The sequence below is a fragment of the Pan troglodytes genome, chromosome 18 (genome assembly GCF_028858775.2).
Source record: "Pan troglodytes isolate AG18354 chromosome 18, NHGRI_mPanTro3-v2.0_pri, whole genome shotgun sequence".
Taxonomy (NCBI): Eukaryota; Metazoa; Chordata; class Mammalia; order Primates; family Hominidae; genus Pan; species Pan troglodytes.
Window position 1 is genome coordinate 74,201,012 of NC_072416.2, and position 72,089 is coordinate 74,273,100.

Sequence of the window (72,089 nt, forward strand, 5' to 3'; positions counted from 1 at the left end):
TGAAAGCTCTGCCTTGGTTCTCTAGGATTCTACCCAAGAAACATGATTTTAAAACGCCAACACCAAAGTTGAGAAAGACTCCCTTCTTAGATTTAGTAACCATAAGTATTTATATACAATAATATTCACCACCAATGTATTGAACAAAATAGATTTGGTTAAAGTGGAAAATCATAAAAATTATCACTCCTATGAATTTTATGTTTAATGTTCACTCAACACGTGAATGCGCATTATTTCTTGGTACGTCTTTTGATATGAAACCAATTTTTTAAAAGGGCAATGTTTAATTGCAGTTCTTAGGAAAAATATGCTTATAACTCTATCATCTATGATAACTAGCTTGGCATTTTTTTAAGTGTACAGTTCAATAGTGTTAGGTATATTCACATTATTGTGAAAGAGATCTCCAGAAATTTTTCATCTTGGAAATCTCAAGCTATATTCCCATTAAACAACAGTCCCCCTTTCCACCACTTCCCTCCATGGCTTTGTGTGTGTGTGTGAGTGTGTGTGTAAAGTAAGATTAAAAAACCTGTGTAGCCATCTAGGAGCAAGATTTTGTTTGTTTGTTTCTTTTTTGAGATGGGGTCTTGCTCTGTCATTCAGGCTGGAGTTCAGCGGCATAATCATAGCTCACTGCAGCTTTGAACTCCTGTGCTCGAGTGATCTTCCTGCCTCGGGCTCCAAAGTAGCTGGGACTACAGGTGTGCACTGTTGTGCCCTGCTACTATTTATTTTTCAGGTTTTGTGGAGATGGAGTTTCACTATGTTACCCAGGCTGGTCTCAAAGTCCTGACCTCAAGTGATCCTCCTGCCTCAGCCTCCCAAAGTGCTGAGATTACAGGTGTGAGCACCTGCACCTGGCAAAATCTTTTTAATTATGTTCCTAAGCTTTTCCTGGACTCTCATTCATGTCTAATTCAAAAGCATGTTTAAATTATGTTCCTTTCCAAAGCATTCAAATTAATTTTCTTAGAAGAAACAATTATTGTCTTTCCCTCATATTTATTATTTTTATTATAATTGAATTAAACTTCATAGACATATTAAGCACAATTAGCTTAAAACATAAGAAACAGCCTCAAAAAAAAAAAAAAAGAAAAAAGAAACAGCCTCACGCATTCTTAGTAAGCATGCACCTGATTGGAGAAGCAGAGACAAGCGCTCTAACGAATGGTCTACAAGACATGAACATTCATGTTACAAACGTTGACAAGTATGATTAGCAAAAAGAATAAAGTGCACTGATGAACAGAACATATTTGGCCAGGAGCAGTGGCTCATGCTCACTTACAAAGTGAGTAATCCCCTCACTTTGGGAGGCTGAGGTGGGTGGATAGCTTGAGGCCAGGAGTTTGAGACCAGCCTAGCCATTATAGCAAAACCCATCTACTAAAAATACAAAAAATTAGCTGGACATGGTGGCTCATGCCTGTAATCCCAACTACTCAGGGGGCTGAGGCAGGAGAATCACTCGAACGCTGATGGTGGAGGTTGCAGTGAGGCGAGATCACAACTAGAGAAGCCAAGTAAATATATTCATAGATAGCATGTGGCTGTAAGCAACATATCTTCCTTTCCTTAACTGAGATGCAAGAAGTTTCTATATATTTTTTTAAAAAATTTAGAATAAATTCCACTTACTCTCAGCCTAAAGTATTGGGAGAATGAGTATGTCAAATGGAAATGGAAGAAATTTTAAAAACCATGAAGCATTTTTCAGTTTAAGAGAGAAAAATAACATCTAATCAAGAATTACAAATCATGGAAGTATTTAGACTTTTAGACAGAGATTTGAGGGTTTCTATAGTCTGAAGCTCAAATTGGCAGCTATGAAATGTTGCAGAGCTCTGTGATAGTGAAATTGACATAGAATTTATCAATTTACTGCGGGTAAGATAGAACAGCCCACCTCTTCACCTTGGAATGGTAATGAAAAATTCTCATCTCATTCTTTCATACCTATATTCTTCACTCACAGTGGTTTGTAATGAGGTATAACTTGGCTGAAAATCTTTATCATCTTCTGATTTTGAGGGCCTGGGATCTGATCCAAGTCTTTGCCATATTGCCATTTTCTTTTCCATTTGCTTTCTAGCCTCTCTGTTTAATTCTTAGAATACTTTTTATCATAATCTGTCAAACTGCATCTTTAAAATGTGGAAGTCCAGGATAGACATTACAAATCTGGGCTTGTTTTTCTTCTATCAGTTTTTAGTCATGTCTGTCTGTTTTTTATTTTTATATATTTTTTATTTTTTAAATTATACTTTAAGTTTTAGGGTACATGTGCACAATGTGCAGGTTTGTTACGTATGTATACATGTGCCATGTTGGTGTGCTGCACCCATTAACTTGTCATTTAACATTAGGTATATCTCCTAATGCTATCCCTCCCCCCTCCCCCCACCCCACAACAGGCCCCGGTGTGTGATGTTCCCCTTCCTGTGTCCATGTTTTCTCATTGTTCAATTCCCACCTGTGAGTGAGAACATGCGGTGTTTGGTTTTTGTCCTTGCGATAGTTTGCTGAGAATGATGGTTTCCAGCTTCATCCATGTCCCTACAAAGGACATGAACTCATCCTTTTTTACAGCTGCATAGTATTCCATGGTGTATATGTGCCACATTTTCTTAATCCAGTCTATCATTGTTGGACATTTGGCTTGGTTCCAAGTCTTTGCTATTGCGAATAGTGCTGCAATAAACATACATGTGCATGTGTCTTTATAGCAGCATGATTTATAATCCTTTGGGTATATACCCAGTAATGGGATGGCTGGGTCAAATGGTATTTCTAGTTCTAGATCCCTGAGGAATTGCCACACTGACTTCCACAATGGTTGAACTAGTTTACAGTCCCACCAACAGTGTAAAAGTGTTCCTATTTCTCCACATCCTCTCCAGCACCTGTTGTTTCCTGACTTTTGAATGATTCTAACTGGTGTGAGATGGTATCTCATTGTGGTTTTGATTTGCATTTCTCTGATGGCCAGTGATGATGAGCATTTTTTCATGTGTCTGTTGGCTGCATAATGTCTTCTTTTGAGAAGTGTCTGTTCATATCCTTCACCCACTTGTTGATGGGGTTGTTTTTTTCTTGTAAATGTGTTTGACTTCATTGTAGATTCTGGATATTAGCCCTTTGTCAGATGAGTAAATTGCAAAAATTTTCTCCCATTCTGTAGGTTGCCTATTCACTCTGATTGTAGTTTCTTTTGCTATGCAGAAGCACTTTAGTTTAATTAGATCGCCTTTGTCAATTTTGGCTTTTGTTGCCATTGCTTTTGGTGTTTGAGACATGAAGTCCTTGCCCATGCCTATGTCCTGAATGATATTGCCCAGGTTTTCTTCCAGGGTTTTTATGGTTTTGGGTCTAACATTTAGGTCTTTAATCCATCTTGAATTAATTTTTGTATAAGGTGTAAGGAAGGGATCCAGTTTCAGCTTTCTACATATGGCTAGCCAGTTTTCCCAGCACCATTTGTTAAATAGGGAATCCTTTATCCATTTCTTGTTTTTGTCAGGTTTGTCAAAGATCAGATGGTTGTAGATATGCGGCATTATTTCTGAGGCCTCTGTTCTGTTCCATTGGTCTATATCTTTGTTTTGATATACTATAGCCTTGTAGTATAGTTTGAAGTCAGGTAGCGTGATGCCTCCAGCTTTGTTCTTTTGGCTTAAGATTGACTTGGCAATGCGGGCTCTTTTTTGGTTCCATATGAACTTTAAAGTAGTTTTTTCCAATTCTGTGAAGAAAGACATTGGTAGCTTGATGGGGATGGCATTGAATCTATAAATTACCTTCGGCAGTATGGCCATGTTCACGATATTGATTCTTCCTACCCATGAGCATGGAATGTTCTTCCATTTGTTTGTATCCTCTTTTATTTCATTGAGCAGTGGTTTGTAGTTCTTCTTGAAGAGGTCCTTCACATCCCTTGTAAGTTGGATTCCTAGGTATTTTATTCTCTTTGAAGCAATTGTGAATGGTGGTTCACTCATGTTTTGGCTCTCTGTCTATTATTGGTGTATAAGAATGCTTGTGATTTTTGCACATTGATTTTGTATCCTGAGACTTTGCTGAAGTTGTCTATCAACTTAAGGAGATTTTGGGCTGAGACAATGGGGTTTTCTAGATATACAATCATGTCATCTGCAAACAGGGACAATTTGACTTCCTCTTTTCCTAATTGAATACCCTTTATTTCCTTCTCCTGCCTGATTGCCCTGGCCAGAACTTCCAACACTGTGTTGAATAGGAGTGGTGAGAGAGGGCATCCCTGTCTTGTGCCAGTTTTCAAAGGGAATGCTTCCAGTTTTTGCCCACGCAGTATGATATTGGCTGTGGGTTTTTCATAGATAGCTCTTATTATTTTGAGATATGTCCTATCAGTACCTAATTTATTGAGAGTTTTTAGCATGAAGGGCTGTTGAATTTTGTCAAAGGCCTTTTCTGCATCTATTGAGGTAATCATATGGTTTTTGTCACTGGTTCTGTTTATATGCTGGATTACGTTTATTGATTTGCGTATGTTGAACCAGCCTTGCATCCCAGGGATGAAGCCCACTTGATCATGGTGGATAAGCTTTTTGATGTGCTGCTGGATTCAGTTTGCTAGTATTTTATTGAGGATTTTTGCACCGATGTTCATCAGGGATATTGGTCTAACATTCTCTTTTTTTGTTGTGTCTCTGCCAGGCTTTGGTATCAGGATGATGCTGGCCTCATAAAATGAGTTAGGGAGGATTCCCTCTTTTTCTATTGATTGGAATAGTTTCAGAAGGAATGGTACCAGCTCCTCCTTGTACCTCTGGTAGAATTCGGCTGTGAATCCATCTGGTCCCGGATTTTTTTTGGTTGGTAAGCTATTAATTATTGCCTCAATTTCAGAGCCTGTTATTGATCTATTCAGAGATTCAACTTCTTCCTGGTTTAGTCTTGGGAGGGTGTATGTGTCAAGGAATTTATCCATTTCTTCTAGATTTTCTAGTTTATTTGCATAGAGGTGTTTGTAGTATTCTCTGATGATAGTTTGTATTTCTGTGGGATCGGTGGTGATATCCCCTTTATCATTTTTTATTGCATCTGTTTGATTCTTCTCTCTTTTCTTCTTTATTAGTCTTGCTAGCAGTCTATCAATTTTGTTGATCTTTTCAAAAAACCAGCTCCTGGATTCATTGATTTTTTGAAGGGTTTTTTTGTGTCTCTATTTCCTTCAGTTCTGCTCTGATCTTAGTTATTTCTTGCCTTCTGCTAGCTTTTGAATGTGTTTGCCCTTGCTTCTCTAGTTCTTTTAATTGTGACGTTAGGGTGTCAATTTTAGATCTTTCCTGCTTTCTCCTGTGGGCATTTAGTGCTATAAATTTCCCTCTACACACTGCTTTGAATGTGTCCCAGGGATTCTGGTATGTTGTGTCTTTGTTCTCCTTGGTTTCAAAGAACATCTTTATTTCTGCCTTCATTTCGTTATGTACCCAGTAGTCATTCAGGACCAGGTTGTTCAGTTTCCATGTAGTTGAGCAGTTTTTAGTGAGTTTCTTAATCCTGAGTTCTAGTTTGATTGCACTGTGGTCTGAGAGACAGTTTGTTATAATTTCTGTTCTTTTACATTTGCTGAGGAGTGCTTTACTTCCCAGTATGTGGTCAATTTTGGAATAGGTGTGGTGCTGAGAATGTATGTTCTGTTGATTTGGGGTGGAGAGTTCTGTAGATGTCTATTAGATCCACTTGGTGCAGAGCTGAGATCAATTCCTGTATATCCTTGTTAACTTTCTGTCTCATTGATCTGTCTAATGTTGACAGTGGGTTGTTAAGTCTCCCATTATTATTGTGTGGGGGTCTAAGTCTCTTTGTAGGTCCCTAAGGACTTGCTTTATGAATCTGGGTGCTCCTGTATTGGGTGCATATATATTTAGGATAGTTAGCTCTTCTTGTTGAATTGATCCCTTTACCATTATGTAATGGCCTTCTTTGTCTTTCGATCTTTGTTGGTTTAAAGTCTGTTTTATCAGAGACTAGGATTGCAACCCCTGCCTTTTTTTGTTTTCCATTTGTTTGGTAGATCTTCCTCCATCCCTTTATTTTGAGCCTATGTGTGTTTCTGCAGGTGAGATGTGTTTCCTGAATACAGCACACTGATGGGTCTTGACTCTTTATCCAATTTGCCAGTGTGTGTCTTTTAATTGGAGCATTTAGCCCATTTACATTTAAGGTTATTGTTATGTGCGAATTTGATCCTCTCATTATGATGTTAGCTGTTTATTTTGCTCATTAGTTGATGCAGTTTCTTCCTAGCCTTGACGGTCTTTACAATTTGGCATGTTTTTGGAGTGGCTGGTACCGGTTGTTCCTTTCCATGTTTAGTGCTTCCTTCAGGAGCTCTCTTAGGTCAGGTCTGGTGGTGACAGAATCTCTCAGCATTTGCTTGTCTGTAAAGGATTTTATTTCTCCTTCAGTTATGAAGCTTAGTTTGGCTGGATATGAAATTCTGGGTTGAAAATTCTTTTCTTTAAGAATGTTGAATATTGGTCCCCACTCTCTTCTGGCTTGTAGAGTTTCTGTGGAGAGGTCAGCTGTTAGTCTGATGGGCTTCCCTTTGTGGGTAACCTGACCTTTCTCTCTGGCTGCCCTTAACATTCTTTCTTTGTAGCTTACAGTCTATGAAAGTATCTGACTTACGTTATTCAGTTCTAGTTTCTTTTTCTCCAAGTTCTTTTTTTTTTTCCCTTGGAAGAGTTGAATTGCACATTCACTTGCATATGTGAGAAAATGGAGAATTCTAACTTTTATGTCATTCTTTCAGGTTATTCTTGAGGTGAGTTATATGGCCTTCAACCTGCTCATACAAAGTTATAGCACAGAAATAATGTCTATGAATTCTGGGAAGAAAGCAAGCAATCAGGCGCCTCCAATTACCCTGTCATCCTTAAACACACGTTTGGTATTTCAGCTAAAAAGCAAACTGTGTAAGACATAATTTTAACATCTCAGCCATTGATGGGAGAATGTTTTGTAAGCCCACCTACTAAAACAGGATCTTCTTTCTAGATTCTGGTTCAATAAATTGCTGAACAAGTGAAATGCATACTCTTCCACTTTTCCAGACTTGCTTCCTCAAACAGTCATATTGTGCCATTAGCAAATTGTTTCTGGTTTCTGCATCTATCATTTAGTTAGCTCATGAGCCTGCTGTTTGGTCAGACTTGATAAAGAAATCTTGTCTGTGCTGTATGTGGCATTGGTCAGGATGGCTTCTGTGGGGGCAGATTCTACTTTTAGGATGGTTCACTCAAACTGGGGCCTTTGCTGCCCTCTAAGTGGGCTTCTTTACATGAGTTTGGTAATGGCTGCCCCACTTGCTTTACAGCATGGTGTTTGGAATCCAAGAGTGAGTGTCCAAAGAAGACAGAAAGTAGAACCTATCAGTTCCCTAAGACAGGGGCTGGATACTGGCATTGGTAAAGCACAGAGTCCAAATTCAAGGGCAAGGTATATGGAACTCACTTCTTAATGACAGAGGTGACAAAGGGATTTGAGGCTATGTTTTAAAAATATCATATAGATTATTTTAAAATACGTTTGAATTTAAATTATAATTCCCTCTGAATCTATAGTTTAAGCAGGAAGTTCTTACGTTAAGAGGGAAATTCTAGTTTTATTTATTTTTGACAATGTTCTAGCCTAATTACTCATGGTACAGGGTTATATACTATGTATCATCAGTTCTCAGAGTGTTTAGACATTGTTTTATATCTCAGGATATGATTTTTTAAATGAATCTTTTGGGAAATGGGAAAAGATAGATACGTTTCAATGTTTAGAGGTATCGTATTCAGTATCTAAAAGTTACATCAATTTATCTTATTTTTTCTTCTTACTGTTGTTGAATTCTTTGATGTCATTACCAATTTTTGTTTGCTTTTTAAAACAGACACTAGGATCAATTAAAATATCACATGTTAATGATAGATTTTTATTTTTCCTTTTAGTTATATAATTTTGCAAGTTACATTTTTCTTTACATGTTATTTACATACAAATTTAGAATTATTCCATCTTTCTTGTGAACCAAACTTTTTACCAATATGAAGTGTTCTCTTTACCTCAAGTGATATTAAAGCATTTTCCAGCTTCCTATTATTTAATGTATTTATAATGTAAATTTTTCTGTCGTTTTACTTTCTGTGTTCTTTTATTTAAGGTGTGTCTCTTTCAAATAGATGTAGTTGGAATTTGTTCTGTCATTCAGTCTGGTAATCCACATACATAATGCTATTATTATTATTTGAATTTTTAAGTTTAAATTACCGTTTAATTTTCTATCCCTTCCCTGTTCTTCTTCTTCCCATACTGTAAGTTAAAATGTATATTTTATTATGCCTTTCCTTTCTGTAATTTTATGTTACATATTCCTTGAAAATTATTTTAGTGATTTCCCTAAAGATGCAGGACATGCCACATACGTAACTGACTTATCAAAGTTAACACAGATAAAACTTTTTCTTACTTTCCAGAGAAAACAATATTCTTAGAATATACTAACTTGATATGTTATTGTTTTCAGGTATTTTAATTCTTCACATTATGTATTTTAAACTTCATAATGCTTTATTGTTAATATTTTATACCATCTACATTCATTTAGATTCACCCAATATTTTGTGTTTTCACTCAGAATTCCTTCTTGGCATTTATTTTCTTACATCATTTTGTAGATTTAATTCTATGTCTTCTTACTGTCATAATTTCTGTTGAGAAGTCTATTGCCAGACTTATTCTTGGTTCCTTGAAGTTACTGTGTTTTATTCCCTCTGGATACTTTAAAGTTTTTCCTTTTTAGGGACATGGATGAAGCTGGAAAGTATCATTCTCAGCAAACTAACACAAAAACAGAAAACCAAACACCGCATGTTCTCACTCATAAGTGGGAGTTGAACAATGAGAACACGTGGTCACAGGGAGGGGAACATCACACACTGGGGCCTTTAGGGGAGGTGGGGCTAGGGGAGGGATAGCATTAGGAGAAATACCTAATGTAGATGACAGGTTGATGGGTACCACAAACCATCATGGCACATGTAAACCTATGTAACAAAACTGCATGTTCTGCACATGTACCCCAGAACTTAAAGTATAATAAAAAAAAAGAAAAAAAGTTTCTGTTTTTACTTGGTTTTCAAAAGTTAAAATATGGCCTGCCTATAATTCCTTTTGAATCCATCTTTTCTTTCCTTTAGCTTCTTGAATTTGTGGTTTGATATCCTTTGTCACTTTTGGAAAATTCTCAGCCAGTATCTTTTTTTCTGTTCCTTCTTTCTATTCTCACCTTCAGTTCTCCAATAACCTATCAACTTCTTTCATCCCATAAGCCTTAGTTTTTTCTCTTTTTTCCTCTATTAATTAGTTTGGCCATTTTCTTCTTTCCTGTATTACAGGTAATTAATTTTCTCTTTGGCCATATATAATCTGCTGTTAAACACATTCGTTGTTTTTATTTTCAATTATTGATTTTTTTCCGTTGAATACATTCCATTTGCATCTTTTTATGGCTTACTGTTCTATGATAACGTTCTCAATCTGACTTCTGTATCCTTATGAAGAATTATTTTAAAGTTTGTGATAATTGTATTACCTGATTTTTGGATCTGTTATGTTCTCTGTTGTTTCCTCGATTTTGTCATTTAATAACATCTGCTTGTAGTGACTTTTATTTTTGTTCAGTGCTGGATATTGTGAATAAGAAATTGTCAAAATTATTTGAACCCTAGAGAAATGTACCCTTTTTCCCAGAGCACTTTTAAGTTTGCTTTCGATAGAAAGTAGGGCCGTTAGCAATCACTTCTTGCAAAGACTGGTGTACCCCCAGCTTTCCTGTCTTCTGCGGTATGGTCCTTTTGGTTTCCAAGTCATAGACTTTGTGATTTTCCAAAGCCCTTTCTACTTGACAGTAAGTTAACTTTATTTTTTGAACTCTTAAACTTGTACATCTGTCAAAAAGACTTGTCAATCTTTTCAGCCTCTCAGCCATTTCTGAAATCAGCATCAGTTTCTATGATAAACATGGCCTTAAATGCTGAGTTCATCTCACTGGGTTTCTTATGCTGGACTTTCACTCTTTGATTTTTGTTGTCCCATAAACTCTTTGACACTTCCACACATACATTTTAAACTTGTTTTTGTTTTTTTCTTTTTCTTATTGTTCTTAGTTAGAAAGTTGTTCTCAGAGTAAGGTTGGGCATTACCAAAACCAGAATTCCTATTTTTTCTTAATTTATAGAAGAAATTCTAGAAAATTATTTCTTAAGCAAATGTATACAAGTATAACTCCATTTTAAGTTCTTATTCTTTTTTTTTTTCTTTGAGATGGAGTTTCACTCTTTTTGCCCAGGCTGAATGCAATGGCGCGATCTCAGCTCACTGCAACATCCGCCTCCCAGGTTCAAGCGATTCTCCTGCCTCAGCCTCCTAGGTAGCTGGGATTATAGGCATGTGCCACGATGCCTGGCTAATTTTGTATTTTTAGTAGAGATGGGGTTTCACCATGTTGGTCAGGCTGGTCTCGAACTCCCGACCTCAGGTGATCCACCTGCCTCAGCCTCCCAAAGTGCTGGGATTACAGGTGTGAGCCACCGCTGCTGGCCTTAAGTTCTTATTCATAAATCTATGAGGTAAAGATGTTTAGGTACTCATGAAAATTTTCATCAACTCGTCTACCTGTAAGTGTTCATCAGAATTCTGACTTATGTCTACTTAATTTTATGTGCTTAAAGATTAATGATCTTTTCAAAAATATCATTAAACGTTGAACCTGAAGAAAACTTTGAATTTCAGTAAGGTTTTCCATTTTATAGATGTGGTAATTGAAATTCAGAGCAATGGCAGCAGCAAGAATATCAGCTATGATAAATGTGCGACTCAGGATTATACCTGTCTATATACTGCATGGTATTATTTGATTGTTTAGTTCAAGAACCATACTTATTCTGTATACTTGTATTATCTGGTATAAGTGCCTGTCTCAAGGACACTTTAGTTCTAAGATCAATAGGACTATATGAGGGTTTTATCACCAGTGTCTGACAAATGTCCCCAATAGATTGTTTGATGATTTATCTGCACGCAAATTATAGATCCTTGCCATGTAGAAGGAAACGGTTCCCCTTGTTAAAGCAAAACCTATCTAGTTAAACATTGCATGGACTCAGACCAATACTGAAAGATAACATCAAAGAAATTTTATTATTTGCCTGTCACAAGAATCAGAATAAATGGTGAGTGAGAAGATATTACTAAATAGTCTAATTTTTTACATTTAATAGTTTAACACATCTCACTCAGATTTGCCTAAAGGACTATAAAATAAGAATTTTTGAAAAATCATGTCACCTTAATCGTGGAATATAAAAATAAAGATAAGTGAAATCTCCATTATAGATAATGCAACATGTAGGCATCATATCAAGAGAAATTATTTTTGAAATGAAGTCCTAGTTCTAGTCTCCAGACATTCTATTGTCATCTTCCAACATGATAAAAATCTAATATATTTTCCTCTTTTCTACAGCTTACTATCACATACTATCTGTTAAATTTTATAAAATTCTGTGCCATATTTTAAACATACATCAAGTTTGTCAACTTTATTCGTATAAATATGCATTACTAAGAATGTTTACTATTTTTATTTCAAAATAACCTTATTCTGAGATAGGAAACACAGTTTTGTTTATCTTTAACCAAACTAACTTACACTTTAATTCTACTCTATTGAACATTGTATAGTAATTCTAATTCAATTTAATGTTTCAGTATCAAGTATTCTACATAATTTTTTGGTTTGTTGTATCTTGATTATTAAACATGAGTAGGTACAAAGGAAAATATTAAAATGAAGAGACTGAGAAACATATGCCCTGTAAGAATTTCTATTTTTAAAGGACAGGTTTTCAAATAAACATAGGCAGTTGGCTTATATGCATTTAACTAATTTCAGTACCCTTTGAATAAACAAAAAATGATACTAGTTTCTGAAAATAGAAGAAACATATCTCATGTAGCTTGATTTTAATATTGTGTCTAGCTTTTTTCTCTGTTACTAATATGTGTTGCTTGCAATTCACAAGCTGTTATATAATGCCATATAAATTTAATATGCCCTGAAGGGAATTTGCTCTAGGGACGTATTAAGAAGGCTAAATATGATCTTGAAAGTTATAAACTATGCTTTCCAATTTAGTGTTATTCAATCAGACCTAATTTATATTTCAGCATAAGCTGGAAATAAAATAGAGTTTGCCTGGTTAATGTCCAAAGCAGAGAAGAATTTCTAGCAAATTCTCTAATATATGCCTAATTGATACTTCTATTGATAAAAACCTGACAGTGTTTATTAGCATCCCTGAGCAAAAAAATCCTTCTAATAGCTGTTAGTGTTTTGCAAAAATTATATGTCGTATCTTGGATCAGTAATCTTATCTCAACCAACTTTTTCTTTCCTTGGCATTATTTCCCAATATAGACTTATGACTATGTTAATAATAAAAGTTTTACTGTAAGTCTGATTTAATTTCTTTCTTTCTTTTTTTTTTTTTTTTCTGAGTCGGAGTCTTGCTCTGTCACCCAGGCGGGAGTGCGATGGCGTGATCTCAGCTCACTGCAACCTCTGCCTCCCAGGTTCAAGCGATTCTCCTGCCTCAGTCTAATTTCTAATTATTATTCCACATCTAGCCATTAGCTAGGAATTAGTCTTTAAGCACTTCTACTACATCCCTAAATAGTCCAAGGATAAAAGTATCTGTCATGAACATTAGTATATTTAGAGAAACCATGTAGTGTAGCTTAGACTGGGAAGACAAAAATGCCTAGATTTACAAGTTACTACCTGTATGAATTTTTAAATAGAACTGTTCATTTAATTTACAAAGCATACATTTTGCCCATTTTAAGTACACAATAATTTTTAATAAATTTACAGTTCTGCAAATAGCATCACGATTTCATTATTTCTGTCTCCAAAAAGATTCCTTATGCCTATCTGAAGTCAGTCTCAAGTTTCACTCCCAGCCCCAGGCAAGCAACCTGCTTTTTTTTTTTTCTCTACAGATTTTCTTTTCTGGACATTTTATATGAGTGGAAGTATATAATGTGTCATCTTCTGATCTTCTGTGTCTAGCTTTTTTCACTTAGCATAATATTTTTGAAGTTTATGTTTTGCATGCAGTAGTAGTTAATTAATTGTTATTGCTAAATAGTATTCTACTGCATGAATGTACCACATTTTATTTATCCATTCATTAGTAAATGGGCATGTGGGGTTTTTTTTTTTTCCAGTTTTTGACTATGATAAACAATGCTGCCAGAAACATTCAATTACAAATCTTTGTATAGACATATGCTTTCATTTGTCTTGAATAGATACCTAGAAGTGAAATTGATAGATTATATGATAAATTTGTACTTAAATTTTTAAGAAATCACCAAACTGTTTTCCAAAGCAGTAATATCATTTTAATTGCCCCACCAGAAATGTGTATTTCCATTTTCTCCACAATCTTTTAAAAAACTTGTTATTGTCTGCTTTCTTTGTTACAGCCATTCTTGTCAGTGTGATGTGGTATTATATTGTGGTACCAACTTACATTTCCCTAATAACTAATGATGTTGACTGTCTTTTATGTGCTTATTAAAAATTCATGTATCTTTTTTGGTAAATGTCTAATCTATACTTTTGCCCATTTTAATTAGATTATTTTCTTCTTAGTTTTAAGAATTCTTTATAGTTTATTGGTATGAGTCCCTTATGAGATGATTTGCAAATAATTTCTCCTAGTCTGAAGCTGGTCTTTTTTTTTCTCTTAATGGTGTCTTTTAAAACACAAACATTTTTAATTTTGGCAAAGTCCAACTTATTCACTTAAAAAAATTACAGATGGTGCTTTTGTCTTTGTGTCTAAGGAAGTTTTATACAACCAAAATGATAGATATTTTCTCCTATCTTTTCTTCTATGTTTTATTTAAAAACTTTGTAGTCTTAGCTCTTTCCTTTTAGGCTGCGATCCATTTTGGTTAATTTGTGTGTATGATGTTGGAGTGAACAGCCCTGACTCCTTCATATTAGGGGGAAAATTCAATCTTAGCACTTTGGGAGGCCGAGGCGGGTGGATCACCTGAGGTCAGGAGTTCAAGACCAGCCTGGCCAACATGGTGAAACATTGTCTCTACTAAAAAAACAAAGATTAGTTGGGTGTGGTGGCAGGCGCCTGTAATCCCAGCTACTTGAAAGGCTGAGACAGGAGAATCACTTGAACCTGGGAAGTGGAGGTTGCAGTGAGCCGAGATCATGCCACTGCACTCCAGCCTGGGCAACAGAGTGAGAGACTCTGTCTCAAAAAAAAAAAAAAAAAAAAAAAAAAGTATGATGTCAGCTGCAGGTTTTTCATAGATTCCCTTTACCAGGTTGAGGAAATTATCTTCTATTCAGAATTTGTCAAGAGTTTTCATTATAAATAGCTGTTGGATTTTGTCAATTTTTTTCTGCATCTATTGAAGTGATCAGGTATTTTTTTGTTCTTTACTCAATTAATATGGTGCATTACAGTAATTGATTTTCAGATATAAAACCAACCCTTCATTTCTAGAATAAATCCAACTTGATCATCATGTGCAATTCTTTTTTATATGTTGTGGATTCCGTTTGCTATTATTTTGTTGAAGTATTTTACATGTATATTTATTAGGAATATCTGTATGTAGTTTCCATTTTTGTGATGTCTTTGTGTGCTTTGGTATCAGGGTAATACTGCCTTCATAAAATGAGTTGGGAAGTGTTCTTTTCTTCATTTTTAGAATATTTTATAAAGAATTGCTATTATTTCTTTTTTTAAATGCTTGATTGAATTAAGCAGTGAAGCCATCTGTTCCTATATTTTTCTTTGTTGGAAGATTTTTTAATTATTAATTTGATTTCTGTAGTTATTATAGATATATTCACATTTTCTATTTCTTCCTGAGTCAATTTTAATAATTTATTCATTTTACTTCAAGTTTCTTGAAGTTTGTTCATTTCATCTAAGATACCTAATTTGTTTCCATAAAGCTGTTCATAATATTTCTTATAAATCCTTTCAATTTCTGTAGGATAATTGGTGAAGCTCCCACTTTCATTTCTAACTTTGGCAACTTCCATGCTTTTTCTGTTTTTCTTACTTTTAGTCTTTCTTGATAAAGATTTGTCAATACTGCTAATCTTTTCAAAAGCTCAAATTTTCAAATTTATTTTTAAATTAACAAGTAAAAATTGCAATATTTATGGTGTACAATGTAATGCCTTAATATATGTACACATTGTGAAATGGCTAAATCAAGTCATTTAATATATGTATTACCTCACTCACATACTTATTGTTTTTTTGTCTATGGTGAGAACACTTAAAACCTATTGTCTTAGAAATTTTCAAGTATACAATATTTTGTTAGTAACTATAGTCATGATGATGTACAATAGATTTCTTCAACTTGTTTCTCCTGTCTAACTGAAATTTTGTATTGTTTAGCCAAAATATCCCATGTACCCCCAACTGCCAGCCTGTAGCAACCAACATTTTACTCTCCATTTGTATGAGTTTGACTTGTTCAGATTCCACCTATGAGAGAAGTCATGTGGCATTTGTCTTTCTGTGCCTGGCTTATTTCACTTAGCATAATGTCCTCCAGGTTCATCTATGTTATTGCAACAGACAAAATTCCCTTCCTTTTATGGATGAACACTATTCCTTTATACATGCATGCATACACACACACACTCACAACCCACCACCTCCACACACACATCTCATTTTAAAATTCCATTCATTTGTTGATGGACACTTAAGTTGATTCCGTATCTTGTTTATTGTGAATAATCCTGTAAAGAACATGGGAGTGAAGACATCTCTTTGAAATAGTAATTTCAATTACACTGAATGTATACCCGGAAGTAAGATAGCTGGATCATACGGTTCTGTTTTCAACTTTTTTTGAGAAATCTCTGTACTGTTTTTCTTTTAATTGCTGTACTAATATATATATTCCCACCAACAGTGTGCAAGGGTTGCCTTTTGTCCACATCTTTGCCAACACTTGCTATTTTTCATCTCTTTAATAACAGCCATTCTAATAGATTTGATCCCTCACTGGAATTTTGGTTTGCATTTCCCTGATGATTAGTGGTGTTCAGAATTTTTCATATACCTGTCAGCCATTTTTATGTAGTCTTTTGAGAAATGTGTAGTCAGATCCCTTGCCATTAAAAAATCAGGTTGTCTTATTTTCTATTGAGTTATTTGAGTTCCTTATTTATTTTGAAAGTTAATTCTTTTTGCTAACTTTGGGCTTAGTTTGTTCCTCTTTTTCTAGTTCCTTATGGTGTAAAGTTAGGTTGTTTACTTGGGTTTTTTTTTTTCCTTAATGTAGGCATTTATCACAATAAACTTCCATCTTAGAACTGCTGTTGCTATATCCCATAATTTCTGGTATGTTGTGTTCCCATTTTTGTCTGTCTCGGAATATTTTAAAATTTCCCTTTAAATTTCTTCCTCTGACCCATCAGTTGTTTAAGAGCATGTTGTTTGATTTCCATATATTTGTAAATTTTTCAAGATTACTCCTGTCATTGTTTTCTAGTTCCGTACTATTGTGCAGGAAATATATTTGATATGATTTCAATCTTGTTAAATTTGTTGAAACTTGTTTTGCAGCCTAAAATATTACTTATCCTGGAGAAAGTTCCATGTGCCCTTGAGGAAAATGTGTATTCTGTTGTTGGATGGAATGTTCTAGATATGTCTGTTAGGACCATTTGGCCTAAAGTGTAGCTTAAGTTGAGGTTTTCTTATTGATTTTCTGTCTGGATGATCTATCCATTGCTGAAAATGGGGTATTGAGGTCTTCTACCATTACCGTATTACAGTCTATCTCTCCTTTCAGATCTATTACTATTTGCCTTACATATTTAGTCATTCTGATATTGGGTGCATATATATTTATAATTGTTATATCCTCTTGATGTATTGATACCTTTAATAGTTTATAATCAATATAATGTCTTTGTCTCTTTTACAGTTTTTGACTTAAAGCCCATTTTATCTGACATAAGTATAATTACATTTGTTCTCTTTAGGTTTTAGTTTGCATAAAACATCTTTCTCTATCCTTTCACTTCCAGTCTGTTTGTCCCTCAGTTAAGGTGAGTCTCTTTTAGGCAGAAAATATTTGGATCTTGTTTTTTTTAATCCATTCAGCCACTCTGCCTTTTGATTATAGAATTTAATTCATTTACATTCAAGGTAATTATTGATCAGTAAGGACTCACTATTGTCAATTTGGTAATTGTTTCCTGTTTGTTTTATAGATTTTTTGTTCCTTTCCTTTTGCTATCTTTCCTTACAATTAGGTGATTTTCTTTAATGGTATTCTTTGATTCCTTACTTTCATCATTTGTGTGTCTGCTATAGGTTTTTGCCTTGTGGTTACCATGAGGATTACATAAAACACTGTGTAGTTATAACTGGTTATTTTAGGGTGATAACTTAATGATCAGATAAAAAATCTCAATACATTTACTCTACCACTCTCCATACAATTTACGTATTTGATATCACGATTTATATCTTTTTATATTGCATACCCCTGAACAAATTATTGCAGTTATTATGTCAATAGTTTTTATTTTAACCTTCAAACCAAAGAGGTAAGTGATTTACATACCACCATTACAGTATTAGAATATTCTGAATTTGACTTTGTAATTATTTTTACCAGTGAGTTTTATACTTTTATGTTTTAATGTTACTAATTAGCATCCTTTTCTTTCAGCTTGAAAAACCTTTTTTGGAATTTCTTGCAAGACAAGTATTTTGGGAATGAATTCTCTCAGCCTTTATTTGGCTGGGAAAATCTTTATCTCTCCTTCATTTCTGAAGGAAAGCTTTGCTGGGTACAGTATTCTTAGTTGGCAGTTTTTTTTTTCTTCAGCACTTTAAATATATCATCCCACTCTTCCCTGGTCTGTTCTCAGTAGATTTCTGCTGAGATATCCACTGCTAGTCATATTGACACTCCTTTATATGTAACTTGCTTCTTTTCTTGTGTTTCAGGATCCTCTTTTTGTCTTTGATTTTATATAGTTGGATTATAACATGTCTTGGTGTAGTCTTTTTTGGATTGGATCTAATTGGAGATCTTTGACCTTCCTGCCCATGGATATTTATATCTTTTCTCCAGGTTTGGAAAGTTTTCTAATATAATTTCTTTAAGCAAGTTTTCTACTCTTTTTTTTCTCTTTGCTTTCTTGAAATATTGTGACCCCAAATTTGTTCTTTTGATGCTGTTGCATAAGATCTCATAAGCTTCTTAATTCCTTTTCTTTTTTCTCCTCTGTTTGTGTACCTTCAAATAACCCGTTTTTTAAGTTCACAGATTCTTTCTGCTTCATTAATTTTGCTATTGATGTGCTCTATTTCGTTTTTATTTTGTTCCTTCTATTTTTCATCTCCAAATTTTCTGCTTAGCTTTTTAAAATTATTTCAATCTCTCTGTTAAATTTCTTGTTTTGGCCATTTCTTATTTTCTACATTTTGCTGAATTGTTTCTCTATTTTCTTGACGTTCCCTGAACTTCCTTAAAGCAGCCATTTAAATTCTTTGTCAGGCAGTTCATACATCTCCATTTCTTTAAGGTTGATCACTGGAACTTTATTTTGTCAGTTTGGTAATGTCATATTTCCCTCATCATACTTGATCCTTGTGGCTATGTGCCAATGTCAGCACATACGAAGAGGTAGATACTTATTCTGGTTTTTGAAGACTTACTTTTTCTGGGAAAGCACTTCAATAATCAGCCTATCTCAAGATTCTGGCAGGGCATCTGCCATGGTCCATGGGAAGACTTGCTGCTGGAGCCCTTGGGCTGGCTGTCTTGGTGCCCGAATTCACTCGGATGGTTGATTGGGTCTGCTAGCGTAAACCTATAGCTTATATTCCTGGGTACAGGCCTAAATCCCATGTTCTCAGGGCCAGTCTTGTGCTGGGGTGAATCTGAAGCCTGGTGCCACTGGAGATGGCGTGAAGCCTGGGGCTACTGAGACTAGCCTGAAGCTCAGAACCACTGTGGCCAGCCTGCTACTGAGGGCTGTTCATAGTCTAGGGCAACTGAAGTCAGCCTCATAGTGGTGTAGACTGAGATTGAGTCCACTGCACAGGCCTGAAGTCTGGCACTGGGGCTGATCTGGAGCCTCAGTTCATGGGTACCAGCCTGTATTCTGGGGCTATGGGGGTCTATCTGGTGCTGGCTTTTACTGTGGTGGGCCCAGTCTTGGAGTCTAAGGCAAAGTCCTGGCTGACTTCCCTCTCTTTCTCTCATGCAGAGGTTATCTCTCTCTACACTGTACTGCCTTGGGTTGGGAAAAAGGCAACATAGGTAATGGAAACTGTCATTTCCAGCCTCTTCAATGTATCTTTTCTTATTTCTGTGCTATTCCCAGGTTCTGTGATCTCTTACCTGGTTATTTGGTTCCCTTAGCTTTTGTGATGGTGTTTTTGTGTGTAAATCGTTGTCAAAATTGATGTTTCTGTCGGGGGATTGTGGGTGGCAAGCCACCCAAGCGCCGAGGCAAGAGACCAAGGACACGAGCTGTTCCAGTATAATAAAATATAAAACAAGAATAGTTATACCAGATATAGATCTTAGATATGATTATATATGAATATCATTAATCATTAGTTGGTAGCAATTACTCTTTATTCCAATATTATAATAATCCTTGCTCTATAATCATAACCTAGGAGAAACCAGGCCATACAGAGATAGGAGCTGAGGGGACACAGTGAGGAGTGACCAGAAGACAAGAGTGCGAGCCTTCTGTTATGCCCAGACAGGGCCACCAGAAGGGCTCCTTGGTCTGGCGGTGATGCCAGCGTCTGGGAAGATGCCCGTTGTCAGGCGGACCGTGGTCTAGCAGTAGCAAAAAGTGTCAAGGAACAACACCTGCTACTTAGCAGACCAGGAAAGGGAGGCTCCCTTTCCCCGGGGGAGTTTAGAGAAGACTCTGTTCCTCCACCTCTTGTGGAGGGCCTGACATCAGTCAGACTTGCCCGCAGTTATCCGGAGGCCTAACCGTCTCCCTGTGATGCTGTGCTTCAGTGGTCACGCTCCTAGTCCAGCTTCATGTTCCATCCTGTACACCTGGCTCTGCCTTCTAGATAGCAGTAGTAAATTAGTAAAAGTACTAAAAGTCTCTGATATGCAGAAATAATGGCGTAAGCTGTCTTTCTCTCTGTCTCCTCTCTCTCTCTCTGCCTTGGCTGCCAGGCAGGGAAGGGCCCCATGTCCAGTAGACACGTGACCCATGTGACCTTACCTATCATTGGAGATGACTCACACTCTTTACCCTGCCCCCTTTTGCTTTGTATCCAATAAATAACAGCGCAGCCAGACATTCGGGGCCACTACCGGTCTCTGCGCATTGGTGGTAGTGGTCCCCCGGGCCCAGCTGTCTTTTCTTTTATCTCTTTGTCTTGTGTTTTTATTTCTACACTCTCTCGTCGCCACACATGGGGAGAGACTCACTGACCCTGTGGGGCTGGTCCCTACAGGGGATGATTGCTGGAGAGTCCTATTCTGCCATCGTGCTCTGCCCCTTTCTTAAGTCTATATTTTAATATATGATTGTTCAAAGCAAAATAATTACAATCACTATTTAATATTAGTCAATGTGCATTGCAAATCTTAGGATATACTAAAGATATTTTTGTTTATAATATTTGCCATCTCATTTTCCATTAACTCATAAAAATGAGCACAATGAGGTGATAGAAAAAATATTTTCATGATAAATAAGAATCACTGTGGTTTCCTTCAGAGTTAATGGGCAGTTTGGATCAGTCTTTTTCAAATTCGAGTGCATGATGAATTACATTAATTGCATTTTCATGAAGATACCTATGTTCAGAAAGATGGCCTCACAGGAGCTATAAAGCTCTGTACTTCAATGGCTTTGAAAAAAATAAAATACAATTATCTGGAAACTGATGTGTTGAGAAGCTTAGAATATATTTGGTTCTAAAGGCCTTAACCCACTCTAATTCTTCATCAAGGAAAATCAATCACAGGATGAGAACATGAATTAGATATCCCTAAATGTCATAACATTTATATATTGGATTTTATTTTTACTTCATTAAGAAACCAAATAAGACTATAATTAAAGAAAACGATAGCATATGGCAGAGAGACTGTTTATGGTTTTCGCAACTTTATACACCATTAGAAATTCTATGCTGTGAAGGACAAGACAAGCGAAATACAAGCATAATTGATTAGAAACTTACTCCACTTTTAAATCATAGGGAAATCTACCTTTATTTAATTTGAAATCTGTTACACAATTCTGTTTGAAATTGAATGCTCTAAAATTTCCCATGAAATTTGAAAGGGGATGAAAATGAATGAGGGAGCAAGGGCTTGAAAAGTCCCCTAACAGTATTATTTAATTTTAGAGACTTCCTTAGAGTAGATGTATCTTGAAATTTTGCTTTTGTAACTTCAGTAATAGTAAGTTAATCCCTCTGTTCAAGGGAGTGATTCAATAAAAACTGTTTGAATGCCTGCTGTGTGCCAGGTGCTGTGTAATATTCTGAGAAAATAAAAAGCAAGGATGTTGATTTGTGTCCTCACAGAGTAGGCTGGGAAATAAACAAGTTAATATTTACATTGTGTGACAAATTCTATCTGGTCAGAGAAAAGTGATTGAAGGACAGACCAACATATTATCTTAAGAGTCACTCTGGATCATTCACAAATTATTGGGACTCAACTTTCCTTTTCCTTCTCACATCCTAGTTTTCTGCTTTCCCTATATAGCTACAGTTTTCCTTATAAGTATTCATGTGTTTTATAAGTCTGGACATACATATTTCTCCGTGGAGTCCATGTTAATTTTTATATAGGTCAGTATTCTATGATGTTTCATTCTAATAGAGGACTGAGTCATCTTTAAATTTTTAACATTCCCTGTTTTCACTCAGGATTGAACCAGAACCACATATTTATATTTGTGTATGTTTGGTGTGGTGTATTGTGATGGTAATTGTGGGACGGTGCGCTATGTGGTATGATGCGATGTGGTACATGATATATTGGAAGTGGCATTATATAGCATGTTCTGTTGTGTGGGTGGTGTAATACGTTCTGTTGGGGATAGTAGGTATAGGGTATGGGGTGTGTGGTGGGTTATGGTATAGTGTGCATTATGCACTGTGGGGCAGTATGTTGTGATGGACATGGTGGACATGGGTGTTGTGTGTCCTGCTGGGATGTGGTATTTGGCATGGCATGTAAAACAGTTGGAGTGGTAAATGTGGTGTATACATGGTGTATTTGGAGATGCACGATGCAGTGTATTTGAAATGGTAGGTCTAGGAGTGAGTAGTTTGATATAATACGGTGCTATATTTTATTATACAATATTCAAGTTCCATGTTTCTGAAGTCCAGCAAACAGAAGAAAGCATAAATTCCTGCAAATTAACAAGAAACACAGGTTGCGCTTGAATAGTATTTTCTATGTAAACTTGCTAAGTTTCAATATATCTTTCCAATGCTCAATGCAATCTGCATATTGAAGGCTTGTTAGACTCATGGCAGGGGACTGGGTATTCCCAAAATGAATAAGACAATTTAAGTAAGTATCCTCTAGGACCTCTGATTTAGCAAGATTATAAATGTGCCGCTAATGTGCAACTTTTATTACCTTGACAACAAACATGAGGTTTCCATTTTGGGAAGGGAACATTTTAGGGAAAATACCGTGATTGGCAGCTTGAGCTGGGAGGTACAGTCACCAGGACATGAGTACCCACAACACCCGAATCACATGGGGAGCTACTCAGTATGAGGAAATCAGATGACTTTTTATTGTTTTCTTTCCTATTCCAAATAAGAGAAAAACTATAAGTGAGAGAGACATGGAAAAAAAAAAAAGACCCAGTGAGATCATATTGTGTGAGGGCTGGTGGTAGTGGTAGTGGGAAGCTAACTAAAATCTTAAGAGGTTCTTCATGTTTAGAAACAAATGGTTTACATTTTTGTCATGTGAAAACACCTTCCATCTGTATATTTAAAACTTTACCTCTGTCTTTTAAAGTAGCCCTTAGATTTGGTAACCTCAGAATGATGTGTGGAAAGGCACTGGCAGAAGGTGATGTGATAGAAAGTAGAATCCAGAAAAGCTCAAAGTAGAATCCAGAAAAGCTCAAAGGAGCCTTCAGCCAGAAGGGACCCAAGAAGGAAGCCCTTAGTGACTGTGCAGACATTGGAGAAGGTTCTCTACTACCCCAGGTTACAGTTTTAGGGACACACACTAATCTTAAGGGAAAGGAGAGAGTCAGCTGAACTCTGAGTTACAATTATGAGGTCTATTCTTCTAAGTATAAGGGAGGAAGAAACAAACTGATGTGGGAGAGTGGAATTTGTCATTTTAGTTGAGGCACAAAGGATGAGGGACACCATGAGGGAGCTGTCATTGAGAAGAAAAACTGGGTGTCTCACTGACATAGAGAAAAAATGAAATTGAAAAAAACTTGTGTAATTTTCTTACATAGTAAGCTGGATATGGGACAAGAGAGAGCTAAAACTTCTCTTCTTATATAAAGCCATTGCTCCAGTGTAACTCTTCTGCTCACTGTGGCGTGAATATGTCTCTCTTTCTCCAGTCACCTCTTCTTCCCTCTTGTTATGCCTTTTCTGTTGTTCCCCTGTATCCTCTGGCTGACCAGCATCTCCTCTGCCCCTAAAATTCCACAGGACAGATTGTCAGCAGTTACTGGAAAAGAACATGGATTTTAGAGTTAAGGACAAACACATGATTCTCACTGTGGTTGGTGGACCCCAGGGCAGTCCCCATGATTCCTGCCTCCTTGTGTTCACACCTGTATAATCATCCCCTTAAGCATGGGTGGAACCTGTGAGTTACTTCTGACCAATAGAATATGGAAAAGATGAAAGGATATTTTTGCAGATGTCATTAAGGCCTCACATCAGTTTCTTTTGAGTTAATAAAAAGGGAAATATTCTTGGGTGGGCCTGACTTAATCAGATGAAGGCCTTCAAAGGGGAAACTGAGTTCTTTGTAGGAACAGAAACGTCAGCACTGGTTTTGAAGAATTAAACTGCCATTTTGTGATAGAGTCTATGGAGAGGGCTATGTAACAAGAAACCATGGTGACTTCAAGAAGCTGAGAAGTACCCTTAGTTGACAGAGAAAAAACAGATTGCATTGAATCTATAGATTGCTTTGAGTAGGATATGGAGAAAAGGGAACACTTGTGCACCACTGGTGAGAACATAAATTAATACAGCCATTATATTAAACAGTATGGAGATTCTTTTAAAAGTTAAAAATATAATTACCATATGATCCAACAAACCCACTTCTGGGTATAGACCCAGAAGAAACAAAATCAGCATTTGAAGAGAGAGTTGCACGCCCACATTCATGGCAGCATTATTCACAATAGCCAAGACACTGAAACAATGTGTCTGTCAGTGGATGACTGGATAAAGAAAATATCACACACATACACTGGAATATTATTCAGCCACAAAAAGAAGGAAATCCTGTCATTTGTGACAACATGGATGAATCTAAAGGCATTTTGCTCAGTAAAATAAGTCAAACAGAGAAAGATAAATACCATAAGATTTCTCTTATATGTGGGGTTCAAAAAAGTCAAACTCACAGAAACAGAGAGTAGAACGGTGGTTGTCAGGGACTGAGGGGTTGGGGGAAGTGGGAAGGTGTTGGTCAGATACTACAGGTTTTCAGTTAGAAGGTAAATTCTAGGATCTAATGTACAGTTTAGTGACTATGGTTAATAATACTATATTGTATACTTGAAATGTGCTAAGAGAATGGATCTTAAGTTTTCTCATCACACACATGTAAGTATGTAAAGTGATGGGTGTGTTAACTAACTCGACGGTGGTACTCATTTCACAATATATACATATATATCAAGGCATCATGTACGCCTTAAATATATACAATTTTATTTGTCAATTATACTTCAATAAAATTGGAAAAAATAAAAAATTTAACAACAACAACAAAAAAGAAAGAAAACAGAAACCCCAGTCCTATCACTGCAAGGAGATGAATTACATCAATATCCTGAGAGGGCTTGGAAACAGATCTTTCCACATTTGAGCCTCTGATGAGACCATAGCCCTGGATGATACCTGGATTTTAGCTGGTGTGATCCTGAAGTAAAGAACCCAGGTAAACTGTGATTGGACTTTTAACCTACAAAAACTATCAGCCAATAAAGGAGTTTAGTTTTAAGCTGCTAAGTGTGTGGTAGTGTGTTATGCAACACAGAAAGCTAACATATTAATTTTAGGGAAAAAGGAAAAGTGGACTGAATTATGAACCACAAAGATCTCAGTGGTCTGAAATAATAGATTGATGCTTGAGGTGATAGAAATGCCTACTGGTAGTCAGAAACTCAGGGGTGGGATCTTGTATCCAACACATACTGCTGGGTGACCTCGAGGAAGTATTTGTTTAATTTTTTAGGCTTTGTGTTTTATTTGTTGTGAAGTAGGGACATTAATGATAACTGTCAGTCTGCTTGTGCTGCCATAACAAAATATCATAGGCTAGTTGACTTAAACAACAGAAATTTATTTTCAAACAGTTCTGGAGGCTAAAAGTCCACAATCAAGATTCTGGCTGATTTGGTCTCCTGTGAGGGCTTCTTCCTGGCTTGCAGATGTTCATCATTTCACTATATTCTCACATGGCCTTTCCTCTGTGCATGCAGGTGGAGGGAGAGAAATGGCTCTCTGGTCTCTTCTTATAAGGACACACATTCCATCAGATCAGAGCCTCACCCATATGATCTCATTTAACCTTAGTGGCTTCCTTACTCCAAGTACATCCACACTCAGGGTTGGGGCTTCAGCCCTATGGTTTTGGGAGCACACATACGTTTCGTTTCCAACAGTACCCTTCCTTATAGAGTTTCATGTACCCCATAAATGATCTGTAATACATATATCTATAGCATATAAAGAATACCTTGCAAAATAAGGAAAATGATGACCAAATCAACAGAAGATTTGTCAGAGGGATCCCTAAAATTAGCTGAAAAGATCGTTGATGTCCTTAATAATAAATGTTGATGAAAACAATGACCTTTTTGCCTATCAAACTTGCAAAGATTAAAGTAATTCAAGGTTCTCAGTGATGACAAAATGTGGGAAACAAATATTCTCAAACATGTTGCTGATTTAACAATTTCTCAAAATTTAAAATGCACATACAATGTAAGCATTTAAGAAGATATCTATTAGAATACAGTTAGTGGTAGCAATATGTTAGACTCATCTAAATGTTCCATTAAGAGGACAGTAGTTAAATAAATTACTATTGATATCACTAGCAGTTTGGAAAAAAGCAGATAGATCTATTTGTATTGATTTTTAAATAAGGCCATTATATAGTATTAAGTGAAAAGAGTTGGAAGTAATTTCTTGTAGTGCATTACTATGATATCTTATTTACAAATGTACTTACATTGTGTATAAATGTATCACTGACAACAGTAATGATATCTGGATATTGAGATTTTGGGATGATTATTTTTTGAATTTTTTTCCTTTTTTAAATTATATTTTAAGTCCTGGGGTACATGTGCAGAATGTGCAGTTTTGTTACATAGGTATACACGTGCCATGGTGGTTTGCTGCCCTCATCAACCCGTCATCTACATTAGGTATTTCTCCTAATGCTCTCCCTCCCCTAGCCCCCAACCCCTTGACAGGCCCTGGTTCATGATGTTCCCCTCCCTGTGTTGATGTGTTCTTACTGTTCAACTCCCTCTTATGAGTGAGAACATGCAGTATTTGGTTTTCTGTTCCTGTGTTAGTTTGCTGAGAATGATGGTTTCCAGCTTCATCCATGTCTCTGCAAAGGACATGAACTCATCTTTTTTATGGCTGCGTAGTATTCCATAGTGTTTATGTGCCACATTTTCTTTATGCAGTCTATCATTGATGGTCAAATAAAGTTTTTTTTTTTTAAGTAGACTGACTCATTTTTCATAAGAACTTCTAAATAATTAACAAGCAAATATACCTTTTTAAGATACAATCCTAGAGATTTTTATTTTGTTTTTAGCCAAATAAAAATTATTTACCCTTATGACTGTGCTGAAGCTTACCAATACTACTGTATTAGACTATTCTACTTCTCTGTTCTTCACTTGGATGAAATACCTCCCTCTCTCCCTCTCCTCTCCCCCCTCCCTCCATTTCTCCCTTCTTTCCTTTCTTCCTTCCTCTTTCCTTCCTTCCGAGATGGGGTATTAATATTACTAAGTTGTCTAAGCTACATTCAAACTCCTAGGCTCAAGTGATTCTCCTGTTGGCCTCCCAAGTAGCTGTGACTACAGGCACAAGCCACTGCACCCAGCCTATTTCTTCACTTTTAACAATTTCTGTTAAATAATTCATTTGAATTGGTTTGATGAGTTATGTTTTATGATTCTGCCTCTCTACAAAAGAGAAATACAAACTTTATGAATGGTTGCTTTGCTGAAATTAAAGGAACCAGTCACTTTTTGAAAGTGGCAAAAAAAAAAGAAGAAAATATTCTTTCGGTAATTTTGTACATGATTCTGTTACAGAGCTGCCATTCCCTCATGCACAGATGAGATCTGTCTGTTTGATTATGCATATATGACCTGAATAACATCCCCACTCTCATCTCGCCCATTTTTCTTTTATCAGTGCTTCTATTACTTCATTAAGAAACAAATTATACCATGATTATATTTAATGAACATGTCTAAGTCACTGTGTATGCAGTCACTGTGAATTTTATACCCAGTCCATCTTTTCTTTTTTATTCATTTTTCTCTAAAGTCTGTATGTTTTTATAGGATATAATCATGACTTAAATTTTATTGCTACAAAATAATGTGTTTATCTAACTCAGAAGGGAAATCCTATAAAGGCCATATGTTACTGGCCCTAAGCCAGCATGATTTATGATAAGACAGTGCTGTTTAAATGTTTAGGAAAATAGTTTGGGAAAACAACTCAATCCAGTACTTTTAAACCTCAGTACCAAGGATGAACCAAACTCTTCTCTGAGTCATGCTGCTTATAGCACTCTATCATACCCTCCTTCTTCTTGGTAATGAAATGTTCTTGCTTCTGTCTGGCTCTTGGTGCCTGTTCAGGTTCTACAGTAGACTCAGGGCAAACAACCTGCAACTTCAGTTTGAGATGCACTAGCTCTGTCCAAACGTCTTGGCAAATGGACATATACAGAATATTCGAGACAATTGCCTACATAATTAAGGAACCAACACATGTTTTCCTTAAAAATATCAACAGTCAGGCTGAGCGCGGTGGTTCGTGCCTGTAATCCCAGCGCTTTGGGAGGTCGAGGCGGGCGGATCATGAGGTCGGGAGATCAAGACCATCCTGGCCAACATGGTGAAACTCTGTCTCTACTAAAAATACAAAAATTAGCCAGGCATGGTGGCGCATGCCTGTAGTCCCAGCTACTCAGAAGCTGAGGCAGGAGAGTCGCTTGAACCCAGGAGGCAGAGGTTGCAGTGAGCCGAGATTGCACCACTGCACTCTAACCTGGCTACAGAGCAAGACTCTGTCTGGAAATAAATAAATAAATAAATAAATAAATAAATAAATAAATAAATGAAAGAAACACTCTGATGCCTGCATTAACCAAATTGACCTTTTTTTTTTTTTTTTTTGCTGTCTGAGAAAGCAACTTATGTAAGACATAGGTAAGGAAAAAAGACATTTGGAGGTGGAATTTAATCTTACGGCTACAATCAGTATTTATTTCTCCCACTTTCTTTCACATTATTAGTTACATTTTCAATTGGTAAATCATATGAGGCTCCTTAAAAATAAGCCTTGGTGGGATTTTTAGTAAGTTACCAATGTTCTGTTCTAGTCATGAGCCTCAATAATGAGGAAGATCGTCTGGTATCTCTTCTGTTTTTTGTCTTGAATGTAATCCACATTGCTATTTACCTTTACAAAGTAGCCTGAGACACAAACCCTTCACTAAAATTGTTGAGATAAATGAAGTTACTTTGCCCTAAGTTTCCACACAATTAAAAAAATCATTGCCTTTTTCCCCCTCAGCAGTAAGACTAAACTTGGAAAATCAGTCTCCTTCTTCTAATAGCACCTAAGTCGACATAACAGTACATATTGTTGAGATTTAGAGTCTAGCTGTATAGAAATTGAAGTTGCCCTTAATTTGGATCTATTATTCTACCTCCAGTAATCTCTTATAATGGTAACTCTGCTCTGAGTGTGCCAATATTTATCAAGCCCTTTCAGGGATGGGTTGTTTCACCTTGCTCACTGTTTTTCTGTAAACTAAATGACATGGTGTGGCAATAAACCACTCCATAAGAATATCGATGTGTAAAGTTGATGAACTAGTAATAATAGTAAAAACAAAGAATTATATATTAATAAGACTATGGTGGACAATTTTTGAGGTCCAAGAAGTGTATTTTGTGTTTGCTAAACATAATCCCATTGATGATGCATTTTAGTATCCTATCATCAGGATACTAAAATTCAATATTCATTTATCCATCTATTTTTAAGTTTTTTCACATATTTCCTGAGGCATGCTTGACAATTACAAAGTGAAGATGCTTAAAATATACAACCTGATGTTTTGATATATGGATACATTGTAAAATAATTACCACAATCAAGCTAATTAACATATTCACCACCTTACATGGTTACCATTTGTGTGTGTGTGTGTGTGTGGTGAGAACATTTAAGATCTACTCTTACTCTCTTATTTTGAGTATACATACAGTTTATTACATGTAGTCACGATGCTGTACATTAGATCTCCAGAACTTATTTCTTCTTTAAAACTGAAATTTTAGACCTCTCTTTCTACCACCCTCTATACTGTGGCAACTACCGTAGTACTCTCTGCTACTATGAGTTCACTTTAAAAAAATTATAAAATTTAAAATTTTTAAATATTTCATAAGATTATTTAATGTCATGGAAAGATGTTCACAACGTATTATTATGTGAGTAATTAAGATTAACAAAACATACATATGATAAAATAACTTTCTTTGTTTAGATCAAATCCACTATTTCAGCCATTTTAAAGTGTACAATTCAATAGCGTTTAGTACATTCACAGTATTGTGCAACCTACACCACCATCTGGTTCCTATTTTATCATCTCAAAAGGAAACCCTGCACCATTTAAGCAATTATTACTTCTCATTCCCACCTCCTCACAGTCCTGGCAACTGCCAGTGCTTTCCGTCTCTATAGGTTTGCCTCTTCTGGGTATTTCATATAAATGAATCATACACTTTGAACCTTATGTGTCTGACTTCTTTCACACAGTATAATATATTTGAGTTTCATCCATGTCATAGTACATATTAGTACTTTAGGTTTTTTAGATTCCACATATGAGTGAGATCATGCGATATTTGTCTTTCTGTGCCTGGCTTACTTCGCTCAACATAATGTCCTCCAGGTTCATTCATGATGTTGCAAATGACAGAATTTTCTTCTTTATTAAGGCTGATTAATACACCATTATATGTATACATCACAATTTCTTTCTCCATTTATCCATACATGGACATTTAGAGTATCCTCATGTCTTGGCTATTGTAAATAATGTTGCAGTGAGCGTAGGAATAGAGATAACTCTTTGACATACCAAATTTATTTCCTTTGCATATATACCCAGGAGTGGGATTGCTGGGTCATATGACAGTTCTATTTTTAAAATTTTGACACACATCCATGCTGTCTTCTCTAATGTCTGTATCAATTGACATTCCCACCAGCAGTGTAAAAGGGCTCCTTTCCCTCCACACTGGTTATCTTTTCAGTAAAAGCCATTCTAAAAGGTGTGAGATGATATCTTATTGTGGTTTTAATTTGCATTTTTCTAATGATTAGTGATGTTGAACAATTTTTCAGATGCTTGTTGATCACTTGTATGTGTTCTTTTGAGAAATATCTATTCCCAAATCCTTTGCTCATTTTTTAATCTGACTGTTTGTTTTCTTGCTATTGAGTTGTTTGAGTTTCTTACATGTTTTGGGTATTAACTCTTCATCAGATCCCTGACTTGTAAATATTCTCATACATGCTGTAGGTTGTCTCTTACTCTGTTGATTGTTTCCTTTGCTCTGCAGAAGCTTTTAAATTTGATACAGTTTTATCTACTTTTACTTTTGTTGCCTGTGCTTTGGAGTCAAATACATAAAGTCTCTGCCAAGACCAATGTCATGAGCTTTTCATCTCTGTTTTCACCTACTAGAGAGAATGTCAAGTCTCACATTTAAATATTTAATATATTTTGAGTTGATTTTGTATATTGTATGGGATAATGGTACAATTTCATTCTTTTGCATGTAGATATTCAGTTTTCCCACCATTCACTGAAGAGACTATCCTTTCCTCATTGTGTAGTTTTGGCATCTTTGTCCAAGATAAATTGACCACAAACGTGTAATTTAAATTTATTTCTGTACTTTCTATTCTGTTCCATCGGTCTATGTCTGTATTTATGCCAGTACCATACTATTTTGATTGCTACAATTTTGTACTGTATTTTGAAGTCAGGCAGCATGATGTACCAGCAACTTTGTTCTTCTTCATAAAGATTTCTTTGGCTATTCAGGGTCTTTTATGACTACACATTAATTTTATTTTTTTTTCTATTTCTGTGAATAATGCCATTGGAATTTTGGTAGAGATTGCATCAAATCTTTAGATTGCTTTGGGTAGTATGAAAATTTTAACAATATCAATTATTTTGGTTCATAAACATGGGATAGCTTTTTGTTTATCTGTGTTTTCTTCAATTTTATTAATCAATATTTTGTAATTTTTAGTGTATGGGTATTTTACCTCCTTGGTTAAATTTATTCATAAACATTTTATTTTTATTTCCTTTCTTCCCTCAGGTTTATTAAGGTGTAATTGAAAAAAATTGTATATATTTACAGTGTACATGATATTTTGTTATATGTACACATTGTAAAATGATTGAATCAATCTAATTAACATACCTATCACCTCATACTATTTTAGTGTTGAGAACATTGAAGACTTAATCTCCTAGGATTTTGAAATCATGTATTGTCTTATTATTAACTATAGTCACCATACTGGTACAATAGATCTACAGAATTTTTCTATCCTGTCTAACTGAAACTGTACTCTTTAACTAACATCTACCCATTTTCTTTTCCTTCTCTCTCCCCAGCCCCTGGCAACTACCATTCTACTTTCTGTTTCTATTGGTTCAACTTTTTTAGATTCCACAAGTGTGAGATAATGGTCCAATTTCACTCTTCTGCATGTAGATATTCAGGCTAACCCTAACCCTAACCCTAACCCTGACCTTAATTCTAACTCTAACCCTGAGCCATGCAGTATTTCTCTTCCTGTGACTGGCTTATTTCACTTAGCATATGCCGTCCAGGTTCATACGCATTATCATAAATGACAGGATCTTTTCTTAAAAAGCTGAATAGCATTCCAGTGTGTGTGTGTGTTTGTGTGTGTATGTGTGTGTCTATGTATGTATGTATAATATTTTCTTCGTTCATTCATCTGTTGATGAGCACTTAGGCTCATTTCACATCTTGGCTATTATGAATTATGCTGCAATAAACATGGGAGTGCAGACATTTCCTTGACATACTGATTTCAGTTCCTTTGAATATATACCCAGAAATGGGATTGCTGAATCATATGGTATTTCTATTTTTAATTTTTTGAGGGAACCCCCTATATTGTTTTTCGTAATAGATGTACTAATTTACATTTCTATCAACGGTTTACCAGGGTTCCCTTTTTCCACATCCTTGCCAACAATTATAATCTTTTGTCTTTTTGATAATAGACATTACTTCTACCCATTTGTTGAATTAAATATTTATTGGTCATTTATTATATGTCAGGCATCATGCTCAGTCAAATAGACACATACATATGTAGGAGAACCATAATTGTCCACAGGAGCTCAAAGCACTGCAGGAAACCAACATGGAATCTGTAGGCTTTAATGAAGCCTGGCAAAGACAGCCATAGAAATGTGCATGGGGTATTAGTGGAGCCCTAAGAGAAAGCATGACTCAACCTGGGGTTGGTCTGAGATGCTTCCCCAGAGAATTGACAAATAATCTGCATCTTCTAGGCTTAGTAAGAGAGAGTCAGCAAAATGGATAGGGAAACTTCTTATCCAAGGAAGCCAAAGGGGAACAATAGCCTTGGGCTAGGGATGAGCAGAAAGGTAAATAGGCAACCAGTCGGGTCTCCTATAACAGGTGGTGGGAGGCAGGGAAGAGGATGGTAGTGAAGTAGAGGAACGTGGGACCTTGAGCATTAAGTCAATGTTAGTATCTTATCAGTGTGTATAGGAAGGAATTTTTCCCTAATAAGATGCATTACTCTTTTTAAAAACAGCTTTTTGAGTTATAATTACTCCTGATAATTCTCTTTAGCTAAAAATACCGTATTTTGACACTAATACTCTAGTTACTTCCTTTTGAAAATATGCTTTTTTTAAGGGAATATTCAGCCTGTGCAAGATATAAGCTCAGTTAATTCAAGTTTTAAATTCTGTGTAAGTGCGGTCCACTACACTCCCTCTGGGTCATTGATATCACAGTAAGACTTACGAGTAGCTTTTGCAAGCAGCCTACGAAGAATTTTATTTTTCTCTCTTTCTCTGTCCCCCTCCTTCTCCTTCTCTGACACACACGCACTCCTAGGTCCCATATGATTTCTGCTTCCATGCTACACTCATTTCTGCTGTTAATGGTGCTATGATATTTGCTGTCCATGGTGCTGTGCAGTTGACCTCTCATCCCTAGCAGTGCAGACTCCTGTTCTTAGCGGGGCCAGGCACACCACTTGCAGCATTCTACCTTGCACTGGCTCTTGTTTCCCTTCAGCACTTCCCACCCTCAGTCATACTTTGTGACATCAGAGAGGTTCTCCATCTTTTCTCCGTTGGCTCATCTAATGAAGATTCCATCCACATCCATTCAGCCTTCTCCTCATACACCCCTTTCAAGCTCTACTTCTTTGACAATTTCTATGCTCCATCATTCATGTGCAACAAAGCCTAGAGGAGAAGTTATTGTCATCTCCTATTTCCAGAAATACCTTCAAATTCCAGGGTAATTTCCTTAAGTGTTTTTTTGTCCGTCTTGAATGAGAAGGTACTTCCCATATGGTTCTTGTTCTCTTCTCAAAGGCTGGTTTGCAAACCCTGCTCTGTCAGCTCTCTTCCTCTTCCCGTGGGTAGCTTTGGGATGTGGTGGTAGTGATGGGAGAAGGGCAACCCGTGAAAGCACATTTGACTGGAGTTGATAAACTTTTTTTTTTTTTGAGTCAGGTTCTCATTCAGTCACTCAGGCTGGAGTGCAGAGGCATGATCTTGGCTCATCGCAGCCTCCACCTCCCAGATTCGAGCAATTCTCCAGCTTCAGGCTCCCAAATAGCTGGGATTACAGGTGCACACCACCACACCTAGCTAATTATTGTATTTTTAGTAGAGACGGGGTTTCACCACATTGGTCAGGCTGGTCTCAAACTCTTGGCCTCAAGTGATCTGCCCACCTCAGCCTCCCAAAGTGCTGGGATTACAGAAGTTGATAAACTTTTAATGTCCAAGCTGTTATTTCTTCTTTAAACTAGGGTGGCATATCTGGAATTCGGAAGTGGGATTTTCAAACTCAGAAGCTAAAGGCCTCTGCATAATAATCCATCTCATTTCTGCTTAGGGCGAGAAAGGGGCCAAAAGCTCATCAGTGAATATCCGAGTATCCAAAAGGATAAGTTTTGATGATACTTGCCACCACCATCACATCATTAATAACAAGTATATAAAAAAGTGTTAATAATATATAATTCAATGTATTCAAAGTGACTTGGCCTTTCTCCATTCTAAAGGAGGATTTAAGGATACAATATCTTATTTAGCACAAATAAGAAAACTCCAATAAACTTTCATAGCGGATGACATTGGTAGGCAAGAAAATGTTTGAGAAGGAGCTATTGACTGTCAACCCTCAAAGTTCTTGAGAACATAAAGCTAGTAAGGAAGTTATTATGATAGACCAAATGAGGGATAATGAACCAGAACAATGAGAGAGATGTTGAGAATGGATTAGAATAAAAACCATCTTGTTAATAGAATTAAAGAATTTGTAGATGTTTTGTAGTGGTGAGAGAACACTGATTTCAACAATGATGTATGGGTTTCTAACTGGACATAGCAGTGATCCTATGAACTAAGATAGGAACAAATAACACTGAAGAGGATTTTGGAGGGTTAGATGTTGAGTTTAGTTGACTCAAGTCTAATCAACTATGGAGGTTTTAGACATAGTTTAAAATACCTTTTTAGAGTTCAGAAAAAATTTCAGATATGTACATTTTCTGATTATAGAACACTTGAAAAGATTTATATAAAAAGTGAAAATTGGGTAGAAGTGAGATGAAAATAGGGGAAAAGAACATCTTTAGGAAAAGAAGAGTGTTAGGGGAAGCTGCAAGAAGGAAGTCTGAAAATGAGGTGAAAGAGGATTGGAAAGACAGAAGGCAGGTGATGTTCAAGGAAGGAATAGTGTGATGTTTGGCTGCTGAATGGACAAATAGAATGAGGAAGAAGAGGAAAAAGTAATTTCTTAAACTTTTATTTTAGGTTCAGGGGTACAAGTGCAGGTTTGTTAGATAGGTAAACTCATGTGCAGGTGTGTTATATAGGTAAACTCATGTGTAGGTTTTTATATAGGTAAACTCATGTGTAGGTTTGTTATATAGGTAAACTCATGTGCAGGTTTGTTATATAGGTAAGCTCATGTGCAGGTGTGTTATATAGGTAAACTCATGTGCAGGTTTGTTATATAGGTAAACTCATGTGCAGGTTTGTTATATAGGTAAGCTCATGTGCAGGTGTGTTATATAGGTAAACCCATGTGCAGGTTTGTTATTATAGGTAAACTCATGTGCAGGTTTGTTATATAGGTAAGCTCATGTGCAGGTTTGTTATATAGGTAAACCCATGTGCAGGTTTGTTAGATAGGTAAACTCATGTGCAGGTTTGTTATATAGGTAAACTCATGTGCAGGTTTGTTATATAGGTAAATTCATGTGCAGATTTGTTATATAGGTAAACTCATGTGCAGGTTTGTTATATAGGTAAACTCATGTGCACGTTTGTTATATAGGTAAACTCATGTGCAGGTTTGTTATATAGGTAAACTCGTGCAGGTTTGTTACATAGGCAAACTCATGTGCACGTTTGTTATATAGGTAAACTCATGTCACAGGGGTTTGTTGTACACATTATTTTATCATCCAGGTATTAAGTCTAGTACCCATTGGTTATTTTTTCTGATCCTCTCTCTCCTGCCACCCTCCACCCTCTGGTAGGCCCCTGGGTCTGTTGTTCCCCTCTATGTGTCCATGTGTTTTCATCATTTAGTTCGCACTTACAAGTGAGGACATGCAGTGTTTGGTTTTCTGTTCCTGTGTTAGTTTGCTAAGGATAATAACCTCCAGCTCCTTCCATAGTTCTTCAAAGGACATGATCTTGTTATTTTATATAGCTGCATAGTATTCCATGGTGCATAAGTACCACACTTTCTTTATCTGGTATACCCTTGATGGGCATTTAGGTTGATTCTATGTCTTTGCTATTATTAATAGTGCTGCAATGAACAGATGCATGCCTTTGTCCTTATGATAGAACGATTTATATTCCTTTGGTTATATTCCCAGTAACACAATTTCTGGGTTAAATGGTACTTCTGTTTTTTGCTCTTTGAGGAATCACCACACTGCTTTCCACAATCATGGAACTAATTTACACTGCCACCAACAGTGTATAAGCATTCCTTGGAAAAAGTGATTTATATTGGGAGGTGTTATTTTACCCAAAAGAAGTTATAGTAGAATGGTGAAACTCATACATAAATAAAAATTCGGCTTGTGGTAATGTAGAGGAATGAATGATGGTGTAGTAGTTAGAAGCAGTATATAATATTTAAGGCATCTGATGGTGGATTGAAATACCGAAATAGCTTGAGGAAAGATTGTGATGTGTGTGTAATTTAAAGGGCTGTTTCAGTTTTGTTTTGTTTGGATCAGAAATCAAGTCAATGTTCAAAAATATTATTATCTTGTACTTATATAATATAAACGTAGTCATATCCCATGTTCTTCAGATATTTAAAGTTCTTCACATACCTTTGGTAAACTTCAGGAGCACAGCTTGTGTATTGAAGGGAAATGATTTCATGACTGCTGGGTGCTCAGTGAAGTGGCTTCCTCCAAGAGGCAAAGCGTCTCCTTCTGGCAGAGCTTACAGACTTTGTTAAAAATAGACTTCTTCTGTTCCTGGGAAAATGCTCATAGAGAGATGTTTATAAGAGAATTTTGAAAATGTTCTATTGAAGACATATTTAGTTAAGAACATGTCAAACTCTCAAAAATTCAATGTAAATATCCATTTTTTTCCACTCATGTGAGGGACAAGAAATGGGTGAAATGGAAATAGAACGTATTACTCTGGCTCATTTTTTTTTCTTTTACTATATTAACTTTCATTCCCAGTCCTTTCTGGCAAAAGCATGATTTTTAAAATTACCTTTCCAATACAAAAAATCACTTTGTAAATAAGATCAGAACATTCAGTCCACAGGGGAAAGCATGAAGAAAATGAAGCAATTGTATCTTCTTATTCTTCTTGGTATTGAAGATCCCAGTGATTTAATAACCCTCAAAGTACATTTAGGTTTATTGCATATCAAAGCCAAATAATATTGTTTGCCAATTGTTACTTTAAAAAGGAATCTTGTATTCAGTTAGAAATGAAGTAATTTCTTTCTTTCAATGAGTAGAATTAAGTTGGAGGTGATTTTGATGTTATGGAGGGGGCCTTAATCACACTGTCTATTTAAGCTGTTTATATTCTCATTTCATGAGAATGCCTAAGGGATGTCTTTCCAACCTTCATTACTACATATTTGGGAGAATATTAGATCTTAATAGCAAGGCATGTAGATCCATTTTTACTAGCATTTTTTAAAATCTGGGATTTAATTTCAGGATTTAATCTAATTTTTTTCTTGAATTGTTCATTTCTTTGCACAGTGATGAAGTGTGGGCCATGTCTTTTAAGGAAACTTCCTAATTCTTCAGTAGTGTGTGGCTATGTAAACCTACATTCAAATAAAAATTAAAAAGGAGTTGCAGTTAACAGAGGATTTCTCTCAGCACACCATTTTTATTGAAGATAAAATTTAAGCCAGAATATAGAAGAAAACATAGTCCAGATGCAAAGATATTTAGAAAAGGTAATAAGTAAAGATAATAATAATCACTGGGACTTTCAGAGCTCATACCATCTGCCAGGCATTGCTCCAATGCTGTGCATTTATTTTATTATTTTTTTCTCTCAGGAATTATATAAGATAAACACTATTGTTATCCCCAAAGGCACAGAGAAGTTACGTAACTTAAATAAAGTGACGTAACTGGTGAGAACTGAGTTCAGAATCAACACTCAAGCAGTCTGAGTTCAGAGCTATAGCTGATTCTCAAAAATACCCCTCAAATAATGTATTTCACTGGTCAACAACTGTTAGCACCAATAATTTATTTTTAAATGTAATGAAAAATTTTGGAAATCCACACAAATGAAGAAATAGCTAATAACTTAGTAGCTGTAATATTTTATATAAATCCATCTCACAAATTTATTTTAGTAGAGTCAGTTCATAATGTAAACTTTAAGATACGTGTTCCTTGTGTTTTCTTGACTATTCTAAGTATTCTTTCTTTATCCTAATTCAAATCATTAATAAAAATGCTGAATAGGACTGGGCTAGACGGAGTCCCCTATCATAAATTATAAATGTCACTCACGGTGGAAATCAATCCACCAGTTTGGATGAATGATAGAAAAACTAAAATTGAAAGTCATTAAAGAGTATGAAGTCCACATTTCACCATTTTACCAGTTTAAACTGAAAGGTTTTGTCAAATGTCTTGGTGAAATTCAAATACCCATATGTTTCAGGAGTGAACTTTTCAAAGGACCAGTGCAACACTTCTGCTAACCGCTATAATTTCTGATATCCCATTTCTGCAACTAGAGGATGTTTAAAAGTGTAAAAAATTAATGCACCACAGAAGCAAAGATTTTTTGGAAGGTTATTCTTTTCCTTTGAGGGCAGGAAAAGAGGGGTAACCCTACTCCCGACTTTCTGCAAGAACTACAATAAACCAAGGGAAATGGTTTCTTTTCACTACGCAGAAAGACTGTCAGTCAGGGGGCAAAGTTCAGATGACCAGGCTTTTAAGAAGTGCACAAACTGTAATTTGGATGCTATCAGAAAACAAAATAGTAAATTTTGTGTCGGAGAGAGCTCAGCACAGAAAACCGGTGAAGGCATCCAGTGTCCGCTATATACATTATTCATAGTAGATTTCAGGAGCTGAGCAAAGAAGCAAGAGAAATAAAGTCCATGGAAGAGTATGCAGGAAAATGTGGGCAAGGGAAGTTGCAGAAGAGAGAGAGTTCCAAATGAATACGAGCTAAAGTACCAGGGTGAGCTCTTGTGTAATGGCGTATGGAGTCAGCCAAGATGGCAACAGAGTATAAGAATGCTGACCCAGGTGAATTGAGCTAAGAGATTCTTCCAGCTCCTAAAATGAATTTCCACCATCATCATATGCCTGTGAATTGTTGCCTACTTTTCATTTAATTACTCAGTGCATTTGTTTAGAAGTTTACCTGGAGAGTCATTAAATAATTCTTTTAAAAAATGATCTTTGTTTAGAATTCTGGTTGAATTTTCCAATTGAATTATTTGGCAGAAACAAACAAACAAACAAACAAACAAAACCTGAATGGTGGAAAACTCTAAGTACAGTGTTTCTAGTTCCTAGACCGATGTGCAAGCCCAGATGACAGTCAAGAACTGAATCTCTCTGGCCTCAGACTTATGGTGGGAGGAGATAACAGCAGAGCATATAATCTGTGCTCATAAAAGGAATAACTAGTGAGATATAGGAGATTATTTTATTTTCTGTTATTAAGATTTCTCATACATGTATTTTTCCTGTTTTTTAATCACCTTGGTGTCTCAAGCCAAAAAGACTAGAAGTAACAAGATTTTGCACACATCTGTGCACACACATGCAAGATTATTTTGGATATTTATTATATATATAATCCAAGAGACAAGATTGAAAATATTTAACTGACTGATGGAAAATAGTAAAAATATTTTGAAAAATTTTCCAAATGCTTTTCAGAATATTATTCTTTGAATGACATACTATACAAATTTCCTTTTCATTACCAGCATAAAGCTCTAATGTCCATTAGAGGAAGAGAGAACAGTCTCTTAGTGACAATATGTTAAAGTGACTGTTACTTGACAATGGTACTTCATATTTAATAATGTCCTCATTTTCTGAGATACATTTTATTAAGATGTCATTGAGTTTTCTGTAAGTCAAATTAATTCATTTTACTAATGTGATATAATGTGAGCAAATAAATTAGCATACTGTATAAGATTTATTTTACATTAATACTAGTTCAAAATTATACCTTTTGATTACATGAAATTTCTTACAAATACTTAGTTTGTTGCAAGTCATAACACAAAAGTTATTTGCAATGTTTAATTGCCCATTTTTTCTTATGCTAATCTTACATTTGCTTATAATAGGTACAGCCAAGTTAAATAGCAGAGACAAATATTTAGCACCAAAAGACTCTTTCTGTAAAAGACACTATGGTCTGTTTATGATTCTTCATTTTACAGTTCTGTGTGAGATTTATTATTTATATTTCACAAATTAAAGAAGAAAAATCCAAATAGATAGCTCATTTTATCTGTTCCAGGACCCAATGTGCTAGTATTCTTGAGGCAGGAAACTTGTGCTACAAATTTTGCAGATTACAGTCAGCTTAAAAATGAGCACTGGGGAGGTGGGGCATGGCGGCTCACGCCTGTAATCCCAGCACTTTGGGAGACCAAGGCGGGCAGATCACCTGAGGTCAGGAGTTTGAGACCAGCCTGGGCAACCTGACGAAACCCCGTCTCTATTAAAAATACAGAAAAATTAGCCGGGTGTGGTGGCATGCGCCTGTAGTCCTGGCTACTTGGGAGGCTGAGGCACGAGATTCGCTTGAACTCAGGAGGCAGAGGTTGCAGTGAGCCAAGATCGTGCCACTGCACTCCAGCTCCAGCCTGGGTGACAGAAAGAGACTCCGGAAAAAAAAAAAAAAAAAAAGCAATGGGGAAGCCTTTAAGGGGAAAAGAATTGGAGAATCTGCACATGTATAACATCCTTCCTGCAGGGTCTTGGGTATCAAGCAGAGGAGAGGGGACCATTGGGTTGATTGTAGGGGGAGTGGGGATTTTCAAATTCTTTTCCTGTATCTGTGCCTCAGAGGATATTGCTGTTGTTGCATTGTTTGCTTGAAACACTAATTGGAGGAGTCATCTTCCATTGCTCAACTCTGTACCAACTTGAGTCACTATTTAGTGTCTTGGAGGGTGCAAGTACTTTGGAATTAATCCACCTGGATTTAATGAGCCAGGTGTGTGACCTTAGATAAACAGGTAAACCTGTTCTTCCCCTAGTGAGTGTGACTATAACATTCACTTCTAATTTATTGTCATTAGATAATTATACAGAGTACTTAGCACATATTAGAAACTTAGCAAATTTCAGTTCTATTCAAAGCTGGACATCCACAGTGATTACTACAATTTTTTTCTACCCTACTAATCGTGTTGTGTCTTTTTTTTTCTTTCTTAAATCAGTGTGCTTTCTAAGTTTGGTACAGTAGAGGGAAACAAGGCTGAACTATTGTCAAAGAATTTTATGTGTTTTCCTTATTTTATGCAATCATTCGGCATAGAGAGTCAAAGATGACTAACTTCACAGTAAGATGCTAATTGAGATATGTTCTTTCTTTCTTTCTTTTTTTCATTTTTATTTTTATCTTTGAGATGGAGTCTCGCTCTGCCACCCAGACTGGAGTGCAGTGGCATGATCTTGGCTCACTGCAAGCTCCGCCTCCCGGGTTCACACCATTCTCCTGCCTCAGCCTCCTGAGTAGCTCGGGACTACAGGTGCCCACCACCACGCCCAGCTAATTTTTTGTATTTTTGGTAGAGATGGGGTTTCACCGTGTTAGCCAGGATGGTCTCGATCTCCTGACCTCGTGATCCACCCGCCTTGGCCTCCCAAAGTGCTGAGATTACAGGCTTGAGCCACCGCGCCCGGCCAAGATATGTTCTTGATCTAGTCAGATTATTGTCATGTCAAAGATTTTAATTAATACACATAATATTCTATCATGTATTATAGAGAAAATATTATTTTCTATTATGAAAAAATAAAGTCAGCACATCCAAGACTATAAATTTGGATAAAAACAGCTGCCATCATTATTTTTCTATTTGTTGTTACATGGGTAGCTGGGGCATGGAGTTTAATAATGCTATTCACAACATCAAGGGTAAACTTTTGAATTTGAATTGCAATTTTGAACATATTTTAATAAATGAAAATTTCAAAACAGGTTGGAGTCAATATCTCAGTATCTGTCATGATAGTAATCATCACGCACTATCCATCAATTTCTCCTTAGGAACAGTAATAATTGTCTTTTTTTTTTTCTTTTGGATATGGAGTCTCACTCTGTCGCCCAGGCTGGGGTGCAATGGCGTGATCTCAGCTCACTGCAACCTCCTCCTCCCCAGTTCAAGCTATTCTCCTGCCTCAGCCTCCTGAGTAGCTGGGATTATAGGCGCGTGCCACCACCCCCGGCTAATTTTTGTATTTTTAGTAGAGACGGGGTTTCACCATGTCAGTCAGGCTGATCTTGAACTCCTGACCTCGTGATCCTCCCACCTCCGGCTCCCAAAGTGCTGGGATTACAGGCGTGAGCCACCAAGCCCGGCCAAGAACAGCAGTAATTGAATATAAAAACTCTACATTGGTACATTTCGGTAACGAACTCTCTGAGTTTTTGATGTGGACAATCCATATTCTCAGTGCTGGCTACAGTTGCATTTTGCCACAATTGCTGACTCTAAAGTTCATCTGATGTGATAGTTGAAATTCTGCAGGTCAGGTGGGTGGACAAATCACTGTGAGCAAGTCATGAACAGATGAATCTCTGGAACTGTTTTGGGTTTTATCTTTGGAAAATTTTGGTCCCATACTACTTTGAAACTTATTTTTAAAACTTCTAGATTTATGAAAATAGTTAGGAGAGAAAGAAAATTGCAATTTTGTACCTTCCTTTTACTATTTTTGTAGTTTGTGCCTAAAATTAGCTGTTAGATGACATAAAGGATTACATTATTTTTATCCATTTATTAATACATTGCATTCATATTTTAACCTATTCTCAGGTCCCACACTATTTACCAGAATGCTATTAAAGAACAGAGTGTATGAATCTCTCCTTGATAGTAATTTATGGTCTGTAGATAACATGAAAAATGTAACAAGTTGACAAAATAAAATAGTGTAAGAATACAGCAAAATGGAATGAGACTATAGATTAATGGAACTAAATTTTCTTTTTAAAAATTTTTTTCCCATCCAACTTTTATTTTAGGTTCAAGAAGTACATGTGCAGGTTTGTTACATGAGTAAATTGTGTGTCACAGGGGTTTGGTGTACAGATAATTTTGTCACCCAGGTAATCAACATAATACCCGATAGGTTGTTTTTCAGCCCTCTCTCTCCTCCCGCCCTCTGCTCTCAAGTAGGTCCTGGTGTCTGTTGTTCCCTTCTTTGTGTCCATTTTTACTCAGTGTTTAGCTCCCACTTATTAGTGAGAACATGTAGTATTTGGTTTTCTGTTCCTGCATTAATTTGGTTAGGATAGTGGCCTCCAGCTCCATCCATGTTGCTGCAAAGGACACAATTTCATTCTTTTTAAAGGCTGCATAGTATTCCATGGTATATATGTACCACATTTTCTTTATGCAGTCAAAAACCACTTATGGGCATCTAGGTTGACTCCGTGTGTTTACTATTGTGAATAGTGCTGCAATGAACATATGTGTGCATGTCTTTCTATATATGCATTAAATATACTGTTAATCAGCTTAACAGTGAGAAGAAGCATTGGTTAGGGTATCTGGGAATGATGGACCTTTCATTTCACTTTGGAGGGGTGCTGTTGCTATAGAAGATACTTTTATGGACATGGAGGTTAGTGCTATGACTCCCCACAGGAAGATGTCTTACTGAGGAGAATTGGGTCTCAACAGGACTGCTACATTGCACAAAACCAGAAGCTCAACTGAACCATTAAAATGGCATGGCATGGAAGAACACCTGAATTCAGAAATATGACCAAAAGTGGTGTGAAATAAAATCAATAAAATCCATCAAGACATCACAAAGCATGTATTCTGGGCTATGAAGCCGGACATTTCCCCTCAGTTGTAGAGAAATTAAACCGAGCCACTTACAATAAGAGCAAAGCTAGCAATTCACACATATGCTGTGAAATAATGGCTGGGAGTTCCTTTCTGGTATTCAACTGCCTTCTAATGCATCCTAGATATAATAGACTGAAGAAGAAAGAAGGAAACATATTTTTGAGCACTTTTGAAGAGTCAGTTTTGTGCAAGACCCCTTATATTGATCTTCATGGCTGCTGTATGAATCCTCACTGTTCATATTTACAGTTAAGGTAAGTGAGGCTCAGAGACACTGAGTGATTGTGACACATCAGAGTCAGAGGCAGAATTCACAGCCAGGACTCTTGAATTTACTGTCCTGCGCTCATCTCCAAATACCGTGTTTCCCAAGAAGCAAACACTCCCCTACATCTCAGCAGAAAGCAGCCAAGCTACGATATAACTAAAAATGATTTGTGAACTTAACTACATTAGGATATGAAATATGCTTTCTTAAGTAACAAATAATTCCTGGTAAACCTCCAACATTCCTGACCTTGTTCTCCTAATCCTGTTTCTCAGATGGTCCCCGTCTTGATTCAACTCTGACATGGTGGTATGCCTTGTGGCTCTGTCCTAGACCTTTCAGATCATTTTCTACACACTTTTCCTTAGCACTCTCATCCCTTCCACGGATACACTTATATTAGGTTAGTGTAAAAGTAACGGCAAAAACGCAATTATATTGGGTTGGTACAAAACTAAGAGACTTACTATTAGGTTGGTATAAACCCAATTACTTTTGCGCCAACCTAACAGTAACTCTCCCAACCAAACTCTGCCTAACCAATGTGCTGACTTTACTGATCCTCACTATTCCTTGGTAAAATATATTCATTGATTCCCATAGCATGTTGAGCCACTGTGCCTGGTTGCCTGCATTTTTTACTTTTCCTTCTTCCAGTAGAGCTGTGTGCTTATCTTTGTCAGTGGTTTTTGTTCCCAAACCTGTTTAGGCCAGTTGGACATGTTATTATAGTGTGTATTTTCATTCTGTGTTTTGCTGATTGAAAGTAAATTCACCTGTAATCCCAGAACTTTGGGAGGCCAAGGTGGGCGAGGCCAGGAGTTCGAGACCAGCCTGGCCAACATGGTGAGACCCTGTCTCTGCTAAAAATGCAAAAATTAGCCGGACTTGGTAGCAGGCACATGTAGCCCCAGCTACTTGGGAGGCTGAGGCAGGAGAATCGCTTGAACCTGGGCTGCAGAGGTTGCAGTGAGCTGAGATCGTGCTACCGTACTCCAGGCTGGGAGACAGAAAACAAGACTCCATCTCAAAAATAAATAAATAAATAAAATAAAAAAGAAAAGAAAGTCATGCAAAGATAATTGTTTCTATAAAAACCAAGTGGAATGGATTCGAAAAATTTGATAGGGAAAGTCATTTAAAATTTTTGCTATTGATTTTTTTCCTCCTTTTTAGAGACGGGTCTTAGTCTGTACACAGGCTGGAGTGCAGTGGTGTAATCAGAGCTTACTGCAGCCTTCGACTCCTGGGCTCAAGTGATCCTCCCATCTCTGCCTCCCCAATAGCTGGGACTACAGGTGCTGGGACTACTACCACCACAGCCAGCTAATTGCATAAATTTTGTACAGACAGAGTCTCACTATGTTGCTCAAGCTGGTCTTGCTGTTGATTTAAAGATGTAAAAAAGTAAGGAAGAAAAATAATCTACAATTCTGCATGAATATATTTTTCACAAGTGTTTTTATGTTCTCATTTTACTTAAAAAAAAAAGCCAGAAACAATGGAATAATGTATTGGGAATAAACTCTACACAAGAAAGATAATAGAAAACAAAAGGCAGTAAACCTATTTTGAAAGACTGAAAAATCTTTTGCTTTTTTTAAGTTAGGATAAAATATTTAAAGTATATGACTATTTCATGCTTTTACCTTCAGCTAACTTTTTTAGTTGGAAAAAAAAACCAGGAAAACTGGGGAAAGTTAATGAGCAAAATATTTACAAAGGGTGAGGAGGGCTTAGAGAAACCAACAAAGAGTAATGCAGTGCCACAGATCTACCGACAGTGAGGGAGCCTCTGCCTCCCTTACACTTAAGGAAACCCAGGGAGTGAAGCCGTATGGAAAGGAGACATGGCCTTTTGTGATGGACAGTTGAAGCGACCCAACAAGAAAGAAGCCAAAAATTAAGCCACCAACCTCCTCTTCTCCTGCCTCTGAATCCTGCTAATGCTCACTGCTGCAGAGATTAACAGGAGATATGCAGCATAATCCATCACTTTTGTCGTTTATATCCACTCTTGATTTTTATATGGGTGGGAAATTTATGCACTCAATGTGATGAATTCCCAAGACTGATTAGATAATGTAACATTTTTAGGGAAATATCAATTAGAACATATTCCCATCTGTAAATCTAAAATGTTAGCAACACCATTGTGTGCTCTCTGCTCCTTAGAGCATTTGATAAAGGGACTGTTCACAGAAGTGTCGACAGGACTTCATGGCACCAAGAAAGGATATAGGGCTTTACTCTTTCTTGCCTCCCTAGGCTTTACTCTTCCTTTTTTTTTTTTTTTTTTTTTTTTTTTGAGACAGAGTCTCACTCTGTCTCACTCTTTCTCCCAGGCTGTAGTGCAGCGGCGCTATCTTGGCTCACTGCAACCTCCACCTCCCAGATTTAAGTGATTCTCCTGCCTCAGCCTCCCGAGTAGCTGGGACTACAGGCATATGCCACCACGCCTAGTTAATTTTTGTATTTTTAGTAGAGACGGGGTTTCACCATATTGGCCAGGCTGGTCTCAAACTCCTGACCTCAGGTGATCCACCTGCCTTCACCTCCTAAAGTGCTGGGATTACAGGTGTGAGCCACCTTGCCCTACCGGCTTTACTCTTCTGAAAGAGCATGGAGGGGTGGGGCAGCTGCTTCCAAGAGAGAGTTGCTATATGGAAAGAGCTACTTCCTTTCTTTGCTCCCAGTTTTTCACATGACAGAAGCCCATCTCTTTTAATCAAAAGAGGAGTGGAGGAGGAGGACAAACCTTTTCCTTTTGTCTTTATCCATAGAAATAGATTGGTATTCTTTTGTGTGCATGCGTGTGTGTGTGTGTGTGTGACTGTAGGTGTATACATGTATATATACAGTCAGGTGCTGCATAATGACATTTGGGCCAATGATGGACCGCATATATAATGGTGGTTCCATAAGATTATAATGGAGCTGAAAAAATCCTATCGCCTAGTGACATCATAGCTGTTGTAATGTTGTAGCACACTTTATTTTTAATAAATTTATTGTAGCCTAAATGTACAGCATTGATGAAGTCTACAGTAGTGTACAGTAATGTCCTAGGCATTCACCTTTACTTAGAGAAACTTCCCATCATGCAAGCTCAATTCATGGCAACAATTCTATAGAGATGTACCATTTTAAAAATCCATATTTTTACTGTGTTTTGATATGTTTAGATACACAGATACTTACCATTGTGTTACAATTGCCAGCAGTATTCAGTACAGTAGCATGCTGTACAGATTTGCAGCCTGGGAACAATGGTTTATATCATATAGCCTAGGGGTGTAGTAGGTGATACTGTGCTTGTGTGAGTGTACCCTGTGATGTTGGCACAACAGAATTGCCTAACGATGCATTTCTCAGAACATATCCCTGATGTTAAGTGACACCTGACTGCATTTTCAAAAACTAACATTTTCAGCAGTTTTCAGCTCTCCCTATAAACACTGAAATAAAAATAAAAATGTATGCATTAGTCAAGAAACACTGACACATTGAGAAGTGGCTAAATTAATGAAATTATCATTTGCATATAGAAAATAATACAAGTTGATTATTGGTACATGCTAAGAAATCTGTAAGAAGATATTTCAAAGCATACCTGGAATATTATGAAAAATTTTATATTTTTTCATAGATAATTACAATCAATTTATGATTCTCTATTTCTGTATAAAGCCTTGTCTTTGAATTGTGTTCTACATGTACACACAGAAAAAAATACCCGTTGTGTATTTCAACCATTTATAATTGTTCATCAATAATATTAAGTAGAATGGCATGAATTATTTGCCATTGGCATTAGCCTGTAGTTTTGTAACTATGAAGATTATTTTTAATTAAATCATACTATCAGATGTTTTAATGAGAATCACTCCTGTGAAGCTCTTTGCCAGAAACACACACACCTAAACACACACTTTTTAACTGTATGGATTATTCAATTTAAGTTGACATGAAAATGTACTTTGTAAATTTGCTAATGAAAGACAATCTTTGAGATAAGCAAAACAAGGCATTGACTACAATTTGACCAAACCAGCCTTTTTCAAAACTGTGAGATCAATCAGTTCCTTGCAAATCATCAGTAAATCTGATGTATAGCATTACATTTTTATTTTTACAGATTTTAATTTCTTGGTTTAATTACTCTGCATTCCTCTGGTTAGAAAAACAACCTGATGAGTTATTTTTATTTATAGCATTTCCACTCAATGTGCTTATGATTATATTTCAGTGCACTGGAAATTTGCAATCATCTATTTCAGTGACTTTAAAGTTTTTTTTTTGAAATTAAGCTTTCGATAAGGGTTAAAGAACTGTTTTTAAAGATAAAATACTATTTGCTAAGATGACCAGTAAGGAAATTTGCAAATATGTATATTACAAAATCATTACAAAGAGATGACATTATAATTTGTATTTGGCAAAATCATCCAGTTTTAGAATCATTAGACCTTTATTGAGTATTTCTATAGAAAGACCTGTGTGCCACAGTTTTTCACAAGACATCTTCAATTAGTGCTCAGAAATGTATAAATTTGATGTTAATAATACAAAAAAAGTCTACTCTTATTTAGTAGCCATCTTGTGAGCAATGTAACCACTGGGCTATATCAACGTACATTTCAGATTCTTTAGCTTGGCTTAAAAGACCTCTCATGGCCTCCTCCTCCAGTCCTGCTCTGATCACTAGTCTTTGACAGCTGTCCTGATCTTACCTGAATTTCTCTAAATGCCTTGCTCTCTTTGGTTTCTGGTCTTCTTCCATGGTTGTTCTTCTCTCTATCTTGACCTCCATTCCTGCCCCTACATTGTCACCTTTTCATTGAACCAAGTCCAAATAATCTTTCAGGCACCAGCCTAAATGTCATCTTATGCATTTAATGATGCCCAACAACTGTTTATTAAATGCATTATCTAGTCCCACTTGACTAGTGTAGGCTATCTTGCTACATATATGTTCGCTGAAGTTCAATGGTGCAATCTCGGCTCACTGCAAGCTCCGCCCCCTGGGTTCACGCCATTCTCCTGCCTCAGCCTCCCAAGTAGCTGGGACTACAGGCACCCACCACCATGCCCAGATACTTTTTTGTATTTTTTAGTAGAGACGGGGTTTCACTGTGTTAGCCAGGATGGTCTCAATCTCCTGACCTCGTGATCCACCTGCCTCAGCCTCCCAAAGTGCTGGGATTACAGGCATGAGCCACTGCGCCCGGCCTACATATATGTTCTTATTGCCCCTTCAAATGCTATGACAGCACTCATCAACTATTACTGTAATTTCCTTTTAAATTTTTTAAAATTGACTTTTATTCCGATTTATTTTTTACTTTTTTACTTTAAGCTCTGGGACACATGCGCAGAATGTGCAGGGTTGTTACATACGTATACATGTGCTGTGGTGGTTTACTGCACCTATCATCCTGTCACCTAGGTTTTAAGGCCCGCATGCATTAGCTAGTTGTCCTGATGCTCTCCCTCCCCTCCCCGCCACCGCCCGACAGGCCCCAGTGTGTGTTGTTCCCCTCCCTGTGTCCATGTGTTCTTATTGTTCAGTTTCCACTTATGAGAACATGTGGTGTTTGGTTTTCTGTTCCTGTGTTAATTTACTGAGGATGATGGCTCCCAGCTTCATCCTTGTCCCTGCAAAGGACATGATCTCATTTCTTTTTGTGGCTGCATAGTACCACATATGATATACACATAGTGTATATCATACACATAGAGTGGTGTGTGTGTACCACATTTTCTTTATCCAGTCTGTCATCGATGGGCATTTTGGTTGGTTCCATGTCTTTGCTATTGTGCATAGTGTTGCAATAAACATACATGTGCATGTATCTTTATAACAGAATGATTTATATTCCTTTGGGTATATACCCAATAATGGGATTGCTGGGCCAAATGGTATTTCTGGTTCTAGATCCTTGAGGAATTGTCACAATGTCTTCCATAATAGTTGAACTAATTTACATTCCCACCAACAATGTAAAAGCATTCCTATTTCTCTACAGCCTCACCAGCATCTGTTGTTTCTTGGCTTTTTAATAATTATTACTGTAATTTCTAATGTAATGCACCTGTCTCCTTTGCAGGATATTTAGCTCAGAGGAGGCAAAGCAATGACTATCATGTATCTCCTTTAAATTCTGCCACCTGTCACCAAGACTTCCCTGTAATAGATGCTCATAAACATTTGGGTAAATGAATCATTTAACAAATCAGACTCGTTATGGATCACAAAATATTTTAATGCATCATATAGAAGAGGTAAAGAATGTAAGTGGGGCAGAGCCCTCAGCATGTTACAAATAGCACAGCATGTTGGGACATTAGATCCAGTGGACCACTTCAGAGGATGGAGATGGTCAGAGGTTGTGAAGAAGCTGTGTTCTATGTAATGTGAAACTGGTGTGGCCACTGGACTCTTCAGCAGGACAGACCTTAGCATTTTACCTTTCTAGAGCATGCGTATGCCGCATTGCTTCAAAGCTGATGTATCAAGTAGTTTCCATGTTGAAAGAACTCCTAACAAAGCATTAGCAGTCTGTATACCCAGTTCACAGTGCAGCAACTCAGGGGCTGGTGAAGATACTCAGCTTGGTTCACACAGTTGATCTTTCTTCCTGGAAGTCACGCCCGACAGTGTTCAGAGTTCATATTTTTTATACTAATGAAATCAAGAATTGTAAAGAGCCCTAAGGTCAAAAGTGACTCATGCAATGATGGGAATATAGCAGTGAAATATATATATATGAATGAAGTAATCGCCAATTTGGTAACTATAATTTCCCACTTGGTTTAAATGAGATTTTCCTTGCTCACAATCAGCATGTGAACCAGTGCCCCTGCAGGGGCACTGCCAGGCTCAGAGCTGTGCTGTCTGACTGGTTTTTGCATTCTTAAATATTCCTTTTCATTCCTGCTGTCCCCATACTTCTCATGGCAGACACTTTCGTCTTTAAATCCAGTTGTTTTTGTCAGTATTATTAGAAGACAAATCATATCCTGTAGATTGTCAAATGCATTTATTTATAACAGGCTCTGTAAAAGGTCTCTGAAGTCTGGGGTTGGAAGAGCAACAGCTAACAAGTTGACGGCAGAATAGTTAATCAAATTAAATTGGGGTTTCTAAGCCTTAATATAGGACCCCATCAGGTAATGCTGAGCAAGGCTTCATCTTCTGCAGAGGTTGTAGACAGCAAGCCTGTCACATGACTGCTTTGCCCGCAAGGAGCTCAGGCCAAGAACTTCGCCTGTCATTTTCATTTCCTTATGAAAACCAACTACTGATGCTTTGAAGAACGGAATACCAATTAGACCATTTGGGGAATGAAGGTAATTTAGTGGGTTAAGAAACAAAAATACTATCATCAATTCTGTTGCTTACAGCAAATTAGCAGGTGGTCCAGAGAATGAGAGATGCGATATACATTCAGGAGCCCAGTTTCCCAAGGTGGAACAAGAAAACATGTTCATCATTGAAAGCAGGCATGGCTTTTGGACATGTTAGCACTTATTTTTTTAAGTGTGGAAACAACTCTTAACTTTCCTCTGAATCAGAGCTGAAGCAGGGTAATAATTTTCCTCCCTGGTTGAGGTTACCTTTAACTCCCAATTCAAAACTGTATTACATTGACTAGAAAGTACATACATCAAACCAAACAATTATGTGTATACATTTTTTTCTGACAGGAATAAAGCCATTTTATACTTTATGAATGACAATTCCAAGAGGTTCACAGATGATTTGATCACTTTATCCAACTTACATAAATGCAATATAAAGAGGGATTTATGTTGCCTAATTGGACAGGGTACATTTTTGAGTTTTCGTAAAGTGTTCTGCAAACTGTTGTTTTCTTACTCTCCACCCCAGTTTTCTCAACACAGGGTCTCTACTGGATTTATTGTCTCTGAGTGGGAAACTGATGGAAAGACCAAATAAAGAAGTCAGTGTAAAACGTGGGAATCAGTGAACAGAAACAGGCTTCAAAGTGACTTGCCTTATCAGAAGCCAAAAATGATTAAATCTATAAGAGTTAAAATCATGTGATGCTGGCATAAATAGATCAATGAAACAATTTACATAGTCATTAAAGAGACTCTAATGTGATACACAGAATTAAAATGAAAAGGAATGGATTATTTAAAAAATTATTGGGATAATTAAGCTGAATGCAGTGGCTCATTCTTTAGTCCCTGCCACTCCAGGGGGCTGAGGCAGGCAGATTGCTTGAGATCCCTTTAGGGCTTCAGTGCACCATGATTGCCCTTGTGAGTAGCCACTGTATTTCAACCTGGGCAACATAGGCAGTGTCTCTTAAAAAAAAAAAAATTAATCATGTAAGCTAGTTAGACCTTATAGGGGATCTTAACCTTGCTTGATTTATAAACATAATCAAAACTTAATTTGAGCTATTTATTACACATGCATATTTTCCTAATCCCTTTGTGCTGCTCTAACAGAATACCTGAGACTGGGTAACTTATAGAGAACTATCGAGGGAACCCGCCCCCAATATTTCAGCATAGGTTCTTTCTATTTTCCATAAGTGTTGGCCGGCTGAATAAATAAAGAGAAAGAGTACAAAGAGAGGAATTTTACAGCTGGGCCTCTGGGGGTGACATCACATATCGGTAGGACCGTGATGCCTACCTGAGCCGCAAAACCAGCAAGTTTTTATTAAGGATTTTAAAGTGGGGGGGTGTACAAACAGGGTGTAGGTCACAAAGATCACACGCTTCCAAGGGCAAAAGGCAGAACAAAGATAACATGCTTCTGAGGAAACAGGACAAGGGCAAAATCAGAACTACTGATAAGGGTCTATGTTCAGCTGTGCACATATTGTCTTGATAAACATCTTAAACAACAGAAAACAGAGTTCGAGAGCAGAGAACTGGTTTGACCACAAATTTGCAAGGGTGGAGTTTTTTCCCCACCATAATAAGCATGAGGGTACTGCAGGAGACCAGGGCGTATCTCAGTCCTTATCTCAACCGCATAGGACAGATACTCCCAGAGTGGCTGTTTATAGACTGCCCCCCAGGAATGCATTCCTTCCCCAGGGTATTAATTATTAATATTCCTTGCTAGGAAAAGAATTTAGCAATATCTTCCCTACTTGCATGTCCGTTTATAGGCTCTCTGCAAGAAGAAAAATATGGCTCTTTTTGCCTGACCCTGCAGGCAGTCAGACCTTATGGTTGTCTTCTCTTGTTCCCTAAAAATCGCTGTTATTCTGTTGTTTTTCAAGGTGCACTGATTTCATATTGTTCAAACATACATGTTTTACAATCAATTTGTACAGTTAACACAATTATCACAGTGGTCCTGAGGTGACATACATCCTCAGCTTACGAAGATAACAGGATTAAGAGATTAAAGTAAAGATAGGCATAAGAAATTATAAAAGTATTATTTGGGAACTGATAAATGTCCATGAAGTTTTCACAATTTATGTTCCTCTGCCTTGGCTCCAGCCAGTCCCTCCGTTCAGGGTCCCTTATTTCCCGCAACAGAGAACAAAAAATTATTTCTCATAGTTCTGAGGCTGGGAAGTTTTAAGATCAAGGGGCCAGCATCTGGTATTTGGTGAGGGTCTTCTTGCTATGTCCTCATGGCAAAAGAATGGAAGAGGGTGAACTCACTCCTGCAAGCCCTATTCATTTATTTATTTAATTTTTGAGACAGGATGTCACTCTGTCACCCAGGCTGAAGTGCAATGGCATGATCTCAGCTCACTGCAACCTCTGCCTCCCAGGTTCAAGCAATTCTCCTGCCTCAGCTTCCTGAGTAGCATGAGACTACAGGTGTGCACCACCAGCCCAGGTAATTTTTGTATTTTTAGTAGAGATGGGATTTCACCATGTTGCCCAGGTTGGTCTTGAACTCCTGACCTCAGGTGCTCCACCTGCCTCAGCCTCCCAAAATGCTGAGATTACAGGCGTGAGCCACCAAGCCCAGCCTTCAAAAGCCCTTTTTATAGAGGCATTAATTCATTCATGAAGGCAGAACCCTCATGATGTAAGCACCTCCCATTACTCCCCACCTCCCAACACTGTGGCATTAAGGATTAAATTTTCAACATATGAATTCTGGGGGACACATTCAGACCATAGCACCTATATTAAAGAAAAACATAACTTAATTGCAACCAATCAGAAGTGACCAGTAAACTTACATAACTAGAGACCTTCCAATGGTTAGACCAAATAAGGCAACTGTATAACTGTAACCAATCAAATATTTTCTTTGCTTTACTTCCTTGTTAATCCTATAAGGTCCTTTCTCTTGTGTTTTCCTGTTGGAGATTCTGAAATACTTCTGATTTGGTGCACCTGACTTGTGAATTAATGTTTGCTCAAGGCAACTCTAGAATTTTGTGTTGCCTCACTTTACCTTTTTAACAAAACAGACACACACATATACATACATACACACACACACATCTTAGAATTTTTATCAAAGCACGCATGAACACATTTTGAACTATTTTAAAATTTGTGCTGAAATAGTCGATATCAAAATAAAATCTACAAATGTATTAGACTCCTAAATAAAGAAGGTATTTCTGATTTCTCCAGAAGAAACAGTCTTCAGAAGAAATAATATAGTAAACCCTAGTATACTAAGTCACACACAATATATCTTCTGTATATCAAAGGCACTACAAAAAAGTATAAAGATCCATGACAAACTAAAAGAAATTACAATATTTATGAGAAAATAATAGTTAATAGATATTTAAAATATACATGACATACAAATCTTAAGAAAGAACATAAAAACAAAATAAAATCGGAAAAAGATATGGACGGGTATTTTAAAGGAAAATGAAATAACAATTACGACTAAACTTAGGATAAATTCACTAGTAATTTTTAAAAAATCAATTACATACCAGGCTATAGTGAGCCCTCAAAATGTGCCAATTGACTGAGTGTATGATGAGACAGAGAGGGGAGGAGCATGCTTACTAAACGGGCTCCAGTCTTGTGAGCTCACCTGATTTGGTTGGGTTACTGGCCAGGTCCAGGATTGTTTTGCCTGCACAAGGTAAAGCAATCATGTTGACAGGGGTTTTGCAAAAGAGAAAAGATTCATTTGCAAGGCTGCTGAGTGAGGAGGTGGAAGAACAATTTTCACATCCTCCTCCCTGAAGATAAGGCTTATCATAGGTTAGGGAAGTGGGGTGGTTTAAGGAGTGGGGAAATGCTATTGGCAGTGGAGAAAAATGGGAAAAATCAAGTAACAAGTTAGTTCTGGGCAAGCATAGTCAGGGTTCATGGTATTTCATAGGACATATGTACAGAAAGTGGCAACGCTAGCTCACTATAGCCTGGTATTTAATTGATTTTTTAAAAATTACTGGTGAATTTATCTTAAGTTTAGTAGTAATCAGTATTTAAATTTCCCTTAAAATATCTATGTACATCTTTTTTAAAATTATATTTTGTTTTTGTGTTCTTTCTCAAGATTTGTATGACATGCATATTTTAAAATCTCTCTATTAACTATTATGCTGTCATAAATGTTGTAAACTTTTCTTTAGTTTGTCATTGATCTTTATACTTTTTCATAGTGTCTTTGATATATGGAAGATATTTTGTGTGTGGCTTAAATGGTGATCTGAGGGTGGAGTTTTTGGCCTTCTGAAGTCAAAGGTCATTTCTTTGGCATTTGTGCAGATCCAGTTGAAGGGTCCATGGTCTCAGCTGGTTTGAGCTGGACAGGGCTGGTCGAAGTTCCTGAAAAACAACTGAAGTGACCATTACCATGGTGACCTATGAATGTTATCTATAACGTAGCTAGGGAAGGTTAAGTTTTAGTGTTCATCAGTGCAGCCTTCAGTGACCATGGCCTTCAGATTCATGGAAAAAGGAAAAAATATATAACAAAAAGCAAGTGACCAGTAGCAAGCAGGGCAGGCAGACCTGATCAAATTAACCTCTCCGTTTCAGTTGTGCCCATCTATGGATGGCCAGAACTCCTACTGGCTGCCATTCTATTTGGCAGCTTCCCCAGGTTTCAGACAATGGCTTGCCTTTTGTCCCTCTAGAAAAGAGATGGTGTAGTTTTTTCGTGCTGCTGGCCTCAGAACTCTGCACCATGCCCTGTCAGTGTGCTTGACATTTACCTGCAGATTTGTACAGAGTGCCTCAATTACCCCATCAAGTTTGGCATCCGTTTCCCATGAAAATATATCACGCTAAATAAGAAACCTTAAAAAAAAATTTTCTTATGGAAACTTGACATTATGCTATGAAAACTATATGTTGGCCAGTCCTAAAATAAAAAGAAAATTCCACCTTTTTAATATATGTTTAATTTTTTTCACTAACAATGACAAAACAAACAGAAACATAAGCTAAGAAATTGAACCTTGCAACAATGACAGAGAAGAGCACCATTAAACTAGGAATGTTGTAGAAACACTGATGAACCCTAACCCTGACCCTAACCCTAAGCCTATGCATTATGTGCTATTTTCTCTCAGTAAATAGAACTGTTTCTCAAAGAGAGATCTCTGTAAGCCAGTGTTTAGAACAAGCTTCTGAGGGATATTTCTTACTGAACAAGAAAAATATTGCTGGCATATATCACTTGAGGAAAATTCTCCCTGAAAAATAATTACAAAACAGAAAACTATATAATGACCATTAAGATGAAATACATATATTAATAGAAGCACTTAGGAATATGAGAAACAACCTTGATTCATAAATTCAGAAACTAAGAATAGAAATAAACAACAAAACCAAACCCAGGAACAAAGACAAAGACAGTTGACTGAACAGAAAAGAAACAGACAAAATGATGTCAGAAATTAATAACAATTTATACAATAGCCAAGGGAGGATAAATTGAATTTTAATTATGAGTATTGACAAAAGGCAGGATAGCAGTCTTTAGCAGGATAGCATAAAAATGGGACTTTAAAAAAGAAGTGAAAAGGTAAAAATGGAAAGTAGTAGAAATAAGAGACAGAAAAAGAAAGAATAACATTCATAGTAATTTACTTCCTGAAGAACAACAAAAAAAAGTAGAAAAGAAATATTTAAATTTATAATCTAACAAAACTTTCCACATACACGAACTAATGTGTTGCATATATGTGTTCATATAAGTGTGTATACATGTATACACATATATATTATATATACACAAATATACACCTGTATTATCTACATATTGCATATTACATAATATACATATTATGTACATATACATACATATGTATTATGTATTACGTATATTACATATATACATGTGTGTATATATGTATACATGTATACACACATGCATATATGTAATACACATATGTGTATTACATATATATACATAATACATGTTTTGTATATATATGTGTATGATGTATATACACACACAGACATATCTACACACATACGTTTACCTGCATGCACACACACCCACATATCTTTTAAAGTCAGTAACATCTTATTTAATGAGTAGTAATGTTTCCAAGAACTAGGGCAGTATGCCCACAACATCTGCTTCTATTCAGCACATTAATGCAAGTATTAATCAATGCAATTAATCAAGAGAAATGGCTGAGGCATAAGAATAGGTGAAGAAGTAAAACTATCTTTATTTGTAGCTGACAGGAACATATACCTGGAAAACTCTTAAAAATCAATGATGAAACTAACTTTTAAAACTCAGTAAGTTATTTAGATGTATAATTAACAAACAATTAATAGGATTATTTAAAGAAAAGTTTAAAACATTTCTGAAAAACACTAAAGTAGACTTAAACAAATGGAAAGATATTTCTTGTTTTTAGATAGGGCAATCCAACATCATAAAGATGTTAGTACTGCCTAAGTTTTTCTCTAAATTTTAACTCATACCTTCCAAAAAATAGCAACTATTTTTAATGGAATTAGACTAGGTCATACTAAAGTTCATGTGGAAAAAAATAACTGTAAGAATAGCAATAAAAATAATGAAAACAGAAAGTAGGTGGGGACAAGCTTTTCCAGACATTACTATAAATTCTCTATACCTCAAGTAATTTGGCACTGGTGCATGGAATGACAAATGAAATTGTGAAATAGAATAGAGAGCCAAGAAACAAACTCAGATACGTATGGAAATTTAGTATATGATAAAGGCTGCAGATGAACTTATAATAAATGGTGCTTGAAAACTTAGTAAGCAGTTACAAACAGATAGAATTAATTCCATAATTAATAGTGAAATGCACTATTCCCCAAAAATATAAATCAAAATAGAATAAGGAACAAATGATAATGTCACATGGCATATAATTTAGTATACAATATCACAAAAGAAAGAGAATGTTGTTGCTTACTGGTAACTGTTAAAGAAAGTCAGGAAGTGAACTTTGCTATGTAATATTATAGGCACAAATCTGTGAAGAAAAAACAAAATTGCTGGAGAGATAGTTAAATTTATCATCATTAAAAACTGATAAAACAGATAGTTAAAAATAATCAAGGATAAAGATATTTTGAGCATTATTAATACCCTATATTTAATAGATAAGCATAGAACTTTGCATCTACACTGTGTTGGGCGCTACCTACACTTATGGAAAAAGTGAAATAACTTTCCATTTTCATTAAGATTTAAGGTGCCATTTGGTAGAAATGACATATATAACTTATGAAGTATGTGTACAAACACACACATTTATATATTTCATGCATATTATGCATATAAAAATGAAAGCATATTCTAAAATATGTCAAATATGTCAAAATTGAATACAGTCAATGTTATATAAAATCCCTCTATTATTCATGTTCCTGTTAAAAGTAAGATAAAATACATTTTAATAAACAAGAATATAAGTGACTTTAAATTTCTTTTGGAGGATATTATTTTTAGAGCTATGATTAAATAATTTTCACAAGATAAATGTTAAGATGCATTATATTTATGACTGAATAAATATATGTATTTCTGATTATAAATCGATTCAACTTAAATATAAGTGTTAAAAATGTAATAAATACATAAGGAAATATGTAAAAATTACCCACAGTTCTTCTAAAAAGAGACAACCACTTTGCCATTTTGTGGAAATCTCTTCAAGTTACTTAATCTATTATTTGAGCATTAGGTGATTGTGCTAATGGCTGTATAATTTTCTGTTGTACTAAAATACTTAATATTTTATTGATGGACATTTTAGAGGCTCACATTTTTTATTTTTATTAAAAAATTATAAAAAAGCTGATACACTCCTATACTTTTCTAATAATTACCAATAACACATTTTAAAATGTGTATTTCCTGTCTCAAAGTGTTTAAAAATATTTTATCATGTGAAATTCTGTAATTAAACATAGATACTAATAAATTAAGAGGGTTCTTTTCATGACAAGGATGATAGATAATAGTTTATTGGGTTTTTTTAGAGAGTTTAGTAAGTGGAATTGATAGAGACAATATATACTTTCATTAAAAAATTGCATATCAAAAATTAGAATAATAGAGCTGACCAATGGAACATTTTTAAAGCATGTTGGCACCAATAACATATCACAACAGGTGGTGAATTGGATATTGGTCAATTGCATGAGTTTTGTCCAAACTGGGGCACTCCTGAGAGGTGAAATAGTTCAACATTAATAATTATGTTCAGGGTATGGCAGTTAACCTGGACTGTTCTCCCCAAACTGAGACATGTGGTCAGTATAATACTGTATTTCTATAATACCGTATTTCAGTGTGTATTAGTCTATTCTCATGCTGCTAATAAAGACATACCTGAGACTGGGTAATTTATAAAGAAAAGAGGTTTAATTGACTCACAGTTCCACATGGCTGAGGAGGCCTCACAATCATGGCAGAAAGTGAAAGAGGAGCAGGGTCACGTCTTACATGGTGGTAGGCAAGAGAGTGTGTGCAGGGAAACTCCTCTTTATAAAACCATCAGATCTCATGAGACTTGTTCAGTATCATAAGAACAGTATGGGTGGAACTGCCCCCATGATTCAATTATCTCCACCTGGCCCTGCCCTTTACACATAGGGATTATTACAATTTGAAGTGAGATTTGGTGGGAGACATGGACAAACCATATCACAGTGATTTTGATTTAGATTAATGCACATTTAATCCATAAATAAAAGATCACAATGCCTTTGAATTTAGATAAAGCTAGGAAAAAAGGAAGAAAGAAAATATATTTAATTCGCAGCCTTTGAGCTTATATGGAGCTAGTAGTACATTAAGATAATGCAAATGAGCTGAATGTTTGTGTCTTCCCCAAATTTATATGTTGAAACCCTAATCTCGGTGTGATGGTACTTGGAGGTAGAGAATTTGAGAGGTAATTAGGTAATGAGGTTGGAGTCCTCATGAAGGAGATTAGTGCCCTTGTAAGGAGAGGTTAGAGAGCTAGCTCATTCTCTTTCTGAGGATATGTGAAGATACAAAAAGAAGTTGGCAGTCAACAATGTGAAAAAGGGCCCTTACCAGAACCTGGCCATGCTTGCACCCTGTTGTTGAACTTCCAGCCTCTAGAACCGTGAGAAATAAATGTCTATAGTTTATACACCACCCAGTCTATGGTACTTTGTTATAGCAGCCCAAAAGACTAAGATTTTCTGAGTTACTTTTTTGTATTTAATTTATTGGTTAACGTAAGTGGTCAAATTATATGATTAAACTTTTTTTGCAATTGATTCTACATGTTTCAATTATAATTTATTTTTCAATTTTTAAAAATGATGTAAACTAGAAATATAATTACCATTTGGACATTTTGTTTTTTGGGGGGCATGCAAATTGTTGAGAATGTGAGATCTTACCCAAGTTAGAAAGAGTACATCTAGCATCCAGATATTAGCATTTAAACACAATTCCAACAAAATGAGAACGAGTGCATCATGAAGAATGAGCCGCGCAATGTCTTTTTGTATCAGAAAACAAAACATTCCTTAAAAAATTTATAGAACGTATCAAAAGACTGAGAAGACAGTTTAACAAGATGTACAGCCCTACATACTACCGTTAATTTAGATGGTGGCTTTATCTTTGTAAATATGAAATGTTAGCTGATGTAATAAGCAGTTTGTTTAATATCCTTACAGACTCTTTGGTGTTTAAAATTATTTTGAAATAAAAAGTTATAATAATCTGGGTTTTTAAATTTTTAATTCCTGTGAACTAATTTATGTGTTTTACAAGGTGAGGTGCAGGAACAAAGGAGGCACAATTTTTAGGTTTCCCAGAATAAAATATATTTGCATATTGTTTTCCAAATCAAATAACCATGTTAGGTAATAATTACTATGTCTATTATACTGAGGGTCAATAGAACTAATTAATTTGTCTAAGATATTGCAGCTTAGCAAGATCCCTATGGTACAATCCCAAAGGTAGTTTTCTCAATATAATATATCAAATGTCAAATATTTTTCCATGGGTTGATTTTTCACTCACTATTTTACCTATCAATATAATCCATAGATAATTATTAAAATAATTGTTAGGAAATGTGTCAATTACATTAAATATTAAAATATTAAAGCTATCTTTCATGTTAAAGTGAGTTTCTAAATCTATATATAATAATTAATTTAAAATTTTTTTCACCTAATTCTTGAGAATAATACTCAGAAACTCTATATAAACAGAACAGAAATCAAGCAAAATTACCAAATAAAACTTTCACAATTTCTTCTCACTGGCTAAATTAATGTTAAATAAAATTTAAAATGGAATATTAAGAATTCATGTACATAATCTATATTTAAGAATTAATTAGTATGAATACTTCGTTCTTTATAAATTATGTTAAATAATCATTTTGTTCTCAGAGAATATACTATCCGCTGCTTCAACCTTTAAATGCTCATTTACAACTCTAAAAGACAGATATTTGCCTGTGGTGGAAAACTCAATCTGCTAATTACGAACATTAATTTAGATGGTGGCTTTGCCTTTGTAAATATGGAATATTAGCAGATGTGATCAACAATGTATTTTAAATCTAAAAAGCCCCCAAAATATATAAGTGCTTTTTACATTTTATTTAAATATGTCTATATATCAAAATACTCATTTGTATACATTTGTGAACAAATACATATTTTCTCAATGTATTTTCTTTCTATATAGATATTTATATATACACATTCTCTCTCCCACAGAGTAATGTAGTAATTTTCTTTCAAAATATTTTCACAGGCTTAAAAATGGATACATTTAACTTACCCATAAAAATGCAGTTACACTTCAAGCTTAGAATTAAGAATCAATTTATTCTTAGACGAACAAAAGAAAATTCTACTAGAAATTCTAGATCTTGGTTTTCTTAGGAAGACCGTGTGGCAAACTCTAAGGTGGCACCCCTAATCTCTTCCCCTGATGGTCATTGCTTTGTGTGGCTCCCTCCTCTTGAGTGTGAGTTAGGACCCGTGACTTGCTTCTAAGCCATGGAAATGGCAAAGGTGGTGGATGTGATGTCAAGATGACATCACATTATATAAAACACTCTACTGTTAGCAGACTTGCTCTAGAGACTCTCTTTGCTGTTTTGATGAAGTGAGCCACCATGTTAGTAAAGTACAATGGCAAAGAACTGTGGGCAGCCTCTGGGAAGCGGGGTGGCCCCTGGTAACTCGAGATGAAGGAAGCCTTCAGCTGGTAGAAAGCAAGAAGCCCAGGTTTTCAGTTCTACAGACACTAGGAAATTAATTCTGCCTTATGATCTGAGTAAGAGTAGAAGTTGATTCTTTCCCATTCTAACCTCCAGATGAGAACACAGCCCAGCTTACACCTTGATTTTAGCTTTGTGAAACACTAAGTGGGAGAGCAGCCAGCTAAGCTTATCCACAGAAACCATGAGATAATAAGTGTGTGTTTTTATAACTGCTAATTTTGTGGTAGTTTGTTACCCAGCAATAGAAAACGAATATGGATAAACTTCTTTTATTTTCTGGGTTCCCTAACATGATTTGAAATTGGAGAATGTTAGTATGTCTAAAAAAAGAAAATAAGGCAGGGTTTAGCTGCAAACTATCAATCTGAAAACTTATTGGAATTTTAAAATATTAAATACAATTAAAGAGCTTTCTTTTCATTAGATTTCTGCTAAAAGATGAGGCAAAAACAAAGTAGAGATAGCTCTTCTAAAATAATTCCAAAGAGGGTTTAAATTCTTAATAATTTTTGAAAAATTATTAAATTACTTTTCATACTTAGTTGATAGAGTATTGGACAGTCACTGATATGGCTTTATGCAGAAATAAATGAATATAGTTTAGTATCCATGAACTGCAGACAAATAGATTGATATATATTATTTAAAAATATAACAGTTATGGGCCGGGCATGGTGGCTCACACCTGTAATCCCAGCACTTTGGGAGGCCGAGGTGGGTGGATCACAAGGTCAAGAAATCGAGACCATCCTGGCCAACACGGTGAAACCCCATCTCTACTAAAAATACAAAAAAAAAATAGCTGGTCTTGGTGGCGTGTGCCTGTAGTCCCAGCTACTTGGGAGGCTAAGGCAGGAGAATGGCTTGAACCCAGGAGGTGGAGGTTGCAGTGAGCCAAGATCACACCACTGCACTCCAGCCTGGGCAACAGAGCAAGACTCCATCTCAAATAAATAAATAAATAAATAAAGGTTGTGTCAACAAGACATGCACTTATATTTCACAATTTCCCACAGAAATAATGAGAAAAGACATCACTAATATAACCTTAATTTTTAAGCTATTTTTCAGCCTGTTTCTATTCAGAAGTAAGTAAGAGTTTAATTCAATTAGTCTTGAAAAGATTAGAAAGAGAGGTGAACATTTACAGAAAACTTACCTGATACATTTGGAATAATACCTTTCTACAAACAATTTCACATTCTACTTTGGAAAACAGAAATTTTAACTGGTTCTGTGCACATGATCAATACTATTCTTAAATATTCCATCCTTCTATCCCCAGAAAGCATCAAATATTCTTAAAAATATAAATGTTTTAGAAAACAGTAACTTACAAAAGAAAATATAAAGTACCATAATAAAATGTCCAAAAGACTTAAAGGTAAATTTCATATCCATTCATTTATTCCTTGATTCATTTGTTTAAAAACACACATTGAGTTTCTGTGTATTGATCAGTCTGATGCACAACAGTTAGATATTGTATCATACTTCATTGATTCAATAATGAGGTTGGGCCATTAAAATGCTGTTTTTACCATTTTATAACAGTTTTATCTGGTTTGAAAGTGCACTTTATTAGTAAAAGGCCCACTGCATTGCATTCTGTTCACCAGCGCATCCCCATTCTTCCCATTGTGTTCTTGCCATTTTCTTTGGTCCACTTTCCAGTCTTCCCACCCCCCAAAACTGCTATTTAATCTGGGTCAGTTTAAAATTTCTAAAAACTTTCTTTTTTTAAAAAAATTATAACTTTTAATTTTAGGTACAGAGGGTACATGTATAGATTTATTGTATGATGCCAAGGTTTGGAGTACGATGGAGCCTGTCACCCATGCAGCGAGCACAGGACCAAATAGGTACTTTTTTGGCCCCCTTCCTTAACCCTCTGTGAGTCCACAGTCCCTGTTGTTCCTATGTTTATGTCCATCTGTGCTCAATGTTTAACTCTGAGTTGTAAGTGAGAACATGTGTTATTTGGTTTTCTGTTCCTGAGTTAATTTGCTTAGGATTATGACCTTCAGCTGCGTGCATACTGCTGCAAAGGACATAATTTCATTCTTCTTTATGGCTGTGTGGTATTCCATTTGTATAAATATCACATTTTCTTTATCCAATCCACCATTGATCAGCACCTCAGTTGATTCCATGTCTTTGCTATTGTCAATAGCGCAGTGATGAGCATGCGAGTGCCAATATCTTTTGGGCAGAAAATTTATTTTCTTACAGATATATGCTCAGTAATCAGATTGCTGGATCAAATAAAAACTTTCCATTTTAAATTTAGAAAATAAAATATTTGGGGATTTTTTTCAATGAATGATGTAATACATTTTTACAAACAAAAAATAATTTATAAGCAGAAGCCTCCAGGCTGTGGTTGGTTTTATGAAACCATTTAATTAGTGACCATTTCAAGCTACTACATAGTCCCTGGTAAGTTGCAGGAAGGGCCACAGCTCCCCATTGTTCATCATTTTGCCAAAGGTGTGGTTTATGTTCTCATGCCCCTCCCTCCAAAATGATTCATAGTATATACAGATGCTCCTCGATTTACAATGGAGTTACACTATGATAAACCCATCCTGTTGAAAGTATCATAAGTTGAAGGTGTGTTTTTAATTTTTAACTTATGATGAGTTTATTCAGATGTAACAGCATTATAAGTTGAGACGTGTAGTGAATGTTCATTGCTTTCGCACCATAATAAAATTGAAACATAGTAAGTTGAACCATCATAAGTCAGGGACTGTCTGTAACTAATATTGTCCATATGGCATGATAATTTTATTTGGTACCATTTTATATATGATAGTAATTTATTTTTAAAATATGATCATAAAAAATAAATGAGTGATTTTCAATTTGTCAAAATCAATTCTTCACATTTCTTATTTGGAGTATTTTAAGGTAAATACAAATCATTGATAAAAATAAATGTCTTTGTTTAATGGCTAATTTTCTATGTAAGTTGTTTTTATCAATAGAGGTGTTTTCATTTATTTCTCAGACAACTTTCAGCAGGTTCTGCTGTCACAAATGTTAATAGAGGTATACCTCAGAGATACTGTGGTTTTGGTTTTAGACAACCACAATAAAGCAAATATCACGAGAAAGTCACACACAATTTTTTTTGTTTCCCAGTGCATATAAAAGTTATATTTATGCTATACTGTAGTCTATTCACTTTCTTTGCTCATCCATAAGAAACTCCTCATCCATTCAAAGTTTATCATGAGATGTTAACAATATAGTCACATCTTCAGGCTCCACTTCTAATTCTAGCTCTCTTGCTATTTCCACAACATCTGTTTTTCCTTTCTCTACTGAAGTCTTGAACCCCTCAAAGTCATTCATGAGGGTTGGAACAAATGTCTTCTAAATCCTGTAAATGTTGATATTTTGATCTTCTCCTGGAATCATGAATATTCTTAATGGCATCTAGAATGACGGCTCCTTTCCAGAAGCTTTTCAATTCACCTTTTCAAGATCTTTCAGAGTAACCATTATCTATAGCAGCTATGGCTTTACAAGTGTTAAATAATAAGACTTGTAAATAATAATAATTTTAACTTACACGTCTTGAATAATACAAGTCCTAAATAATAATTTTAAATAATAAGACTTGCAAATGAAAATTACTCCTTGATGCATGGGTGCAGAACAGATCTTGTGTTAACAGGCACAAAAACAACATTAATCTTGTATATCTCCATCAAAGCTCTTGGGTGACTTGGTGTGCTGCCAATGAACAGTAACATTTTGAAAGAAATCCTTTTTCCTGAGCAATAGATCTCAACAGTGGGCTTAAAATATTCAGTAACCCATGGTGTAAACAGATGTAAGGTCATCCAGGCTTTGTTTTTCCATTTATAGAACACAGACAGAGTGGATTTTTATAGAACACAGACAGAGTGGATTTAATATAACTCTTAAGGGCCCTAGGATTTTCAGAATGGTCGATGAGCGTTGGCTTCAACTTTCTTTTTTTTTTTTATTATTATACTTTAAGTTTTAGGGTACATGTGCACATTGCGCAGGTTAGTTACATATGTATACATTTGCCATGCTGGTGTGCTGCACCCACTAACTCGTCATCTAGCATTAGGTATATCTCCCAGTGCTATCCCTCCCCCCTCCCCCCACCCCACCACAGTCCCCAGAGTGTGATATTCCCCTTCCTGTGTCCATGTGATCTCATTGTTCAATTCCCACCTATGAGTGAGAATATGCGGTGTTTGGTTTTTTGTTCTTGCGATAGTTTACTGAGAATGATGATTTCCAATTTCATCCATGTCCCTACAAAGGACATGAACTCATCATTTTTTATGGCTGCATAGTATTCCATGGTGTATATGTGCCACATTTTCTTAATCCAGTCTATCATTGTTGGACATTTGGGTTGGTTCCAAGTCTTTGCTATTGTGAATAATGCCGCAATAAACATACGTGTGCATGTGTCTTTATAGCAGCATGATTTATAATCCTTTGGGTATATACCCAGTAATGGGATGGCTGGGTCAAATGGTATTTCTAGTTCGAGATCCCTGAGGAATCGCCACACTGACTTCCACAATGGTTGAACTAGTTTACAGTCCCACCAACAGTGTAAAAGTGTTCCTATTTCTCCACATCCTCTCCAGCACCTGTTGTTTCCTGACTTTTTAATGATTGCCATTCTAACCAGTGTGAGATGGTATCTCACTGTGGTTTTGATTTGCATTTCTCTGATGGCCAGTGATGATGAGCATTTTTTCATGTGTTTTTTGGCTACATAAATGTCTTCTTTTGAGAAGTGTCTGTTCATGTCCTTTGCCCAGTTTTTGATGGGGTTGTTTGTTTTTTTCTTGTAAATTTGTTTGAGTTCATTGTAGATTCTGGATATTAGCCCTTTGTCAGATGAGTAGGTTGCAAAAATTTTCTCCCATTTTGTAGGTTGCCTGTTCACTCTGATGGTAGTTTCTTTTGCTGTGCAGAAGCTCTTTAGTTTAATTAGATCCCATTTGTCAATTTTGTCTTTTGTTGCCATTGCTTTTGGTGTTTTGGACATGAAGTCCTTGCCCATGCCTATGTCCTGAATGGTAATGCCTAGGTTTTCTTCTAGGGTTTTTATGGTTTTAGGTCTAACATTTAAATCTTTAATCCATCTTGAATTGATTTTTGTATAAGGTGTAAGGAAGGGATCCAGTTTCAGCTTTCTACATATGGCTAGCCAGTTTTCCCAGCACCATTTATTAAATAGGGAATCCTTTCCCCATTTCTTGTTTTTCTCAGGTTTGTCAAAGATCAGACAGTTGTAGGTATGCGGCGTTATTTCTGAGGGCTCTGTTCTGTTCCATTGATCTATATCTCTGTTTTGGTACCAATACCATGCTGTTTTGGTTACTGTAGCCTTGTAGTATAGTTTGAAGTCAGGTAGTGTGATGCCTCCAGCTTTGTTCTTTTGGCTTAGGATTGACTTGGCGATGCGGGCTCTTTTTTGGTTCCATATGAACTTTAAAGTAGTTTTTTCCAATTCTGTGAAGAAAGTCATTTGTAGCTTGATGGGGATGGCATTGAATCTGTAAATTACCTTGGGCAGTATGGCCATTTTCACGATATTGATTCTTCCTACCCATGAGCATGGAATGTTCTTCCATTTGTTTGTATCCTCTTTTATTTCCTTGAGCAGTGGTTTGTAGTTCTCCTTGAAGAGGTCCTTCACATCCCTTGTAAGTTGGATTCCTAGGTATTTTATTCTTTTTGAAGCGATTGTGAATGGGAGTTCACTCATGATTTGGCTCTCTGTTTGTCTGTTGTTGGTGTATAAGAATGCTTGTGATTTTTGTACATTGATTTTGTATCCTGAGACTTTGCTGAAGTTGCTTATCAGCTTAAGGAGATTTTGGGCTGAGACAATGGGGTTTTCTAGATATACAATCATGTCGTCTGCAAACAGGGACAATTTGACTTCAATCAACAGTTGTATTAGTCCTTAACAAGATAGTCAGTCTGCCCTTTGAAGTTTCAAAGCCAGACATGGACTTTTCCTTTCTGGCTATGAAAGTCCTAGATGACATCATCTTCCAATAGAAGGCTGTTTCCTGTACAGTGAATATCTGTTGTTTAGTGTAGCTACCTTTCACAATTATCTTAGTGGGATCTTCTGGATAACTTGCTGCAGCTTCTACAATAGCACTTGCTGCTTCACCTTGCATTTTTATGTTGTGAAGATGGCTTCTTTCCTTAGACCTCATGAAGCAACATCTGCTAGTTTCCAGCGTTTCTGCTGCAGCTTCCTCATCTCTCTCAGCCTTCACAGAATTGAAGAGAGTTGAGACCTTGCTCTGGATTAGGCTTTGGTTTAAGGGAATGTTGTGGTTATTTGATCTTCTATCCAGACTACTCAAACTTTTTCCACATCAGCAATAAAGCTGTTTTGCTTTCTTATCATTCATGTATTCACTGAAATAACACTTTTGATTTCCTTCAAGAACTTTTCCTTTGCATTCCCAAGTTGGCTGTTTGGTATGAGAGGCCTATCTTTCAGCCTATGATGGCATTTGACATGCCGTCCTCACTAAGCTTAATCATTTCTAGCTTTTGATTTGAAGTTAGAGATGTGCGACTCTTCCTTTCACCTGAACACTTAGATATCATTGTAGGGTTGTTAACTGGCTAATTTTAATATTGTTGTGTCTCAGGGAATAGGGAGGCCCAGGGAGAAAAAGAGAGATGGAGGAACAGAAGGTCAGTGGAGCAATCAGGATACAACATTGATTGATTAAGTTTGCTGTCTTATATGGGCATAGTACATGGTGCCCCCAATTACAATAGTAACATCAAAGATCACTGATAAGAGATCACAATAACAGATATAGTAATCATGAAAAAGTGTGAGATATTGTAAAATGTTGGCAAAATGTGACACAGGAACACAAAGTTTACAATAGTGTTGGGAAAATGGCACCAATAGACTGAGTTGACCCAGGATTGTCATGTACCTTCAATTTGTAAAAAGTGCAATATCTACAAAGCACAATAAAGCAAAATGCAATAAAATGAGGTATGGCTGTACAAATGTTTTTTATGTTGACGCTAGCTAGCTGACGTTCTTCAAAATACAGGTAAGGACCCCCTAGTTATAAATATAGAAAATATTTTTATTTGTTTAAATGTCTCATGCATGATAGGCACACTTTTTAGTTACAAAGAAATTCCTTCCTGTAGTGTATTGTAACTATTTAGGAAATGTAAGGGTTGCTTAGGAATAATATATTCTTTTTGATATTTATTCACAAGCTAGTTATATGATCTTAGAGCAAAATCTACTCTGTAAAAATAATTATTCCTTAAAATGTGTTCTTAGAAAATATTAACTATTATGTATAATTACACTCTCTAACTTTTAAACTTTTTTCTAGGCATGTTAGCAACTTCACAAGAGGAGATTCTGATAACCATTTGTGTTTATCTTTTACAAATGCAATGATTAATTAGGCATCTTTAAAAGTCTTATTATTTCTGCATTCATTTCACAACTTCATCCAGTGAGCTATTGAGTTATTCTAAGGGGTCCTCAGTGTTTTCAGATGATGTATCTTCCCCAGAGGAGCCCTAAGATATTGCAGTGTGACTTTTTTTTCCCTCTGTAATGTTGGAAAAAGACCCTATTTGTTTAAAATATCTCAGCTACTGAGAGGTTGTCTTAATAGTTCATCAAATATCTTCCTCTGATTGACAGCACTGTGGCAATAATTAAATTCTTCAACTGTGAAGGTCATTGGCTCACAGAGGTTTATGGGCTAACCTAGTTAAGGGGCAGCAGCTTGCTCCTAGATCTTATAAAATTAATAATAATTAGTAGAAACCAAAGGGTTCTGAGTAGACTCTCAGGACACTGACAATATTAATAGTCTGTGTAAATACTGGTGACCCTGTTTTCTCCCCAACTGTGTGCGAGAATTAGTGGGTACTCTATATTAGACACATTAATGCTTCTATGTCATTTTCTATGATGGATATTGATGATGGAAAATCATGTCTCAAAAACCTCTTTAGGATATATGGCTATAATTTGTCTGCACTACTCTTGGAAAAGTAGTGGAAATAGTATTCCTTTATAACTCTAAGGAAAGGAACAGTACACTATAATTAGTTTATATTGACCCTCACAAAGAAGTTACTTTCAAAATGTTTTACAAAAGTTGAATCTGAGACTCAGTGAAATAAGTTCCATTTCAGTTCCTTTCCTTTTTAGTGGTCTTGCACGTCTTTTTCACGTCTCAATTTTTAATAGAGTATTTTAAAAAATGGCCATATGTTCTTTTAGGTCCATATATTTTCCAATAGAGAAAAGACAGAGGAATAGCCTCGTAGAGACTTTCTATGGATTCAGTAAACCTGTCATAATCAGTATAGGAAAACATGATATTGAGGTACGTCGTGTCAACCAAACACTTGTGTGGGTATAACCCAAACTTATTCAAATAAGACATCTAAACCCTTAAATCTATAGAATGCAGATGCTTGTAGATAGCTAAAACTC

General features: G+C 36.1%; 1 long non-coding RNA gene across 1 annotated transcript; it reads left to right on the forward strand.

Annotated features, from left to right (window-relative positions):
- Positions 1–34,090: 34,090 nt before the first annotated feature.
- LOC107968903 (uncharacterized) lies at positions 34,091–38,381 on the forward strand. The gene is made up of 2 exons (XR_001710441.3): positions 34,091–34,288; positions 38,271–38,381. It is a non-coding gene; the product is annotated as an uncharacterized LOC107968903 (long non-coding RNA).
- Positions 38,382–72,089: the final 33,708 nt, after the last annotated feature.